The following is a 63687-nucleotide window of genomic DNA, read 5'->3' on the forward strand; positions in this document are numbered from 1 at the left end:
CAGTAGAACTGTTCCCGAGGCAAAGACATTAATGATTTTGGATATATTCCTGGAGAAATGTTTCTAGGCGAAAATTTTTAAAGTCTGACAGATGATGTCATTGATTGATTGATCTGTCAAGAAAGGGACATTTAAAGTCTGATAGATGATGTCATTGATTGATTGATCTGTCAAGAAATGGAAATTAATTTGTTGTTTCTAAGTGGAATTATTGATTCACGATATGTGAATTGAGGTCGACAGCACAGGTGTTCTGACTCGTGACAGCACCACGTGGTTTATGGTTTTCCAAGTGAGAAACTCGTGACAGGACCACGTGGTTTATGGTTTTACAAGTGAGAAAGTTACTGTTTTTAAAATTATCACTTGGAAAAAAAATAATTTTAAAATGTATAACTTGATATTACATTTAATGTCACATTATATCTTTAAAATACAACCACAACGACCTCCAAGGGTCAAAATTAATGGATTTTGAAGGGATATATTGATATTTACTGGTATTAGCTCTGAGAATTTGAAAAATTCATGGTTTTTCAAGTGAGAATTTCATCTGTTTTTTCATTCTCACTGAGAAAACCATAAACCACGTGGTTCTCGTGGGATCAATAGGGGCCATTCTACTCTCAACCCCCCTTTAAATCAATCCTATTTGACTCATCCGTCATTCAGATCAATCCTTCTTGAATCAACAATATAACAAGAAAATGTAATTCAGCCCGTTTTGTCAGAAATAATAAAACTTCAAATGAAAAGATCTTTATTCATTGGTTAATTTTTATGTAAGTTTTATTTCTATTTTAACTTACTTTAATACGAAACTATCCCTCCCTCCTTACTAAAAAGCAACAACTTATCCTTCAGTCTTAAATATTTGAAACTAGCCAAGCTTTTTTACAATTGTGTCCCACCCACAATTCCCCTAATATCAGGATATAACCCTAGGCTATATACAAAACTTTTATGATTTTGGCTTTGTATTATTATTTGTCTTATTTTCAAACAGTTCGTGGTAACGAACTGTAAGTAAGGAGCTTCCCGGCTCAATAGTAACCAAAACTCTAAAAACCGTAATTTTGATACCAATAGATACATCAATAGAATTGGATTTTTACTGCTGATTTCAAATATATAATTTTCATCAAGTTTAGTCTTACCCATCAAAAGTTACGCGCCTGAAAAAATTTGCCTTATTTTTGAAAAAAGGGGGAAACAACCCCTAAAAGTCATAGAACATTAATGAAAATCACACCATCAGATTCAGCGTATTAGAGAACCGAACTATAGAAGTTTCAAGCTCCTATCTGCAAAAATTTGGAATTTTGTATTTTTTGCCAGAAAAAAGATCACGGATGCGGGTTTATTTGTTGTTTTTTTTTTTCTCCCAAGGGTGATTGTTTCGATCCAGTAGTCCTAGAATATCGAGAGAGGGCTTATCCGAACGGAAATTAAAAGTTCTAGTGCCCTTTTTAAGTGACCAAAAAAATTGGAGGACAACTAAGCCCCTCCCACGCTCATTTTTTCCTGAAGTCACCCAATCAAAATTTTAAGATAGCCATTTTGTTCAGCATTGTCGAAAATCTAATAATATATGTCTTTAAGGATGACTTAATCCCCATAGTTCACGGGCGAAGGGCTGCAAGTTATGGACTTTGCCCATTGATTACATATAGTATTGGTAAATGGGAAGTATACAGACGTTTCAGGAGGGATTTTCTTCTGGTGGGGGGGGATCGGGGGAGGATCTTTCCATGGAGGATTTTTGCGTGGGGGAAAGGACATTTTTATGAAGTGGCGCCGGATTTTCCAGCATTATTTAAAAAACGACCAGAAATTAAATATAAAAAAAAAGTTTTTTAACTGAAAGTAAGGAGCGACATTAAAACTTAAAACGAACAGAAATTATTCCGTATATAAAAAGGGATGTCCCCTCCTCAACGCCTCGCTCTTTACACTAAAGTTTTTTATTGTTTAAAAAAAAAAGTTGTGAGACAGAGTCAAACTTTAGCGTAAAGGGCGAGGCGTTGAGGAGGGGACAGCCCTTTTCATATACGGAATAATTTCTGTTCGTTTTAAGTTTTAATGTCGCTCCTTACTTTCAGTTAAAAAAAAAATTGTTTTTTTTATTTAATCTTTTCAAAAGTTGATTCATAATGCTAAACAATAGGCCTAACAATTAAAAAAAAAAAAAAAAAATTAACCACTGACATTTTATATATAGTTCAGAGCTACATTCAGACATTAGGGGAGCTGGGACACAATTAAACGGTGGTAATTATTATTTTTGAAAAGATCATTGAACGGCGAATCGAATGGTATGTTAATATTTCAGCTAGCGAATTAAGTGAGCTTACGACAAATTTATCAGGACCGTTACCACAATAACTTTAAAAAGCTCAATTTCACTTAGAGCTTAATCCCTGCAACATCATTAGAATATCCTATTTCACTTTAAGGTATAAGCTGGAAATTGTGAGCGAAGTGAGAAACAAATTTGGAACTTTTAATCAGCGCTAGCTCAATGTTATTCATAAGCCAGTGGTTGAGCTGAGTAAAAATAGTAAAAAAGAGTAGTGAGTAAAAAGTGAGTAAAAATAGGTTTTTACTTATTTTAGTAAAAAAAAGTGAAAACATTTTGTTTTCAACATATTTTGTTTTCAGTAAAGCGCAAATTATGTTATGGTCTTGAGAAGGCATGGGGGTTATCGGCCCTACTAATGTTAATTTTTGCTCGTTTCAAGTTTGACTTGGCTATTTATTCTAATTTCTGTTCATTTTGAGTTTCATTTATTTATTGATAGTGAATTGTGGTAGTTTTACGCTTGGATGATTACTTGACTTAATTTCTGCCAATTTTTGGCTTAATGGAGCTCTTCACTTTTCTTTGAAAAGCTTACTTTGTGGAAAAAGTTTATTTAGATGAATCTGTTCGTTTTTTTATTGACAAAGTCATTTTCATGAAAAAAAAATATATTACATCTTTTCGGTTTTTTTCTATAAGAATCCATAGTTTGGCATAATTGTGGGGGTTTGACATGTCCAATATCCCTAAAGACATAGTTGCTGGACCATTCTACTATGCTGAACAAACTAGTTGTCTCAAAATTTTCACTAGATCAGTTTTGGAAACAAATTGGCTTGAGAGACGTTCTGATTGCCCTTCAATCTCTTTTTACTCTTAGAAAGGACCCTATAACTTTTAATTTTCCATCAAATTAGCTTCATTAAATGTTTCAATGATATTTCTAGCTATTATACAGCGATGCTGCCTATGATATTGCTTATATGCCTTTTTGAAAACCTGCACATATACAGTTTTTTGCTTAATTGGAACGCCCCCTATACGCTTATTGGAAGTTTCACCTTAATACTCTAGGCATCATTAGTTACAGTAGCTGTAGTTGTAGTACTAAAAATATACTCATGGTGCCTTCTGGCTAGTTCAAAATCCCCCACAACTTACTCTTAAAGATCTAACTTGATAATATAAATCTTTCTTGAGATATTGTTTTGTCACCTTTTTGAAAGTTCACATGCTCATAATTTGTTTTGATTTAGTTCAAAGTCCGCCTAAATATTTCTTGTATTTGATTACTGAAGACATTGTTATATTCTCCTTGGACTATTGGCTACAAAATGGCTGTCTCAATATTTTGATCGAATGTGTTTGGGGAAAAGAATATCAGGGAGAGGGGGACTATTCTCTCTCCATCACGCTTGACTCTCAAAATGGAACTAGAAGTATGCATTTCCAATCAAATGAGCCTCTTCTAAAGTTCACAAGACCACCTCTTCATAAAAACCTTACATCCCCCCGGGGCATAACTTAAAACCCTTATCCCTATACTTTGGGGGGTTGTGTCAACCCCAAAGGCCATGTTATGAGATCTTTGGACTATTTTGGAACAAATGGCTATCTTAAAATTTCTATTGGATGCATTATGGGAAAATATGACGTGGGGGGGGATATAGCTGCCTTCCAATAAATTTGACTCTTAAAAATGGCTCTTCAACTTCCGATTTCCAATCCAATGAGCCCCTCCAAAGTTTATATGACCGCTGTTTCCATAAAAACCTTAAATGCCCTCGGGGCATACCTTACAACCCTTGCCCTGAGGACTGTGAGGGGGTTCTCATCCTCAAATACATACTTTCTGGACTTTTAAACTGCGTCAAACAAAATAACTATCGCGAAATTTTGACTGGAAGTGTTTGGGTAAATGATGAGTGTGGGGGAGGGGCGGGGGTGGTTGCCCTCCAATCACTTTTAACTATTAAAGAAGGCACTAGCCCCTTCAATTACCAACCGACTGAGCACTTTTTGAAGTTTCTACGACAACAAACGGCCATCTTAAAATTTCTATCAGATGAATTTCTGGAAAATACGACGTGTGTGAGGGGAAGAGGGGGCTATTTGCCTTATGATCACTTTGACTCTTAAAATGAGCACTATAACTTCTGATTACCAATCCAATGAGGCCTCTTTGAAGTTTATATGACCACCATTTCTACAAAAACCTTATGTGTCCCCAGGGCGTAACTTACAACCCTTGACCTGAGGACTATATTGGGAGAGGGGGGGTTACCATCCTCAAAGACATAATTTCCGGACCTTTCAACTACACTGAACAAAATGGCTATCTCAAAAATTATGGTTGAATGTGTCTGGGGAAATGATTTGTGTATGGGGGGGAGGGCTGGATGACCTCCAATCCCTTTTGACTGTTAAAAAGGCCAGTAGAACTTCTGATTACCAACCAAATTATCCCCTTCTGAGGTTTATACGACCACCCTTTCTATAAAAAAAAATTATATCCCCACAGGGCGTAACTTACAACACTTGTCCTGAGGGTTGTGGGGAGGGGGGGGTTGCCATTCTCAGAGTCATAATTTCTGGACCTTAGAACTACACTGAACAAAATGGCTGTCTCAAAATTTTGATTATGTGTGTTTGGAGAAGTGATTGAAGTGGGGGAGGGGAGCTGGTTGCCCTCCATGAGCTCTTTTGAAGTTCCTATGCCATTTCTTTCTATAAGAAGTTCCCTGGTCTAAAAAAAAACAATATACTGTGCCCACATCGCTCTTTACTTAGGCAGTGCTATCGGGCTGCCTATGATACTTTGTCTTGAGATTTCAATTATACAGCAATGGAAGTGCCGATTATACCAGGTAAGCCCCCCCCCCACTAAAATCCAGTCTATGGGTGCCCATGGGTGAGTGGCTTCAGCACCAAAAAGCAGCTCAGAACCTGACCAAGCCTGGGCCAGGATATTACAATATAGACTTAGTGTAAAGCAAATGCGGGATATTTCAGGATCATTATCTTCCAAAGGTCAGCTGCCAGGAAGAAGGTGCAGTTTTTTTTTTGTTTTGTTTTTTTATGAGCTGCTTTGATCTAGAAAACGATTATCTATCTACAACTCATTTTTATGGGACCTGGCACAATTTTCCTTGAAACCCCCCAACCTCCCCAAAAATTTCTCTTTCGTTAAATACTCCCGTGTTGGAAATTTCAAACAGACCTCCTCCCCCCTGAACATTTAACCCGTGGAAAACTCCCCCGGGAAATTTCCCCCCAGAAAAATTTCCATCGGGAAATCCCCCTCCGACAATATCTCTCTGGAAAATTTTCTCTACATGTAATATTGAGCAGCCAAAGTGAAATTAACAAAATAAAAAAGAATGAAAAAAGAAGGATTGTGAAACATTCTCTCTGTATTCCAAAATGAATATTGAATATACAATAAGTTTACGCTTAAGGATGTATGTTAAGTTTATTGTTACACATCAAAGGCTAATGGTCTGGAACAATTTTTCCGATTTTTGGCGAGAGCCCTGTTGTGGAGTTTCAAGCTACTATCTGCAAAAATGTGGAATTCGCAAAATGCGTGCTTATTTTTTTTTTTTTTTTTTTTTTTTTTTTTAGGGGTGATTGTATCAAGTCGAAGGTTCTAGAAGATGGGGAGAGGGCTTATTCCAAATTAAATTATAAGTTCTAGAGCACTTTTAAAGGGACTGCAAATATTGTGCTATGGTCAAAATGGTGTTTTCTGCCATTTTTGGCACCAAAGTACGATTTTGTTTCATGGGGGTCGAAGTTGATATCTATTAAAAATTTTAAGATACTTAATTGATTTAAAAGTATCAGATAACTATACTAAACGTCCATGTTGCGGAGGAAGTAATGCCGTATGGTTGCGCATTCGTTCCTGAAAAGTCACACAGTCCATAAAAGTAAAGGTGCTCCAGACTGAAAACTTCTTGTACTTAAACTATTACTTGCTCATTTGGAGTAAGGATCTCTGTCAATTTTAAATTTGCTGGGATCTGACTTAGAGTTGGACTCCTTGTTATTTAAATAAAATCAGAAAAATATGCACTAAATATACCTTGAAGGCACTTCAGATGGTAAACTGTCACCTATATGCCTAATGGATGCGTTTTTAATCGCAAGGGGTAAACTGATGTCATATGCAATGGTTGTTAGTGGGGGCGTCACCTATGGGAAAGGGGAACGCCCCTCCTCCCAAAATTCAGCCAGTGGAATAAAATATCTAAGATGGTATAAAAATAAAAATTTATATTAGGGCAAAGGGCCTGATGGATATATATGACGTAAAGTCAATAAAAGAAGACCAGTTTCAGCCGGTAAAGAACAAAAATGAAGTAGTTTTAATTGCAATGTCTCCCAAAACAGTCAGTAAAAATGACCAGCTAGTCGGTAAAACAAGCCAGTCCCTACTATCCATTGTCCCCCTCCCAATGTTTTGGATAGTGACATCTTTGGTCGGTACAAGACTAAGTCTACAGGAAGTAATTACTCGTACTTCTTAGTCCCAGCCTTTTACCTCTGTACACTTCCATCATAGGGCAACTCTTCTACAACTGCCACTAATTTTAAATTTTCAAATTATACGCCTTGTACCCATCTTTATACAACTATTAAGGCTATGGTTCACAGCTATTAATGAAGTTCTTACTTTTTCTTAAGTAAAGTTTTGATATTTTACAAATAACTTCATTTTGTTCATCTTTTTTTAATTATATCTGAAGAATAATGTACAGAAAGACATTGGTGGTAAAAACTAGCTAACAAAAATAAAATATTTTAGTTCTTAGTAGCAAAAATACCATAAATTGCAAAGAATAGATGAAGTAAATAAACATAAGTAAATGAATAGATATTGCTAATATAAACTGTCTAAATAAAGGACTATGTTCATCAGTAGAGAAAACATCATTCCTGCTAAATTTGAAGGAAAAATAATTTGAATTGAATAATTTTAATTTAGAAAAAAATTGAATCTGAAGACAGACAAAGTATTAAGGAGCAAATGAAGTTTATTCAAATATTGGTTTTAAAATCAGCTCTGAATGGGCTTGAACTTATATACCAGTGGTAAACTCAGAATGATATTGATTATAAAGAGGTAAATACCCTAACGCCTAAAATTTATGTGCTTATTTTAAGATTAAACACTTAGAAACCAATCCAGCAATTCCTTAAAAAAAAAACCATAGTCCCCTCGTCTATATTTTGTTGTTTTATATTTTCACCAACTGTTAACAAATGTTAACAATTGTTAATTGCCACAGAAACTTCATAATCGTTAAATTGTGTTCTTTGTACTAGTAAAAAAAAACTTCTTTAGATATACGTATTTTCGGGGATTAGCACTAAAATTAAAAAACAGAAAACAACAATGTTTTGAAAAGAAACTGAGTGATGTTTTTTTGCAAATGGATTGAAGATTGTATACCTTTCATAAACTCGTAGATGCTTTGTATCTTGGTGCTTAAACAACACAGAATCTTGAGCAGATGTGTTGGCTAATATAAGAGATGTAATAATACATACAGGAAATCGAAAGGAAAAAAAATAAAGTGCAGGATAACGAGTTATGATATTAACGAGTTATGAAGGCCTTTCATAAATAAGAAAAAATGTATGAGATATTCATAAAATTGATAAATAGGATAATTGAAAAAAGTAGTAAAAGTCTCTTGTGTGAATAGCAATATTACTGGAGAATTTGAAACAGAAACTTGAGTGCGACAAGGATGTCCACTGAGCCTTTTATTGTTTGAACTGTACATTGACCCGTGACTAAAATATCTAGAATAGGAAACAAATGGCATTATAATAGAAGATATAACGATGAAGTTGAACAGTTTTGTGGTTGATCTGACAACGTACACGGAAACTGAAGATTATTTCAAAGTGGTCGTTCAGTCTGTAGATAAATATTGTCACATCTTTAACCTACAGCTCCATAGAAATAAGTCAGAAATGCTATCATTGGGAGACTAAATAGAAGAAGTGTGGAAGGGAACCCCAAGAAAGGGAAAAATTTAAATATTGGGTATGTTTTTTCAAAGAAGTTGGAACCAAACGGAAAGTGAAAACTGGATAAATACGATATTGAAATTCAAAATTGCCCTTAGACAAGGATATAGAAAAGGTCTGCGGGTTCACCAGAAGGTATAGAATGTGAATACCTATGCTTTCCCAGTTTTATGGTACCTACCCTTTGTTTCGCAATCCAAAAAGACACATCTAAAGCAAAATGTGATGCAATTTACCAGTACATATGGAATGAAAAATTACCACATAAATTGAAAACAGAAAATATGTTCATACATAGAAATTATGGAGATCTTCAGGTCATACATGTGGATTATAAGATGGAAGAACTTTTCATTAGGACAATGTTAGAACAAATGATAAGGAAAAAAGAATCATCAACAGGAGCTTGGGATGAAACATGGAAAAGAAAAAAAAACATACATCCACAGAAATATCATAAAGCCTTCAAAGAAATTTATAAGATAGAAAAATCAGGAATGTCGCTTGAGATAAATGGAAAAATTGTCAAAGAAAGGCTTAAGAAATATTATGATAAAAAGAAACAGTATCGTCCACTAAAGACAATTGAAAATGGTAGTTATCGTGAAGAAGAGGTGGACAAAAGTTTCATGCTACTAAAAAGTTGCCTGCTGAAGCAAAAAGTTAAAGAAGACATGTTTTTCTTTATGCATAATTTGGTAACCACGGGAGAGTCGAAAGTAAAGATGATTATGAGTGGTAGTAATGGACTATGTAAATAATGTGAGAAAAACTAGAAACGCAATGTCACGTAATGTTTGAATGTGAAAAACAAGAAACAAATATAGCAGGAATGAGGAAGTTATTCGCAAGTTATTAACAGGTAATTATTAACAGTTATTAGTTAGGAAGTTATTAACAATTAAAAAAAATTAAGTTAACTTAGAGAGAGCTATGTACCTATAAGTAGATGATGAGGCCTATATGAGGGCAATAATGTACATAATACCGCATTTTTGTTATTCCGTGTAGAGACGTGTAGAAAAGCAGAAAGGAGATTATTATTTGATAAATCGTGTAGGAACAGAATGGAAAAGCGTAAGGAAGACTAGAAAAAGGAGTTTTTTATTTTGGTAGAAAAAAAAAAGACGAAATATATGTCTATGGAATAAATATAAAATTTATGTTAAATATTTCGAACTTTTAATAAAGTGTTTGAATTTAGATTTCGACATTTGATTAAAGTTCTTATATGGGGTTTAAGATTGAGTATATTTTTAGGGAATTTAGGAATAGTATAGGAATTTGTATGAATTTTTAGATTATAGAGTTTAGGTTTGAAGTCATTTTTCTAATGATTACTTGAAATTTATTTTAAATTATTGGAATTTATTTTATATGTTGAGGGGGATACGATTGGCCTGTATTATTAAATGTTTGATTTTCGGGAATTTTTTTTAGGCTTATTGTAGCTACCCTATAACTCAAAGCTCAGCGTATTAAAAAAAAAAATGGTGTTATGTTTTCAATTTTTTTTTTACTTATGAAAATGTAGTGAGAAGTGTTTTAAAGTGTTTAAGAAAAGTAATAGTACTTTAATGTACAAAAATGTATATGTATTGTAAATTTGTATTTTAATGTTATATGTTACAGGCCTAATGAATGGGAGCAGCCCCTTGCCACTGTGGGTAGCTAGAATGAGAATTTTGAAATTGTTGTATGGTATATTCATGGATGAAGAATCGTATGAATGGGGAAACTGTAAAAAAAAAAGTTTATAGGAAAAGGTTAGATGAAATGTACTAAGAGAGAAAAAATTATGTATGCGAGGAATTAGAAAAGTGGAAAGATCAAGCAAGAGGTAAGATATATAGGTAGTAAAGTGAAGGAAATAATAATAAATTAGGGATGAATTAGATTGCAAATAAGCAGGGAGTCTTAGATAAAAAAAACAGGATTGATTTTTATTTTATTTTCAGGAGTACGAAAAGAAAACAACAACTGGTTTTATTCTATCCATTATATGAAGTATCATCAGCCCATCATAAAAAAAAACGAAAAAGAAGTGGAAACCAGGAAAGGAGGACCAAATACCGCTGAATAAAAGAAAGAAAAGAAGAAGAATTTGAAATATGTATTAAAAAAGGATTTTGTATATTTTCAATATTATAGTCTATTTTTGAATTTAAAAAAAAATAGAATCTTTGAACCTTTATAATCTAAAATCAGCGTTGATACCAAAGTCAAATTAAAATATTGCTAAGTAGCCAAGAATCAGACTTGTGAGTTTTTTTAACATATAATATCGTTCTTACCATCAGACGATGAAAACATTATAACAAAGCAGAATCCAATGAAAACATCATGTCCTCTGAAGTAGGAAACTTTCGGAAGTTTTGAGTCAGCATATGAGGCAAGAGTTACTAAGGACAAAATTGATGTAATGCTGATGCTTAGCTTCGCAGCAATATCAGATTCTGGTAGCAAGAAAGCAAGCCACGAAACCATGACGATCATTAAAGCAGGAATATAAATCGACATTAAAGCAATTAAAGGAGATCTTCTAAGCTTAAGCTCAAACCAAAGTACTTGGTAGACGGAGTCATTCTAGTCAAATACCACTATAAAGAGATAAACAAAAAAAAATAAAAATAATAGAAAATTACTAAAGCGTTGATAGTAAACCTAAAAACTTAATCTGTCCTAAGAGCTATGAACATACGAAGGGGTTTACTAACACAGAAGGAGAAAGAAACTCATTAAAAAATTATAGTAGCCATATTGTCGGGAGCATATAGAAAATGTATAAAAGAATTTTTTTTTTTTTTTTTAAAGAGCCGCTTATTTGGGTGATCATCCTTCTATGCGTGGGTTAAGCCGAGGTATTCTTCGCTCATATATAGAACTACCTTATTTAAACATGTACATTTTAAACATATCATATGCAACAGATAGCAATGCCTAAGTAAAGAGCGATATGGCGTCTATTATTAAAATTGTTTTTCTTTTCTTTTCCCCGGCCACTTCATATGGAAATGATGATCATAGAAACTCTGTAGAGCAAAAATTGAAAATCTAGCTTAAAGAAGTCAAAATGGTTTTAGGGTAGTCGGCCTCCCCCCCACACCATTTTCACATACCCTTAAGAAGTTGAAATAAATAAAAAGATGCTAGATGCGTCTGGGTTGCCAAATGATGCATCTGCAATATCTTAGGAACAGTTTAGGGTGTTTATTTTTAACTTCCATTGAATTTTGAGGGGAATATTGACTCAAACCAAAAGACGCTATATTGATCCAGGTTGTCAAAATGGCGTATCTGCAATACCTCAGGTATAACTAAAGATCTAAAGTTGAAACTCTTATGAAATATTGAGTGGGGAAATAGGTTAAATCAAAAGACAGTATGTTTCGTAGAAGTTGTTATAATATTTTTTTTTATCTGTAATATGTCAGGAAGGCTAAGGATATTAGGTTGAAACTTCCAGGAAATGTCGAGGAGATATGAGACTAAAAAAAAATTTATGTACATACAAGTTGTCACAACGACGTATCTGCAGTAACTTAGGCACAGCTTAGGGTATTCGTTGAAATTTTCTTTTGAAGGGGATAATAAATTAAATCAAAAGACACTAGGTTCATCTAGGTTGTTAAAACGGTGTTTCCACAATATCTTAGGAACGACTAAGGGTATTAATTGAAACTTTCAGGCAATTTTGAAGTATGTTCAACTAATTTAAAAGAAGATATAAACGTCCGTTTTGTCAAAATGGCGTTTGTGTAATATCTAACGTACAGCTAAGGGCAATAAGTTGAAAATCTTCTAGGGAATGGTAAGAAAATATTGAACTAAACCAAATATACCATTTCCATCCAAGTTGTAAAAGATGACGTATCTGCAATATCTTAGGAACGATTATTGGTATTAATTGATTATTTCACGGTATTTTGAGGGATAATATCTAAATCAAAAGATACTATTTTAACCCTTCAAAAAAGTAATAATCTTTAGTTTAAGTATAATTTTAACCCGAAAAAAAGCAAGGTCTCTAGGAGTGTTGGAGTCATCAGAAACGTAAAAAGCACATTTACTGGGTCTATTTTTAAAACTGTTTTCTACAGTTTAGTCCAGTCATTTGTTTCATTTTATCACGTTATTTGGATGTCAACTCTTTCTTCATTACTGAAGCCACTTTTGAAACTTTATGGTAAAGCAAACTATTACTCCGGAAATTAACTGTTCTTCATTTAAATCCTGGCTTGATTGATATCTTCTTATTTAATTTTGGTTCCTTTTTTTACTTTTTTTAATTGCATGGCAGCCTTCCTGCTGTGCTTTGTAATAATATATCTTTTATTTTTGACCAATCGACTTATCATTACCGCACTTTCAACAAATTACAGATTCCTCATATTCCCTCAATGTGATCTGACTTCAGGTCCTTATAGCTTGTAACATGATCTGGACCACAGTCCCGGACTCTGCACAAAGCTGTCACTCCTTTCGTTGCTTCGAAGAATATGTGAGAATATTTAGTTAATAATTAACCATATTTTTTGTTTCCACTTTTTTAGTTTTCCCTGGGATTGATGTCTGTGGATTTTAGTTGGATATTTACTTGAGTTTGTGAAGTCATGAGCTATCCCCTCCCCTTTCAAGATTGTGACTTTAAGGTATAAGACTGGATTTGATTTTTAATTTTGTTCATATTTGTATTGATATTTGTTTCTCCCTTGTTCTTTCCAAGGCATGGAGCCTTATGGTGATGACTCTGTTTAAGTTTCCTTTTTTTTCTTAGTCACTGCAGTTTTTTAATTAAATAAATGAACTCAACACCAGACCAGGTTGCAAAAAAAGGAACAACTGCAATATTTCAGGAACAGCTAAGGGTGTTAATTTATACTTTCGGGGAGTTTTGAGGGATATGTGGAACGAAATTAAAAAATACTATACGGAACCAGGTATTTAAATTGCACATTTAAATTATATTAGGGACAGCTATGGGCAGTAACTTGAAACTTTGGGGGATTGGTTTGAAGGATGTTGAAGTAAGTAAAAAAACGCTGCATATCCAGGTTATTGAAGTAATGGCGTACATCTAATGTCTCGGTATGAGTAAGGGTATTCAGATGAAACTTTCAAGGAACGTTGAGGTAGATTTTAAATTGAATCAAGAGACACCATATGAGTCTTGGTTGTCAAGAGGGAATGTCTACAATATCTCAAGAATGGCTAACAGCATTTAATTGAAACTTTAGTGATTATGTAAGAAACACTATGTGGAGATAGATGTCTATAGAATCTTAGGAACAGAATTTGATTTTTGAAACTGGATATTCAAAGTTCCAGTACCCTTTTTAACAGTCAAAAGCAGTTAGAGGGTAGCGTGCTCTTCAGTTAAGCTCATTATTCGTCCTCAGCGCCTATAATCCCAAACACACCCAGTCCAAATTTTGAGGCTACCGTTTCGTCTACAATAGTTGTAAGATTTAGCTAATTTTTACGCAGGGACGAGAGCAAATGTATCTGCAAGGACTCCCGCAGCACCTACAACAATAGTCATAAATTATGCAATATGTTCTGATTTTGCATATATGGAAAGGTGGAGCACGTTTGATTCTGGGAGTTCTGGAACAGCTCTGGGAATACAATTGAAACTTTCAGGCTCTGCTTCAAAAAGGAAGGACCAACGGATGGGCAAGGGGTAATCAAATTTAAATCAGGGGAAGAGGAAAGAGTTAATTTTTTTTATCCAATCCATATGTACAAACAGTTCTTGTATTACAGGGTCTTATGAGACTTTTGCATTTCCTGGGAAGAGCAGCACATGTAGTAATACAGTGCAGGTTTTGTGTAAGTTGGTTAAGTTCAAGGCAGGGAGCGTGTTGACTCTTCAATAGCCTAACATGGCCTTCCGAAAAGTTGAGTTAATAAAGCTGTTAAAATGGCCTAAAGACGGAATATGTCGTTTCTCACACAACATTTAGTAGAGACTAAACTAAACAGTTTGGATAATTTCTGGTCTTGAATATTACTTTCAATATTATTGAATGATCAGTCGAGTAGAAGGCAGTAGAAAAGTCAATGAAGGTTCCAACTCCTTTGGTTCTGGGAACTATGTTGAAACAACTGCCATGTGAGCTAATCAGTGCACCATTATGCCTGCCTTGAATGCATCTTCGATCAGTTAGATCTGTTGTGTTTCTTACAAACCTGAATGAGCTAACAATAACTTAATTTTTAGTCCCTTACAGCCATAATGATAAAGAACATGCTATGGAAGCTTTTTACGTTCAGTCCATGTTATTTCTAAAATGAAAGAAATGATAGAGGGAAATAGTGCTACACATGAGCTTGGACACATCTTGGGCCCAGGGACTCACCCGGTCCCATCCAACTATAGAGATTAGAAATATCTGCACTATTTTAATTTCAACAAGTCCACCTTTCTTCTAAAACATAAGCGTTTATATACGGTGTTCGTACAATACATGTGTATCAGTGTTCAGTTTTAGTAATACTTGTACTGCTCCATTTAGTGAAATTTTATTAGTAAGTTTCATTTTAATATTATTTGTTATAATTTTGCAACTTCGATAATTATATTATTTACCCTGAATCTTCGACGTTCCGATTTTTGTTCTTAATCTTTGCAGACAAATATTAGGTACTACAAATCTTACCTGGTGTGTAGTCCACAGTCTCTATACCTCGGCCTGACGTGTGTACTTTGAAGTCCATGGCTGACAACGATGGAAAAAAGTATGATCCGGAATCATTCCATTTTAGATTTATTGAATTATTGCCATAGGTGTCTAGAAATAAAAGTAAGCTCTTTTATTTAGCTGAGATTTAGGCAAGTATGTATGAATACTTACAGATCATGTTTTAAATCTTATAAATTCGCTAGATGATCTTATACCTATTTCTGAGATAAACGTATCTAATAGCTCTACAATTTCACAAAAATTGTCTGACAGCGTAAATAAAAATGATCTATTGGGCACAATTTCAATATATTATTTTTCTCTTCCGAATTGACTTTATTTTACCCTGTGAACTAACCATAGAAAAGAAAAAAGTGTTCAAATTTAATACTAGCCTACAAAATCAGAAAAATTTTACATATAGCTCAAGCTACATTTAGACATTAGGAGGAGGGTGGTAAGACACAGTTACATTGTAAATAGCTCTTCAATGTTCAATAACAAGAATTTTCTGAATATAATCAAGTAACCATTTTGTATAACGCTTATATCAGAAGAAAGAAGAACTTACTTGTGATTGTACCTAGTTTAGAAGGGAATTTCTCATGGAGGGGGGCATTTTTGTAGTGGAGAGAGGGAATTTTGCATGGTGGTGGGGTTATTTTCTGGGAGGAACACGCTAGACCCAATTCATCAATGTGTATTTATTTCGTTAATTTTTTCCTCAGGGGTAATCATTTCGACCCAAGGTCCTAAAATTTTGAAAGACACTGATACTGAAGGACTGATATTGAAAGTTCTAGAGCCATTTTATGTTACAAGGGTGGGTCTTTCCATATCAAACTGAATTTTTTGTAATTTTGTGGAGTGTGACAACAATTATGCACCGAAAAGGGGCAAGACCATATTTATTGCACCGAAATATGTTTTGTACTAGTAAACGTTCACGTTAAAAAGAAAGGTTTGACAAGGGAGGAGTCCCTTACATACATAAATAATGCCTGATTTACGCTTTCATGTCAATATTTACTTTTATTTGGAAAATAAAACTTTTTTTTTTTTATTTATCATGAAAATATCACAACAGCCCTTTGTACCGAAACACAACCTATATATACATTTTTCTTCTATTTTAAGAGCATATTCATATTAGCTTGCCTTAGTATCTGTATAGATTTTAAACTTAAATGAAACTCCTGTTTCGTGTGGAGTGCTAAATTCAGGATAATGTAAAACTATCTGGGGTGATGTAAAAGGCTGGAATGAAAATGCCAAAATTTGGCCGAATCAAACCTGGAAGACGAAACAACAAAAATAAACTCTAATATGTTTAGTGTGAATTGTCACAATAATTATATATATATATTTTCATAGCTATTGCGGTGCTCATGATCTTTTGTATCTTAATATCTATGTTGTTTCCTTCTAAGTGAAAGGGTTGGTAATAAACCCTTCTTCAAAGGATTGGTAGTAAATTCCATAGCTGCTAAAAGTCAACAAGTCAAGAACAAATCAAAAAGTAAAATAAAAGTCAAAGAATAGTCAAGCACACTAAACCAAGTTACAACTACGAAATTTGTTCACGACTTATTTCTTATACCATTTTCACTAAAGTAAGAATTTACTTACAACTTTCTATGCGTATCTTTGTCGTAAGGGTGTCAAATGGATAAAGGTGCAAGTCGTTACTATATCGAGCTGTCAAGCTCATCCTAGAAAGGAAAAATATATTCAGTAAAAATCTGCTAAACTGATGTATAATATTCAGAAAAGGTAGATAACTTTTATTCTGCTGATATATTTTCTTTTTGGTGCCTTTGTTTTTCCACTTATTTATATAATTTTTTTCATCGGAGATAATTTTCAAATCAATTCAACATTACTGCAATCCTGATTGTTGCAATACAGTTTTATTCCCCAGCCCCTTTTATTTTCAAGTATTAAATCTTGAAAATCCACAAATTCGAAAAAATTTATTCATTCAATTAAATTTAGTGCAACAGCAACACCTCCTTCTCTCACTTTAAAAGTCTAAAACCTACTACGTCATTGGCGCTTTACTGAAAACTATATGTGTCTTGTTTTTTTTTTATTTAAATAAAAAAACAAGTTTTTTTAACTGAAAGTAAGGAGCGACATTAAAACTTAAATCGAACAGAAATTATTCCGTATATGAAAGGGGCTGTCCCCTCCTCAACGCCTTGCTCTTTACGCTAAAGTTTGACTTTCTCACAACTCTATTTTCTTTAAACAATGAAAATAACACCATCATATTCAGCGTATCAGAGAACCCTACTGTAGAGGTTTCAAGCTCCTATCTACAAAAATGTGGAATTTTCCATTTTTTGCCAGAAGAAAGATCACGGATACGTGTTTATTTGTTGTTGTTTTTTTTCCTTTTCCTCAGGGGTGATCGTATCGACCCAGTGGTCATAGAATATCGTGACAGGGCTCATTCGAACGGAAATTAAAAGTTCTAGTGCCCTTTTAAACTGACCAAAAAAATGGAGGGCAACTAGGCCCCCTCCCATGCTCATTTTTTTCCCAAAGTCACCCGATCAAAATTTTGAGATAGCCATTTTGTTCAGCATGGTCGAAAATATTATAACTATGTCTTTTAGGATGACTTAATCTCTCGAAGTCCCCAGGGGGAGGGCTGAAAGTTATGAGCTTTACCCAATGTTAACATACAGTATTGCTTATTGGGAAGTATACAGGAGGAATTTTTTCTGGTAGTGAGGGGTGGGGGTGAGTCGGGGGTTATATGGGAGGATCTTTTCATGATGGAAGTTTTCATGGGGGAAGGAACAGTGCTATGAAGGGGGTGCCAGATTTCCCATCATTATTTAAAAAAAAATCAGAGATTAAATATAAAAAACAGGTTTTTCAACTGAAAGTAAAGAGCAGCATCAAAACTAAAAACGAACAAAAAAATATTAGCTATATGATTGGGTTCACCTTCTAGTCAATGCCTCGCTCTTTAAGCCCAAGATTTTTTAGTACTTTCATAAGAGCTATTTATTCTAATTAACGGCCCTTGTGATTAAAGGGGTCATTTTTACAGAATTGGAACTAAATTTGGTTTACTTATCAAAAACTGTTTGACTATAATGAAAATTATATAATCCCTATCTATGTTTCAGCTAACATGGGCTAGATCTCGTTCTTTGCTATAATTAATGTAAAAAAAAAAAAAAAAAAAAAAAAAAAAAAAAAAAAACACATCCGTGGTCTTTCTTCTGGCAAAAAAAAAAATTCCACATTTCTGCAGATAGGAGCTTGAAACCCCTACAGCAAGGTTCTCTGATACGCTGAATCTGATGGTGTGATTTTCATTAAGATTCTAAGACTTTTAGGGGGTGTTTTTCCCTTTTTTTGAAAATAGGGCACATTTTCTCAGGCTGGTAACTTTTCATGGATATCAGAAAACTTGATGAAACTTATATTTTTAAAATCAGCATAAAATCCGATTCTTTTGATGTGTCTATTTATATTAAATTTTCGTTTTTTAGTGTTTCGGTTACTATTGAGACGAGTCGCTCTTACTATACAGTTTATTACCACGAACTATAAGAAAATACTGTAAATAGTAACCTTTTCAATGTGATTATAATAACTTTATATTCGTTCTTTATTATAATATACAATGATTCGTTTTATTACTTCAGTACTACTGGCTACAGTTCGTTCCTTAATGTTACTATCATAAAAATTATATAATCCCTATCTATGTTTCAGTTAACATGAGCTAGATCTCGTTCTCTGCTGTAATTAATGTAAAAAAAAATTAAATAAATAAGCACGCATCCGTGATCTTTCTTCTGGAAAAAAAAAACAAAATTCCGTATTTTTGCAGATAGGAGCTTGAAACCTCTACAGCAAGGTTCTCTGATATCGCTGAATCTGATGGTGTGATTTTCATTAAGATTCTATGACGTTTAGAGGATGTTTCTTCCTTTTTTTCGAAAATAAGGCTAATTTTCTCAGGCTCTTCACTTTTGATGGGTAATATTTAACTTCACAAAACTTATATATTTAAAATCAGCATGAAAATTCGATTCTTTTGATGTATCTATTGAAATAAAAATTCCGCTTTTAGAGTTTCGGTCAATATTGAGACAAGTCGCTCTTACTATACATTTCGTTACCACGAACAGTTTGAAACAATCCGGGAAACAGGAAAGAGCCTACAACTTTTTCTTATTTGGAATAGTAAGAGACAATCCTCAAAAAGTCAGGTAGCTAACTAATTTCATAATTTGTTCTTTAACATAATCTTCATTAATCAGATCTTTTAATATATCCTACATGGTCTAGTGGTTGGGATAGCTGGCTCTCATCCAGTTGACTCGAGTTCTATTCCCGGTACGACTATTTCTATTGCAACTACTTGTAAGGCTAAGAGCAATAAGATGAAAATTTCAAGAAAAAAAATGAATATACAGATTTTTGAAAGGACATGTCATAGCAATGGCTAATTGTATGAAGTTAAGCGCTAATACTACTGCTGTGACTACTATTACAACTATTACAACTATAACTAAGTGTTTGAAGGTGAAATTCTGTAGAATATTTCAGGGGGAAGGTAAACTTCGTAACAACACGCCATCGGTATATCAGCAATATCTAAGGAACAGTTTTGAGTGTGAAGTTTAAACTTAAAAATGCTTGTTGAAGGGGTGTTGAACTAACCAAAAGACAATATTTACATCGTAATACTACTGCTTCTACTCCTACAACTACTACTACTGCTACTATTATTATCACTACTACTCATGGGCGCCAATAAGCTGAATTCCAGGGGGGGGGGGGAAACCTCATCTAATTGGCACTTTTAATGCTATATAATAGAAATCTCAGAACAAAAATATAAAAATAAGGCAGCATCATTCAGCCAGGGGGGGGGAGGTAGCCCCCCTGCCCCCCCCCATATGGGCGCCCATGCTACTACTACTGCTACTGCTACTAAAGCTAAGACTGCTGGTGCAGTCTTAGAAAAAAAACATGCAGTAGAAAATGCTACTACTGCTACTGCAACTATTGCTACTACACAAGCTAAGGCTATTAAGATGAATTTTTCAAGGAATATTTAGGTGGATGTTGAACTAAATGAAAACGAAGTATGATCATGTAGATTGTCAAAAGGTGACCAACCAATACCACAATAATGGCTTACATAATTAAGTTTTAGCTTTCTGGGTAAGCGGCGGTGGATTTTGAACTAGTCAGAAGACACTACATATATACATTTAATGCTATTTTCACAGTCACTGTAACTAAGGGTATTAAGTTAAAACTTTTGGAGAACGTTTAGGCGGGTTTTCACTTGAACAAAAAAAACTATATGCACACAGGGATTAAATGGGCATACAGGCAATATCATAGGAAGCGCTGCTTTATCGTAGCTAATTATATCATTGATATTTTAAAGCAGCTAAATTTGATTAGGAATTAAAAGCTCTAGTGCCCTTTTTAAGAGTCAAAAGCTATTGAAGGGCAATCAGCCCTCCGCTTTAGCTCAAAATTTTCCAAACACTTCCAATCAAAATTTTAAGACTGCCATTTTGTTCAGCATAACTGAACGGTCTAGTAATTATATCTCTATGGTTATTGGGTAGGTCAACCACCCACTGCTATGCAATTTGCCCATTATGCTAAGAAACTGAATTTGCTTTGAAATTAAATCAAAACACACTGTGTGTATGCTCGTTGCCAATAAGACATCTCAACGATGTCCCAAAAACGACCGAGGGTATTAAGTTCAAACTTTCAAGGCTGCTTCTATTACCACTTCTGCTCTTAAAAAGTAAATAATTCAAAAGAGTGTAAGCGTATCCAAGCTATCAAATAGCATAGATAGAATTCTTTGGGAATGGTATTAAGTTTTGTTTACAGGTCAGCTAAAGGAGGTACAAAACTAAATTCTACTCCAAAAGGAGCGCCTTAGCTCCGCCTTCGAGTTCAACTGAGATAGACCTTTGCAATCGCCTCGATTGACCAAAACAAACCACCAACCACCAACCAGTTGACATTAGCATTCGCTTTGATTCAGACCAAAATACCAAATTAAATAATGAGTGATAGTGAGTTAGTGATTGGATTGTTGGACAATTTACTTGATGAAGATTATGATCGTGAGAGACGTGGAAGGCAATATACAGCTCATTCGCGTCGCAGAGTACTCTCAATCGTGAGTGATAGCGATCAAACAAATGGCTGTCGGAGCCCAGAGTTTCAAACTCGTGATCGGTATGGCTCTCGGAGCCCTGAAATTAGTTCTAGGAATGAAAAATCTTGCTCTCGGAGCCCCACAAAAATCCATGACACAAAGCGGAAAGCTTCTCCGGAAAAACACAAAGGTAAAAGATTAAAAGAAAACACGTCAAATGACGCTCTATTCAAAAAGATTTCTGAAGAACGTTCTGGTGCCAAAAAGGGTCCCAAGATCCATAAGAAACTTGCCAAAGTTGCAAATAGAACTTTTTCTGAGCCTTTGGAAATAGTGAAGCTAAAAGAGTTATTTGAGCACCACACTAGGCCTGCGAATACCGAAAAAATTGTTCCTCAAAAGGTGAATAGTGAAATTTGGGCTATTCTCTCATCACAGGCTAAACAGAGGGATGCTAAGGCACTTCAAGTGCAGCGGACAATTACTCACTCAACATTTGTGTTTTAGAGGCAGAAAATGCAATTCTTGAGCTAGAAAATGAGCATATTAAAGAAAAGGTTGTCAAAAACCTTACAGATGCAGTTCACATGCTTGGCCTCACCAATTACGATCTAAGTTTAAAAAGACGTCATGCGATGAAATTTGAATTGAGCCCAGATCCCACTGTAACATCAGCTTTATGTGCTCCTGAAGTCAAAGTCACGGAGTATCTTTTTGGCAAAGATATTGCCAAAACAACGTCTAAAGCTAAATCCTTGGCGGATTTGAAAAAATCTTTTGGAAAACCAAAAAACCTGCAAGGGGGGGCCTACCGTTATCGCCGATGGCAGAACGAGGCCCCCCATCCAAATTCTCGCAGAAAGCAGGGCCAGGACTGTCAAGAGAGGTCGAAATTCCAAAATATCCAGAAAAGGGAGCGCAAATAGCTGGTATGTACTATTTATCATACCCCGATCTTGATTTTTATGATTTTGTTGTTAATTTCAATCGGCAGTCACAACATTTGGCTGATAACTTTAAAGCTGGGAGAATTAGTAAGTACATCTCAAAATGGCAGTCAATAACCAGTGATTTGAATATTTTGAATATTGTAATCTCAGGCTATAAGATTGAATTTGAGAAAACACCACTAAAAGCTTTGAAAACAAAAAACAAAAGTTTTACGTTTGAAGAAATAGAGCCTATAAGAAAAGAAGTTGATATTTTATTGCATAAAGTACCCGACTTTAGAATAAAGGAAATACGTTGTATTTCTCCCGTTTTTACAGTCCCAAAGAAAGATGGGTCTACCCGGTTTATTCTTAATTTTGAAAATTTAAATGAAAACATTAAATATTACCATTTTAAAATGGAAAGTGTTCATTCTGCGGTTCTTTTGATGACAAAAATTGTTATATGGCCTCTATTGACCTAGTCGATTTTTATTATTCATGCCCAGTTGATTTTGAAGATCAAATGTGGCTTTTTTTTAAAGTTGACCATTGTTATGCGTTCACTTCAATGCCGAATGGCTTATCATCTTCCCCGAGGGTTCTTACGAAACTTAAACCTGTTATCTCTCTGCTTCGAAGAAAAGGGTATTTGTCAGTTACGTATTTAGACGATTCTCTCCTTCTGGGAAGGTCATATTTAGAGTGTCAAAATAATGTCTATGAAACAGCGAAATTACTGTCAGAGCTGGGGTTTGTGATCCACCCGGGAAAGTCAGTTCTCATTCCAAGCCAACAAATAGAATTTCTGGGCTTTTTGTTAGATTCGCGATCAATGCGTATTTTCCTGCCGTAAAGAAAAATTAAAAAAGTTATACATCTGGTTTCAAAAATTCTTAGTCAAAAATTGACTACGATTCAAGAATTGGCTCAAACTCTGGGCGTTCTTGTTTCAACATTTCCAGCAGTAGAATTAGGGCCCTTATATTACCGAAAAGCGGAATCGTTGAAAACTCAAGCATTAAGGTACGCGAAGGGTAATTTTGCGGCAAGGGTAATTTTAACATCCGATGTAAATTTGGAACTACAATGGTGGTTGGATATTGCCAATCATGCTTCTAAAGCAATTGAGTCTAGATCAATTGACAAATATTTGTGTAGTGATGCGTCGAAACTAGGTTGGGCAGTCGTGGATAAATATTCCATGAAAACGGCCACAGGTGAAGGGTCCTCAGAAGAGAAGAGATTTGATATCAATGTCTTAGAAACGAAGGCCGTTTATCTGGGATTAAAATGTTTTGCCCATGATATTAAAGGCATGCTTGTTCGGCTGCGTTCTGACAATATAACCACAGTAGCTTATATAAATAAAATGGGAGGATCAAAATCTAAATTTTGTAATTATTTCGCAAATAAGGTCTGGCAGGTAGTATTGCAGGGCAAAGGATGGATATCTGCAGAACATGTGCCTGGGGTTGCTAAAATTGTGGATAAGGCATCACGAAAATTTGATAATGAAAAGGAATGGAAATTGGATTCTGAAATATTTACTATTTTGAATTTTTGGTATGTCAGTCAGTAGATATTGATTTGTTTGCGACTAGATTAAATTTTCAGATTAAACCATTTGTTTCTTGGAAACCAGATCCAGAATGTTTATTCGTAGATGCATTTGCAATGAATTGGAAGCATTATTTCTTTTATGCATTCCCCTCATTCAGTTTACTTCTGACGATCCTTCAGAAGGTGGAAACAGATCAGGCCACTGGTATTTTGATCTTTCCAAGCTGGACCACACAAATATGGTATCCCTTATTATTAAAGCTTTTAATAGGAAGTCCAATATTTCTACCAAATGATAATTTTACTTTGTCTCTCCCACAGAAACCGACCTTGCACCATCCATTGTCCAAGACGTTACACCTAGCGGCTTGCGTCGTGTCCGGCAAGGGCTTCAGCACCAAGGATATTCTCCCTCCACAGTCGATATTATCATGGATTGATGGTGGGATTCAACTACCCACCAGTACAAAGTTTAAATTGAAAAATTGGTCAAATTTTTTGAAAGAAACAATCCAGGCCTTGGAGGCAACTCTACCGGAAATTTTGACATTTCTTAGGGAACCTTTTCACTCAGCTGTTGGATACAGTGCTATTAATACTGCGAGGAGGGCTTTATCGGCAATTCTACCAAGCCTTCAGGTAGGCAGTAATCACATCACCAAGAAGTTTATGAGAGGTGTCTTTAATAGAAGGCGTAGTCTACCCAAGATTTCAAGTATTTGGGATGTAAAATGTGCTTTTTATCTCTTTAGACTGACATCTTGTGATATAAAAAATCCACAATTAAATACACTAACACAAAAATTAGCATTTTTATTTATTTTATATGCTTGTGAAATAGTTAAGTTTTTGACAAATTTATCACTTAGAAATATTGTACATAATGAAGATAGAAGTTTTGATTTTCAAATCAATGTGTTGTTAAAAACATCGAAACCGGGCAACCACAAATCAGTAGTTAAATTTCGAGCTTTTCAAGAGTCGTCCCTGTGTCCGACGACGCACCTAGCTAGGTATATTAGAATGACATCATATCCAAATAGACACGACGCACTTTTTCTTACATATCGTAAGCCTCATACTGCTGCGTCCAAGTCATCTATTTCTAGATGTATAAAAGAAGTTTTATTTCTTGCAGGTATAGATATCAGTGTTAATGGTGCTCATAGCACACGGTCTGCCTCAACGTCCCACCTTAAAGCAATAGGAATTGATGCAGATCAAATCATAAAATATATAGGCTGGAAAAATGCCAAAACGTTTGCAAGGTTTTATAATAAACCAATTGAAAGTGGTCAGCAGTTATCTGTCTTTTGAATATATTCACTGTAATTTGTTATATTTGAAATATCTTCCTATAAATGAATTTTTGTACAACAGCCTTTTTTAATGAATAGGGCTATTATTCATCATTAGTGTTGGTATAGCTCATGCTGAACTTTAAAATCTCAGTTGAACTCGAAGGCGGAGCTAAGGTGCTCCTTTTGAAGTAGAATTGATAAATTAAACGAAAATTTACCACGTCTGAGGTTTGTGTGTAATTCTAATCCAAAGAAGGAGCACCAGCGTAGCTGAGAGTTCAACTGTCCTCCCAATTTCCCTTCCCGTTGAACTCTCAGCGTTTCATCATGAGCTTAACCACCGCATATTATAATCAAACAGTTCGTGGTAACGAACTGTAAGTAAGGAGCGACCCGGCTCAATGGTAACCGAAACTCTAGAAAACGGGTTTTTGATACCAATAGATATATCAAAAGAATCAGATTTCAATGCTGATTTCAAATATATAACTTTCATCAAGTTTAGTGCTACCCATCAGAAGTAACGCGCCTGAGAAAATTTGGCTGATTTTCAAAAAAAGGGGGAAAGACCCCCTAAAAGTTAAAGAACCTTAATGAAAATCATACCATCAGATTCAGCGTATCAGAGTACCCTACTGTAGAGGTTTCAAGCTCCTATCTGCAAAAATGTGGAATTTTACATTTTTTGCCAGAATAAAGATCACGGATGCGTTTTTATTTGATTTTTTGTTTGTTTGTTTTCCCTAGGGGTGATCGTATCGACCCAGTGTTCCTATACTATCGTGGGAGGGCTCATTGGAACGGAAATTAAAAGTTTTAGTGCCCTTTTTAAGTGACCAAAAAAATGGAGGGCAACTAGGCCCCCTCCCACACTCATTTTTTTCCCAAAGTCATCTGATCAAAATTTTGAGATAGCCATTTTGTTCAGCATGGTCTAAAATATGATAAATATGTCTTTTAGGATGACTTAATCCCCCGAAGGGCTCAGAAGGTGGGATAAAAGTTTTTAACTTTACCACATTTTAACATTGAGGATGGTGTATGGGTAATTATCCCTAATGGGTCAGGAGGTTTTGTTTGGGTTTTGGGTTGGTCAGGGGGGCGAAGGGGGTATTGTGTAGGATCTGTGCAGGAAGGACGGGTTCCGGGGGGCAGGGACATCTCCCTGTAGGGGGCGCCGGAATTGCCAGCATTATTTATTGGTTATTGGGAAGTATACAACCATTTTCAGGAAGGATTTTTTCTGGAGGGGGGGGCTAGAGGAAACAGTGACTCTGGAGAATATTTCCGTGGAGGATGTTTCTTTGGGGTAAGGGACATTTCTATGAAGGGAGCGCCGGATTTCCAAGCATTATTTAAAAAACGATCAGAAATTAGATAAAAAAAAACAAGTTTTTTCAACTGAAATGTAAGAAGGAATATTAGAACTTAAAACGAACAGAAATTATAACGTATGTGAGGGGGTTCTCCCCCTAGTCAATACCTCGCTCTTTACGCAACAGTTTTTTTTAAGTGCTTTCAAAAGAGCTATCTATTCTAATTAAACGACCTATGTGATTCAGGGGTTTGTGAATCCAATTTTTTTTTAACTTTTAACGTAAAGAGCGTGGTATTGACTAAGGGGAGAGCCCCCTCATATACGTAATAACATATACGTAATAAAAAAAACAATAAAAAAACAAGCGATACGGCTCAATAGTAATCGAAACTTTTAAAACGGAATTTTGATGTCAATAAATGTATCGAAAGAATGTGTTTATAATGCTGATTCTAAATATATAAATTTTATTAAGTTTAGTATTACTCATCAAAGGCTACGAGCCTGAGAAAATTTACTCGATTTTTTAAAGAGGGGGGAAACATCCCCTACAAGTGAAAGAATTTTAATGAAAATCACACCGTCAGATTAAGCGTATCAGAAAACCCTATTACATAGGTTTCAAGCTCATATCTGCAAAATCTGCAACTTTGTATTTTTTACCAGAAAAAAAATATACGAATATAGAAGTTAGTTACGTAAGTTAATTTGTAAAGACATCCATTTAGCAAACGAAAAGTAAAATTTTTATGCAAATAAAAGCTGCATTAACTAAAAAACGATCAGAAATTAAATAAAAAAACAAGTTTTTTAAACTGAAAGTAAGGAGCGACATTAAAACTTAAAACGAACCGAAATTATTCCGTATAAGAAAGGGGTCGTCCCCGTCTCAACGCCTCACTCTTTACGGTGAAATTTAACTCTGTCTTACAACTTCATTTTTTAAAACAAAAAACAACTTTAGCGATAAGAACGAAGCGGTGAAGAGAGGGCAGCTCCTTTCATATACAGAATGATTTCTATTCGTTTTAACTTTTAACGTCGCTCTTTACTTTCAGTTTAAAAAACTTGTTTTTTTTATTTAATAACTTTAAAATACTGTTTTTGTTTTGGTCAATCGAGGCGATTGCAAAGGTCTATCTCAGTTGAACTCTCAGCTACGCTGGCACTCCTTCTTTGGAGTAGAATTACAATCAAATTTCAAACTTGGTAAGTTTATGTTTAATTTATCAATTAAACACTACTATTTGTGTCAAGGTTTTCAAAATGGTGTATGTTTTTAAAAATTGTTGAAAAAGTTTTTCCAGCATACAAATAGCAGGTCAAACTAAAAATTCTTAAACAGCAACAAAAGATTTAAAATATTATTCTCTTTTTCCCTGAAAGAGGCGATGTCAATATAAATGAACAGAAATCAACTTAAAAAAGACTATTTCCAGAAAATATGTTTACCAAAGAAAATTAAAGAACTCCATTAAACCAATAACAAGCAAAAATAGAATTATATAATCTACCGAGTTTATAACTACCAAAATCAGCATCAATAAATAAATGAAACCCAAAAAAACAGAAATTACAATAAATTTCCGAGTTAAACTCAAAACGAGCAGAATATAACACAAGTAGGGCTAAAACAAGTAGGTCAGAATATAATTTGCACTTCACTGAATTTTTGTTTAGTGTTATTACTTTTGTAACTTTAATAAATAAAAAATTATTAAGATTTTAAGGAACAAATATCAACATTTGTGTTTGATAAATATCAACATATTGCACATTAATTTGTGGTTTTTCAGTAAATTCCAAATTATATTCTGAACTTGAGAAGGCATAGGGGTTTTGAGCCCTATTCATGATAATTTATGCTTGTTTTGAGTTTAACTCGGCTATTCATTCCAAGGGCGGATCCAGGATTTTTTTTTCGGGGGGGGGGGGTATTAATTTTTGACTCAGTGTTCGACTTATTTTATTGATTTTTACCTAGGTTTTACTAATTTTCGACTTATTTTCGACTCGGTCAAAAATTTTGGTGGGGGGGGTTCAAACCGGGTAACCCCCCCCCCCTCGCCCCCCTGGATACGGCCTTGATTTATTCTAATCTCTTTTGGTTTTGGGTTTCGTTTATGTATTGATGCTCATTTGTGGTAGTTTTAAGCTTGGTAGATTCTTTGATTCTATTTTTGTTCATCTTTTGTATAATGGAGTTCATTACAGCTCAGTTTGTGGGATTTCTTACATTAATTACAATAAATAACCAAATTAAACTCAAAACGACCAGAAATTAACATTAGTAGGGCTGACAAACCCCATGCCCTGTCAAGATTAGAATATAATTTGCATTTTACTGAAAACAAATACAATTTAAATGTTTTCACTTTTTTAACTTAAATGAATGAAAAATTATTAAGAATTTTAGGAATAAATATCGGTATATGTATGTTAAACTGTCAATTCACATTAACTTGTTTTTTTTTCAGTGAAGTGGAAATTGTGTTTAAGATTAAATTATGCTTCCCCCTCCTCAACACTTCACCCTTTACGTTAAATTTTGTATATTGTCCCTGTTCTTAAATAGCAACTCCTGAAACACAAGGGTTTAAAAGTACCATAAAAAGTACAATAACCATAATAATAACAAGCTTTTTCAAAAGTACCAAGAAACTTTAGCATGAAGAGTGAAGTGTTGTTGAGGGGGCAACCCCCCTCATATATATAATAATTTCAGTTCGTTTTAAGTTTTTATAAGTCCATTTTGAGTTGAAAAAACTTTTTTTTTTTTAATAATAACGTGAAGATCGGGGTATTAAGGAGGGGACAACACTTTCATATGGGGAATAATTTATGTTCTTTTTAGCCTATAGTTTAATATTTCTCCTTAGTTTCAGTTGAAAAAAAGTGTTTTTTTTTATTTATTTAATTTCCTTCAAACAATTTTTCAGTTCAAATGTAATACAAGACAATCGACAAGTAAACCACTCACCTTTGCTAGCTATCTTTATTCGTTGCACTCTAAAATACTTGTCACGTTTTAGCATAAATAGAGAAAATTTGAGGGGTGACAGACATCTCTTGCATAAAGTAAAATTTTTCTTCGTTTTAAGTTACAATGTTGCTCTCAAATCTTCATTAACAAAAAGATTCACTTTAAATTCAATTTTAGAAGCAATCAACAAACGGGTTTGATATAAAAAAAAAAATTCTTTAAGGGAAACAGTTCAAGGTAGTGGTGAAGCACAGTTTTTAAGTGGGCTACTCTTCTAAAGCGTTAGATGTCTAATGTAATTAACTAAAAAAAACTTTTTTCACAAAATAAGTTTTTCAAAGAAAAGTAAAGAACTCCATTAAACTAAAAATTAGCAAAAATAAAATAAAATAATCTACCAAGCGTGAAACTACCACAAATCAGCATCGATAAATAAATGAAACACAAAACGACCTGAAATTACAATAAATAACCGAGTCAAACTCAATACGAGCAGAAATTATCATAAGTAAGGTTCAAAATCCCTATGCCTTTCCAAGGCCAGAACATAATTTGCGCTTAACTGAAAAAAAATATAAATGCTTTTACTTTCATAACTTTAATAAATCCAATAAGATTAACATTTTGATTACTAAATATCAGTATATGTATATTAAACTGACAATGCACATTCATTTATGTTTTTCCAGTATTATAAAAGACTGTATGGATTACATCAGACAACTCATTCACAGATTCTGAAAGATGATGGGCCTGTTTTCGCTAAAACTACATAGGTCTATTTTGATGCTTAGATTTTGGTTGAAGCTCATTAGGTGTAATGAAGAACGACTAGTAGGAGCAGCTTATTATCAGATGTTGAGTTATAGTTCGAAAACGCCTTGGCCATCCCAAACTAGGTCATTACTAGAAAGAGTGGGAATGCCTTACTTATGGAATGATGGTCTTGGTTCCCGTGATCTACCAACAAATTTAGTAAGCCAGGTACGATTTATCTTAGAGGGTCAAGAAATTCAGTTTTGGCAAGGGCTGGTCTTAAATTCAGCTACATTGAATCATTATAATCAGGTTAAACCTAGTTTTGGAGAGGAAATCTATTTAAATTTAATTTACCGGCTATGATTTTATATCGATGGATTCAGCTTAGGCCGAATTGCCTTCCAATCCGGAGCAGGCAAATGGTGTTCGACAGGGGGATAGTACATCCTGATGGTCGGTATGTGTGTCCTCTTTGTAAAGATGAGGACGAAGATTTGGACCATTTTCTCCGAAAGTGCCTGCTGCTCTCTGATTTAAGGGAAAAATACTTAAATGGGATTGTTTTGCTGCTTCCGGTTCTGCTGCTGGTATTTTAAAAAGTAGTAATCCAACCACAATATTTCGTATTGGTGCATACACAGAGAAGGGATTAGAAAGAAGGAAAAGTTTTTACAATTATTTATTATTAACTATATGGAATTACATTTATTTTCTCAATAAATTACCATAAGGTATTTTTTGCTATATATCATGTTAATGTGTGTTTCGTAATTTAACCCTTGCCCTGACGACTGTGGGGGGAGTGTCGTGCTCAAAGGTATAATTTCCTGAACTTTAAACTGCGTGGAACAAAATGGCCATATCAAAATTTTTATTGGATGTGTTTGGGGAAATGGTGGGAGTGGAAGGGGTGTTAGTAGTAGAGATGCCTTATTGAGTCCGACGCCCACAATACCCCTTCGAAGCCCGAACCGGACACTTTTTTTTAAAATTCCGACGCCCACACCAAATAAGGGCATAGAGTCATTAGTGAGACTGATTGCGTAATGGGGTCAATGACCTCTTTCACCAGGTGTGTTTTTGGCACGCTCTCAACGAATGTCAATGTTGTTATTGTTTCCGAGGCAAAATGCCAAGGTCAATGTTGTTGTTGTTTTGAACAGAGTCATTAGAGAGAACACGTGGTTAATGGGGTCAATGTTGTTGTCGTTCGAAGCAAAGTTAATGACACTTCCTTCCTGTTCGAGGCAGATGTGTTGATCCAGAAATAGTATTTGTTATTGTTATTCGAACCAGATGTTATGAGGTTCCGAGAAACAGTTAATGACATTTCCTTCCTGTTCGAGGCAGATGTTATGATCTAGAAATAGCATTTGTTATTGTTGTTCGAGCCAGATGTTACGAGTTCCCGGAAACAGTTAGATCATGTGTTTCCTTCTCAGCCAATCAGCGTGTCGGTTACATACTCCGTCACAGCCAATCAGAGACGCGCTTACATCTCCATCTAATTCAATCAGGGGGGGGGCGGAAATATGATAAAAATAGGAATGAATATTTGGTTAGTTTAGATTTTTAGTTTATTATTTTATTACCTATTTAGTTTAGATTTTTAGTCTATTTTAAGTTTTTTTTATTACCTTTATTTAGTTTAGTTTCAGTTTGGTTTAGTTTAGATTTTAGTTTAGTTTTAGTTTAATGTTTAGTTTAGTGTTATAATTTATATTTTGTTTAGTTTTAGTTTAGTTTTAGATTAGTGTTTAGTTTTAGTTAGAGTTATAGTTTAGTAGTTTAGAGATTAGAATTTAGTTTTAGTTTAGTTTTAGTTAGTTTAGTTTTAGTTTAGTTTAGATTAGTGTTTAGTTTTAGTTTAGAGTTTTAGTTAGTTTAGTTTAGTTTTAGATTAGTGTTTAGTTTTACTTAGTTATAGTTTAGTTTAGTTTTAGATTAGTGTTTAGTTTTAGTTTTAGATTAGTGTTTAGTTTTAGTCTAGAGTTATACTTTAGTAGTTTAGAGATTAGAATTTATTTCTAGTTTAGTTTTAGTTAGTTTAGTTTTAGTTTAGTCTAGATTTTTAGTTTGAGTTTTAGTTTACTTTTAGTTTTTTTAGTTAAGAGTTTTCGTTTTACATATGAATTTTAGTTAGACTTCTAATTTAGTAGCTTAGTTTAGTTTAGTTTTTGTTTAGTTACAGTTTAGAGTTTTAGTTAGTTTAGTTTTAGTTCTAGATTATTGTATAGTTTTATTTAGAGTTATAGTTTAGTAGTTTAGAGATTAGAATTTATTTATAGTTTAGTTTTAGTTAGTTTAGTTTTATTTTAGTCTAGATTTTTAGTTTGAGTTTTAGTTTACTTTTAGTTTTTTTAGTTAAGAGTTTTCGTTTTACATATGAGTTTTAGTTAGAGTTTTAATTTAGTAGCTTAGTTTGGTTTTAGTTTAGTTTTAGATTAGTGTTTAGTTTTAGTTTAGAGTTCTAGTTTAGTAGTTTAGGGATTAGAATTTATTTCTAGTTTAGTTTTAGTTAGTTTAGTTTTAGTTTAGTCTAGATTTTTATTTTAGTTTTAGATTAGTGTTTAGTTTTAGTTTAGAGTTTTAGTTAGTTTAGTTTAGTTTTAGATTAGAATTTATTTCTAGTTTAGTTTTAGTTAGTTTAGTTTTAGTTTAGTCTAGATTTTAGTTTTAGTTTTAGTTTAATTTTAGTTTAGTTTAGATTAGAGTTTTAGTTTTGCTACAGTTTGCTAAAGAGTTTTAGTTAGAGTTTTAATTTAGTAGCTTAGTTTGGTTTTAGTTTAGTTTTAGATTAGTGTTTAGTTTTAGTTTTGAGTTTTAGTTTAGTTTTAGATTAGTGTTTAGTTTTAGTTTAGAGTTTTAGTTAGTTTAGTTTAGTTTTAGATTAGTGTTTATTTTTAGTTTAGAGTTTTAGTTAGTTTAGTTTACTTTTAGTTTAGATTTTTAGTTTTAGTTTTAGTTTACTTTTAGTTTAGTTTAGATTAGAGTTTTAGTTTAGCTACAGTTTGCTAAAGAGGTTTAGTTAGAGTTTTAATTTAGTAGTTTAGAGATTAGAATTTATTTTTAGTTTAGTTTTAGTTAGTTTAGTTTAGTTTTAGTTTAGAGTTTTAGTTAGTTTAGTTTAGTTTTAGATTAGTGTTTAGTTTTACTTAGTTATAGTTTAGTTTAGTTTTAGATTAGTGTTTAGTTTTAGTTTAGAGTTTTAGTTAGTTTAGTTTAGTTTTAGATTAGTGTTTAGTTTTAGTTAGAGTTATAGTTTAGTAGTTTAGGGATTATAATTTATTTCTAGTTTAGTTTTAGTTAGTTTAGTTTTAGTTTAGTCTAGATTTTTAGTTTGAGTTTTATTTTACTTTTAGTTTTTTTAGTTAATATTTTTCGTTTTACATATGAGTTTTATTTATAGTTTTAATTTATTAGATTAGTTTGGTTTAATTTTAGTTTTAGATTAGTTTTTAGTTTTAGTTTGGAGTTTTAGTTTAGTTTTAGTTTAGTTTTAGTTAGTTTAGAGTTTTAGTTAGTCTAGTTTAGTTTTAGTTAGTTTAGTTTTAGTTTAGTCTAGATTTATAGTTTGAGTTTTAGTTTACTTTTAGTTTTTTTAGCTAAGATTTTTCGTTTTACATATGAGTTTTAGTTATATTTTTAATTTAGTAGCCTAGTTTTGTTTAATTTTAGTTATAGATTAGTGTTTAGTTTTAGTTTGGAGTTTTAGTTTAGTTTTAGTTTAGTTTTAGATTATTGTTTAGTTTTAGTTAGAGTTATAGTTTAGTAGTTTAGAGATTTGAATTTATTTCTAGTTTAGTTTTATTTAGTTTATTTTTAGTTTAGTCTATATTTTTAGTTTTAGTTTTAGTTTACTTTTAGTTTAGTTTAGATTAGAGTTTTAGTTTAGCTACAGTTTGCTAAAGAGTTTTAGTTAGAGTTTTAATTTAGTAGCTTAGTTTGGTTTTAGTTTAGTTTTAGATTAGTGTTTAGTTTTAGTTACAGTTATACTTTAGTAGTTTAGAGATTATAATTTATTTATAGTTTAGTTTATTTTTAGATTATTGTTTAGTTTTAGTTAGTTATAGTTTATTAGTTTAGAGATTAGAATTTATTTCAAGTTTAGTTTTAGTTAGTTTAGTTTTAGTTTAGTCTAGATTTTTAGTTTGAGTTTTAGTTTACTTTTAGTTTAGTTTAGATTAGAGTTTTAGTTTAGCTACAGTTTGCTAAAGAGTTTTAGTTAGAGTTTTAATTTAGTAGATTATTTCAGTTTTAGTTTAGTTTTAGATAAGTGTTTAGTTGTAGTTTAGATTTAAGTATTGTTTAGTTTAGTTTATTTTTAGTTATGGTTTTGAAGTTCCTAAAGGGAAAATAAATTAAGTTGTTCTTGTATTTTATTCAATGTCATAACGTCAACTAATAGCCTTTTCTACTGTTCACCAGAAGATATACTGTAATTTCAATGTCGAAAATCTCGGTGACTACACGTAGATCCTCGAGCGTGCTCTGATTAAGATCCAGCAAAATGTAACCGTAGGGCTTGCTAGTCGCCTGAGTGTACGCTGACAACAGAAATTTAGGAGCGCGAGGGTATATCTGCTTATTGAGAGTTATGAGTGAGCTAGAATCACGAACGACTCGATAGATAATATAGATAGTGCAATTCAAAGCAAGGGTTCGCATACATTTGCTCTGATGAAACAGATTGGGTAAAACTAGGGCTATGGAAATATGTTCATGATGAGATCGGACAGTGAAGAATTGCAGCATTTCCTGTGAGAACTGTTCAATGGATTCAGTTAAATCATCAATAATCAGCCACGAGTTCGATTAAATACTATTGAAAACATCAAGTCCTCGTATGAATTGTATTGGTATGCTGTGGCAATAGCTTTTATTTTTATCATAGGACTCTTGCCAAATACTATAGCAATAGTAGATTTTTTTCGGTTTTTCCAAAAACATTTTATCGCAATTTTGAATTATTCTAGCTAAAAGTGTCGTTTTGCCTGACATTGAGGGACCACACAGAAACGATCGGAATGGTGTTTTAAATTGATACGTGCTGTTGGGGACAACAGTCGGACTGCAACTAACTGTAAATCATATGCGCTCAATGAATAAGTAGTAATTTTCCCGTGGATCTATCTATTCAAGAACAACATAAACAACATTTCATGGCATCATTTATTACAGCAATATGAACACTTGGTCAACATGAACAATGATAAAAATAATAACATTTGTTCAACGTGAGAAAATTTCACGGTCAACATGAAAACTCTATTTGTTCAACATGAACAACGATAACACTTTATAAAAAAGTACCTATTGTCTTTAAAAACACTTTTTTGTACAACACTTTACTGTACAATAAAAACACTTTTTTTGTCCAGCATCAACAACACTTTTCTGTACAACACTTTTTGTCAACTTAAACACTTTTCTATGCTACACTTTTTGTACAACAGAAAATACACACACTGGAACTAGTAGCACAGTTGAACATGATAAATTTAAAGGTGGGATCCCCCCCCTACCCCCGGGGGCAATGGGAGCGGAGGCCGGCCAGCCGCGAGTGGGACCCCCCCCACCCCCACCCCTGGGCGGCCGCGGGAAGGGCCCCCCCCCGGGAGCGGCGGTGGAAAAAAAATAGTTGTCGTCACTGCTACAGGTTAGTTGAGGTTGGGTTAGTGGTGGTGGTTAGTGCTTGGGTTAGATGAGGTTGAGTTAAGGTGGTTAGATTAGGCTAATTTATCCAGACCAAGTTGATTGCGATAGTCAATGCATTCAACTCGATCTGAAATACGGTAGTGGCCGTGGGGTAGAACACTCACACCATTCTCGAGCACATAGACCTTGTCAGATATACACGACATTGCATTCTTCTCCACTCTCACAGTATAATTTCTATACTGTAGAGAGCGAATTGCAAGCACTTGTGCTCTCGGCACTAGGCTTCTTTCTACACAGTCTCTATAAACGCTCATGTTAAAGTTGCTCTTTACAAAGTATGTAAGTACCCCTTTAAATGTCGGCTTTTCATTTCCACTATGTGTTTCAACGCACTAAACTTTGGGGCCCAAGACCACCCCCCGAGATATCAAATCCCTCCCTGTCTCCAATTTTTATTCTAGTAGTTGATTGGGAGCTTGACGTTTCCCTAACTCGGGGTAGAGCGATGGATTCCAGTTGGTGAAATCCATCCGCGAGCTGATGTGTTCCCCCTTTTCTAAATCACCCAATAAATCTAATTCAGTCCCACTTACTTTGAACAGCAGATAATCTGTAGAACCATAAAATACTTGTACATCCCCCACCAAGAGCTAGTGCACCTTGCACACATTGTAAAGGAACGATAACATGAGCTTGTTTGAAATTTCTCGTACTGAACTACCTCCTGCAATATTCTTGTTCAGTACCACATTTCGCTTTCGTCTGTGTAGAAGAACCATGCCGGCCTCTATGCTCGTGAAAGATGTAAAATTGGGGTCGGCAATAATTCGTGCACACTCTAGAGGGTCAGTCACGACGTCACAGCGAGATCTATTACGTACGCTTTCACACATTTTGCCAAACGCTGAATTTAGAATGAGCTTATACATTTCCTTCTCCACCTTTGAATTTGCCTTAGAGCGTTTATCGACAAAGGTGTCGATAAATGTTTTCTAATAGGGTTGCTGATTGAACTGTAAGACCCTGTGTATTTTAGTGATATTGAAACCGTTGCTCACCATCCAGTGCAAAAGCACATGGTGAACAACGATATTCTCTTTAGGGTCCAAATAAGCAATCAGTGTATGTTTAGAGGGGGTCCAGTGCATCCCCATATCCACAACCAATGAACGACTGTAGGGGCTCAGAGAGTCCCTGCTCACTGACCGAGTGATACAGGGAAAAACAAAATTTTTGACTGAGTCGTGAAGCGCCAGCAGAATGTGACCGTCAACTTCAAAAAACAATCCTTGTGGCTCATTGTCCTCGACTGTGGTAATGTTAGGGAACTCACAAGGATTCTCAAGCCATTGATAGTTCCCACACGGCACAGAGTAGTGTGACATTGCCGAGGGGTACAATGAGTTCATGTCCAAGAACACTGCATTTGACTTTGCACCGGTGCTTTGTCCGCTTGGATCAGTTGATAAGACGCGGTCCCCATGAAAAACATAACCACCCCTCATTGAACTCAATACAAAAAGGTATTGATCAACATCTATGATTAGGCCTATTTCCTCCCTGCTAATTTTTAAAATTAAATCCATCACTAAATAAGGTGTAGAAAAATAATAGCCGATATCTAACCCGGACTCTGAATAGATCTGGTCTGTGTTCTTACAGATTATATCCAACAGAGTTAGAAAGTCACTGTCCAAGTACAGTCTACAATAATCCCACCCATTTTTACAATCCCCCTTGGACCACACCTTCTTGGCAAACTCATACTCCTTGGCTGTGCATTCACTGTTGGTTAATGAATTGTAAAAAGCTTCTATTGGAGGTTGTTTTTCCTCGCTTAAGCTTGCGCCAGAACAGTAATAATCGTATGCATATATACCTTTGCAGGTCAACAGGTCATGCATTTCACTGTCTGGAAAGTTCTGTTTAAGCAAGGGAAAACTATCAAAATTGTTGCTTTTTTGCACTTTAATCAAATGACTCAATGCCTTGGGGAAAAAACTAAAAGAATCTAAAAAACAGATTTTATTACCGCACATACGCTCATTATCCACTACCTGCCATTTCAGTTCGAAAAGAAACAGCTTCTCAGCTTATTTGGAAATGATGTTATAGGTAAATGAATTATTTACCGAAGGACAATCTACTCCCCCTCACTCCCTATGCCGCCTTGCCCGGGCCGGTCAAGTCAATTTTAAACCATACTTGGAATTTTGAATAAAAAAATTCATAAGAAAAATATTTCTCACGGTTAAATTAAACTATTGCTGCGCTACCCCCCTAAAATTACTACCCCCCGACGATATTTCCTGCCACAAATGGTCATGATCTCTGACTTTCCCCCTCCCCCCTCTTTTCCCTTTACCCATGAACTCTGCAAACTCCCCCTTACAAACCCAACATATTTTTTGATTTTTAATCGCGAGACGATCCTCTGCAGACAGCACCATTGGATAATGGGTATTTCTCAAACGAGATATAGCACCATTAGCCGTGCCAATCAGTTTTGTCAGTGCCTTGTCCATGCACTCCCACTCATCCAATGTTTCAACTATTTCTAACAACCGCATAGTGATAGAACTATCTCTGCGCGTGGGCGTAGGACACTGCAATGGCCAGGTGTTCTTTGACCTGGTTCTGAAATTGTGGGTCGTTCATCTCCACCAACTTAGGTTCACAGTCCAAAGATATTTTGTTGCACTGGAGGAGGGTGTTCTGGAAATTTTTAAATCCTAAAATGGCCCTATCCCCTGAAACCGTTTCCACTGTCTGATAGCCGTGGCGTCTACAGTGCCTCATGTGAGTCCGTAGTTTCACATCACTACGAAATCTAGAGAAACATGTTGGACAGTAGAAACATTCCCCCCTACGCTTACCCTCCCCCAGACCTCTATTGATTTCAGTGAGAGTGTTAAATTTCCCGATTGCGTTCGGTTGACTGGGTGGCTTGTGAAACAACCAATCCCAGTGTTTAACCAAATTAACTGATGAGTTCCTTACAGTGACGAGTACGCCCTTCTTTTTTAAACGAGCCCCATCTTCAAATTATATTTCGAACTGAACCACATTAATGCCAATATTCAAATGGGCATTAGCCCTTTCAAAAAGGTCAATGGATCTTAGCGTTACTGGGTATTCCCCCTCTAAGCAAGAAAAATCTACAATGGGGAAATGGGACCCTTCCTTCCCATGTATAGCCCAATTTTCTAAATTCGTCTTGGTAGCGTCATCTGCTAGAGGCTGAAAGGCTGATATGATGAAAGCATATCGGAAACACATATGATCTGTTTCAATAGAGATCTTCTGGACACCTTGACACCCTACTAGATCGGGATTATATTTTAATTATACTGCCCTCCCCCCCCCATTCCCCCCGCATAAAATAAAATATTTATTTATTTTGCAAATATTAAAACTTAAATTTTCAATAAATAGAGCTACTGAGCCACTCCTATTTTCATTAAAGTTCTCAAGATGTGTTATAATTTGATAGATCCAATCTATGAAAACACCCTCAAAATTTTATAAATTTGAATAAACCAAACGCATCTCGGAATGTATAAAATGATAGTAAACTTCGCTTTTTCCCTCATTTAAATAGAAAACTTTTAAAACAATGGAAACATTAATTGAATCCCTACCTCCCCACAATTGAATCTGATTTTCCGGTAGTTCACGAATTTTTTCTACATAGTTAAGCACAATTCCTACAGGGTCAAACACAAAATTACCACACAAAAGTGAATTAAAAGGGTGAGCAAACATTGCAGTGAAAACAACTATAGTATTTAAAATTCTGTTGGACAACTGAAAGTCTGGGAGAGTTGTACCCCCCTCTCCCCAGTTGTTCAACAATATTCGGACTCTGTTCCACTTCAGTTGTTTGAAGTGGGAGGAGACTTCCCTGTAAAATCATTTAAAATTTGTAAAGTATTCGGGCTCAAGTCTATCAGCTCAACTGTGCTATTATCTACTTTTAAAAAATCAGCAAAAAACTCGTCAATATTAAAATGAATTGGATGTAGATCGTCACATATTAACTTGTTGGGGGGCTCCACGTGTGCCTCTTCTCCTTCTCCAACTGACGAGCAGGGGGGAGATGGGGAGTATGGAACCAGGACAACCTACAAATGAAAAAATAACTTATTTTCAAAGTGTTCAAATCATCCCTACTGCTTTTAAAATTTGGATTATTATTGCTTAATAACATTTGGTTAATACAATTGAAGATAATCTAAGATATGACATAGAAGGCGACAATTTGATCGTTTATTTTCAGTGTTAAAATTTTTTTTTTTTTTCGTGGCACTTTCCCACAGTGCACCCCTGTGGTACTTCCCTGACCCGTGGCGCTTTTCGGAGCCACAGCGCATCCCTGTGGCGCTTCTCGGGGCCCGCATCGCTTCCCGCGATGCTTCTCGAGCCCGTGGCGCATCCCTGACCCGTGGCCCTTCCCCCCACGCTTCCCTGACTCGTGGCGCACCCCTGTGTCGCTTTCCCTGACCCGTGGCGCTTTTCGGAGCCACAGCGCATCCCTGTGGCGCTTCTCGGGGCCCGCATCGCTTCCCGCGATGCTTCTCGAGCCCCTTGGCGCTTCCCTGACCCGTGGCACTTCCCCCACCGCTTCCCTGACTCGTGGCGCACCCCTGTGACGCTTTCCCTGACCCGTGGCGCTTTTCGGAGCCACAGCGCATCCCTGTGGCGCTTCTCGGGGCCCGCATCGCTTCCCGCGATGCGTCTCGGGCCCGTGGCGCATCCCTGTGGCACTTCCCTGACCCGTGGCGCATCCCCCCGGCGCTTCCCTAACCGTGCCCCCCCAGCACTCCCCGGACCCCTCGGCGCCGCGGCGCCCGGCCGTGTACATAATGACCTAAAAAACATATTCGCTTAGACTGCATAAGTCCAAGTTTCTCTCTAATCCCGTTCTATAGGTTCGGTGAACTCTTCATTAACTCACAATTATTGTAAGCCACCGCGCGAGTGTTCCAGGATTGAACCGTTAACTCGCTTTCCCCTCACTAAAATCTTTGGCACGATAGAAATATTCAGTGTAAATTAGAACGTCAATATGTGACAGATGGGATAATCTCTCTCTAAAATTACGTGAAAAAGAGCATTCAGTTTCAAAGGTATCTAAAATATATGTGATAATAGCAGAGAAAACAGTAAAGATTAGAAAAAATAGTATTTTGAGTTTCAAAGGTATCTAAAACTATATGTGAAGCAACAGAGAAAAGAGTGGTTTCTTTGCAAAAAAATTACATTTAGATAATATCTCTGAGACAAGTTTATATTGGGTTGAAAATAAAAGTTTTGTTTTTATATATTTCTATAAGATATGTAGGAAGAAATACTTACATTTGCATAATCCGTCTGGGCTTGTATGCCCGAAGGACCAGGTAGTGCATGTTGGATGGTAACCTCATGATCTTTTGCAGCTGGGTCAGCTCTTGAAGGTCCAGGTAGTGCATGTTGGAGGGCAAAGGGACTGGTGACGTTAATTTCTTGTACAGGAGCTGTGATTTGTGCAGCCGGGGTAGCTTCTGAGCCCCTTGAAAAAGCTTCTGTAGGTGGGGTTTCGGCATTGAAGCTATTCGCCCACTCTCTTTTTAGTGTTTGGCCAGACAGCATTGTGGCTCGATTAAGAGTGGCTTGCGTAGGTGACTGCACTTGGGCAGGTAGTGTGGAGCTGGGGGGTTTTGGCCAGCGATCACATTGCATGACAGGGGGCGCATTATTGGCCCTCGCTTTCTTGGAAGGAGGGGGCACGCATTCTTCGCTATTTGCGCCAGCCATAGGTCTCATCAAAGCAGTGTCCGCAAATTCTTCATAATTTGCCTTAAAGAAGAGAAGAAAAAATCAAATCAAAATAATTTGTCCCTTTTTAAAGAAAGAACGTTATTAAACATAATTTTGGTTTAGTTTATCACTAAGAAAGCACAAAACCCATATTCTCCCCCCCTAAATTTAGTAAAATTAAGCCATCCCTCTCATAAAGTTAATCGTGAGTTTTATTCATGCGAAAGCGAAGCAATAATCTTTTCTATTTCTAATAAAATATCTAACCCCCAACAAAAATCCTTGATTCAAGCCCGGGAACATAAAAGAAACTTTATTGAAGGCTTGAAAAAATTATAAATTTACACATTAGTTTTCTTGTCAATGGGCGTACATGTCTATACACAGAATCCCCCTTACTTTTACTTACAACGAAGCTGTTAGAAGCGATGTATTGCCCCCTCTCACATAATGTTCTGAATATATTGTTAAACATAATCTGTTTCTCTCCCTCCATATAGGTTACGAAACTACAATTGCCTCAAAGTGTTTTAATTTGACAGAAGAATAGTTCCTTTGACCGCGTTTGTAAACCAGAAATAGGGTGACTGCTAATTTTAGACCTCGCGCTATGTCAAAACAGAACGGCATTTTCATTAAAATTGACAAAGGTAAGTGATCGCTTTTAGCTGGAAATATAGAATGAAGGAATTTATTGAAATACTATTTCTTTTTGCTAGAATATGATTGTAAAACAATGGTGGAGGGATTTAGCTGGAAATATAGCGGTATGGACTTTATTGAAATGCTTTTTCTTTTCGCGAGAATTTGGGGTTGTAAGACAGGGGGGGGGGGGTTAGGGTAAAAAGAATATATTTACATTGACTATAATGATTGTATGGTTTGGGGGGGGGGGGGTTTGAGGGTATATGAATATATCTACATTGACTATAAAGATTGCATGGTTTGGGGGGGGGATTTAGCTGGAAATATAGAGGGAAGGAATTTATTGAAATGCTATTTCTTTTGCGAGAATTTGGGGTTGTAAGACAGGGGGGGGGGTTAGGGTAAAAAGAATATATTTACATTGACTATAATGATTGTATGGTTTGGGGGGGGGGGGTTTGAGGGTATATGAATATATCTACATTGACTATAAAGATTGCATGGTTTGGGGGGGGATTTAGCTGGAAATATAGAGGGAAGGAATTTATTGAAATGCTATTTCTTTTTGCGAGAATTTGGGATTGTAAAACAATGGTGGAGGGAGGGGGGATTTAGCTGGAAATATAGAGGGAAGGATAATTATTTCTTTTTGCGAGAATTTGGGATTGTAAAACAATGGTGGAGGGAGGGGGATTTAGCTGGAAAGATAGAGGGAAGGATAATTATTTCTTTTTGCGAGAATTTGGGAGTGTAAACCAATGGTGGAGGGAGGGGGGATTTAGCTGGAAATATAGAGGGAAGGATAATTATTTCTTTTTGCGAGAATTTGGGATTGTAAAACAATGGTGGAGGGAGGGGGATTTAGCTGGAAATAAAGAAGGAAGGATAATTATTTCTTTTTGCGAGAATATGATTGTAAAACAATGGTGGAGGAGGGGGATTTAGCTGGAAATATAGAGGGAAGGATAATTATTTCTTTTTGCGAGAATTTGGGATTGTAAAACAATGGTGGAGGGAGGGGGATTTATCTGGAAATATAGAGGTACGCATATTTATTTCTTTTTGCGAGAATTTGGGATTGTAAAACATTGGTGGAGGGAGGGGGGGATTTAGGTGGAAATATAGAGGGAAGGATAATAATTTCTTTTTGAGAGAATATGATTGTAAAACAATGGTGGAGGGAGGGGGGATTTAGCTGGAAATATAGAGGGAAGGAATATTATTTCTTTTTGCGAGAATTTGGGATTGTAAAACAATGGGGGGGGGATTTAGGTGGAAATATAGAGGGAAGGAATTTATCGAAATGGTATTTCTTTTGCGAGAATTTGGGATTGTAAAACAATGGTGGGGGGGTTGAGGGTAGAGGAATGTATTTACGTTTTAGCTGAATATATTGGAGGATGTCCAAGGAAAATTTGTTTGAAAATAAAAATGCACTTACATTGCTAATTACGGCTGCCAAGGCCTCAAGCTCATCAATTATGTTAATTGTTTTATCCATTGTCAGGTTGTTTGCAATGTGTCAAACTACTTTCTGATAATTTAGTCACATTGCATGTCCGTTATATACGAAATCTCAAGGGCGAGTTGTTATGTAACGGGGAAAACCATATGTAACAAGCCCTCTGATTGGTTGAGAAGGGGATGTAACCGACTCGCTGATTGGCTGAGAAGGAAACACATGATCTAACTGTTTCCGGGAACTCGTAACATCTGGCTCGAATAACAGTAACAAATACTATTTCTGGATCATAACATCTGCCTCGAACAGGAAGGAAGTGTCATTAACTGTTTCCGGGAACCTCATAACATCTGGCTCGAATAACAATAACAAATTCTATTTCCGGATCATAACATCTGCCTCAAACAGGAAGGAAATGTCATTAACTGTTTCTCGGAACCTCATAACATTTGGCTCGGAAACAATAACAAATGCTATTTCTGGATCATAACATCCGCCTCGAACAGGAAGGAAGTGTCATTAACTGTTTCCCGGAACCTCATAACATCTGGCTCGAATAACAATAACAAATACTATTTCCGGATCATAACATCTGCCTCAAACAGGAAGGAAATGTCATTAACTGTTTCTCGGAACCTCATAACATCTGGCTCGAATAACAATAACAAATACTATTTCTGGATCAACACATCTGCCTCGAACAGGAAGGAAGTGTCATTAACTTTGCTTCGAACGACAACCACATTGACCCCATTAACCACGTGTTCTCTCTAATGACTCTGTTCAAAACAACAACAACATTGACCTTGGCATTTTGCCTCGGAAACAATAACAACATTGACATTCGTTGAGAGCGTGCCAAAAACACACCTGGAAAAAGAGGTCATTGACCGATTACGCAATCATTCTCACTAATGACTCTATGCCCTTATTTGGTGTGGGCGTCGGAATTTTTAAAAAAAGTGTCCGGATCGGGATTCGAAGGGGTATTGTGGGCGTCGGACTCAATAAGGCATCTCTACTGTTAGTTGCCTTCCAATCACTTTTGACTATTGAAAAGGGCACTAGCCATTCCAATTTTCAATCGAATGAGCACTTTTTGAATTTTCTACGACAACGCGTTCTATAAAAACCTTATATGCCACAAGGGCATAACTTAAAACCCTTGCCCTGAGGGCTGTGGGGGGTTGTCATCCTCAAAGACCTAATTTCCAGAACTTAAAACTACGTTGAATAAAATGGTTATCTGAAAATTTTGACTGGATGTGTTTGGGGAAAATGTGGGCGCGAGACGGGGATTAGATACCCTCCAATCATTTTCGACTAATGAAAAGGGCACTAGACCTGAAATTTCCAATCGCATGAGCCTTTTTTGAAATTTCTACGACAATACCTTCTATAAAAACCTTATATACCCCCAGGCCATAACTTACAACCCATGCACTGAGGGCTGTGGGGGAGTGTCCTCCTCAAAAACATAATTTCTATTTGGAAATCAACTACGCTGAACAATTTCTATTTGGAAATCAACTACGCTGAACAAAATGGCTATCTCAAAATTTTGATTGGATGTGTTTGGGGAAATGGTGGACGTGGAAGGGATGTTAGTGGCCTTCCAATCACTTTCGACTATTAAAAAGGGCACAAGCCACTCCAATTTCCAATTGAATGGGTCCTTTTCGAAGTTTCTACGACAACTCCTTTGATACGAAGTGCCCTGCTCTAAAGGAAAAAATAATAAATAATAAATTGGGCCAACATCGTTCTTATATGCACCCAAGACATGACTTAAAACCCTCGCCCTGAGGGTTGTGGGGAGTGTCCTCCTCCAACAAGTATTTTCTATCTGGAAAACAACTACGCTGAACAAAATGGCAATCTCGAAATTTTGATTGGATGTTTTTGGGGAAATGGTGGCCGTGGAAGGGGTGTTAGTTGCCTTCCTATCACTTTCGACTATTAAAAAGGGCACAATCCACTCCAATTTCCAATCGAATGAGCCCTTTTCGGAGTTTCTACAACAACTCCTTTGATACGAAGTGCCCTTGTATGAAAAAAGAAAACAAAAAAGTAATAATACATTTTGCCAACATCGTTCTTTACTTAGGCAGCGGGATTGCGCTGCCTATGATTAAAGCAGTTTATTTATCTACATGTCTGTTGTGTCACCTTGAAAAACGGCTCCAAAGAGAGAAATGATTCATCAGAAGGAAGTAAGTGGATGTACTTATTGAAGCCTGGGATTGAAGCTACATCCAATATTTCCTGTATTTTGAACTTTTTGGTATATTTTGTTCTTTGGGAATGCAACATCCTACCTTACAAGCTCCGCAGGTGTCAATTGAGTTTTAGAATCCCAAGCATAGGGTGGTCAGTCATATTTGGTGATACGATCTTTGGAGCGAAGGAGTTCCCCAGCCTTCTACCTCACGAGGATTGAATGTCTTCGAAATGACTGGCGGTTATCATCGATTTTTTTCTTTTTTTTGACTCGTAATGTGTAAATCTAATTCCTAGATTGTTAAATATTTTACGAGAGGCGTATTTAGCTTGTCTTTCAATACGGTAATGCAGAAAAATTAGTCCAACTGCATTGAGGAAAATATCTTTAAACAATAGATTTTTTACAGACCTGCTTAGTTAATTCAGAGTTCATGTTTAAACAAAACCATTTTAAACAGTTTCTAAGAAGTCTTAGCTTTAATCTGCCCAAGTTAGGTCCTTCTCGCTCAAGCAGTTTATAATTTCAGGTATTGTATTGTGCACACTTTTTTGGGGGAAGGGGAGGGGGGAATTGTCAAACAAACAAATATAATAAAATGTATAGAAAATTGATGTAGATACATATTGCGTAAATACTGAACACCTTTCCGACTTCTCCCTTCCGCTATATCGGCCTTTCATACCGCAACCACCATATTGCCTAATATTACCTGCAATGTCAAAAGCTTTTCCTGATATATAAAAATCCATTCAGAAAAGTCCCTTATAATCGCAGCACAAGTAGCAAAAAATATTGTCAAAATTATTAAAAGTATTCTTAAAAATGCCAGCTTTAAACCATGGAGCCAGAAAGTGAATTTTTGGTCACGAAGGAACATTTGTCTACCAAACTTAAAATTTAGTAAAGAAAGCTGAGGAATTTTTTGCTGCTCAGCAACAAAAATCATTATGCTCCGTCATTCTACGATTTTCTTTTCTAAATACAAACTAAAAGCTAGAACTGTTATCAATGAGATATAAAAGTTCCAACTTAAAGTTATGACCACAGTGAATTTTTTTTATAGAATTCACTCCATTGACTCAACAGAACCAAATAACTGTTCTAGCACAAATTAAAATTTGCGGAAAAAATCCTTTGAGAATAATAGGTTCACTCTTCATAAAATAAGACCTCTAACCTAATTTTTTTATATGGATTACGCTTACATATCACTTCCAAGAATTTCCCCGTTCTGTCTAACTGAAAGAATTGAATTTTCCGGATATGTAAGAATTCTTGATTCAGGAAAATAAGTGTCAGGAGTCCAGAGACAATGCTTTTGACTGGTAGAAACTCTGTAGGGACGAACTGAATTGAATTTGAGTCGTTGATCAATCCAGTAGTGTCTCATATAAAAATCCAACGTAATCTCCTGAATTAAAATTCAAGATAAACTTAAAGAATCAAGCGCATATAAAAACACATAAGCAGTTAGGAGTATCGGAATTTGACAACCATATGGACTAAACGGGTCACCTCACTAACCTTCCCCATCCCCAAATGGTCTGTTTATCCTTGCACACTGTTTTAGCTTGCAGTTTCGGGGATTTCTTCCTATTTTAGGGGTCTTTTAGGGACACTTATTTTGTATTTAGGGATTTAGGCAAATCTAGGAACAAGTAAAGGTTTCTCATACATTGCATATGCTCAGTTTTCTTCAAAAATCCCATGTTGCAGTACTGGTTTAAGTTCCAAAGATCAGCGTGGAATAAAAAAAAAAAATGTTGACGGTTAATTAATCGTCGTCGTCATTCAAGACGTATTTACTAATTTAGGCTACTGAGAGTTTAGTTTATTTTTAAAGAATTCCTTTGATTGGTGTAAACTGCCGATGTAAGAGACTATTTGTTAGTCTATGCAGTAATTGTGGAATAGAAGCGTTTGAACCCATTATGTTCACTTGGGATCCTTTCACATGCTGGTTACTTCTTATTACCGTGGTCATCTGTATACCCAAAGGGATTTATCCAAATAGAGCACTAAAAAAACTCATGTAACGCATTCACTGGTGACCTGACTAGGGTCACCAGTGAATTTGTTACATGAGTTTTTTTTTTTTTTATCAAAGGCAGCTCGTGCTCTATTTGGACTTGCAACAGCAAAGAATTTAAAAGACAAAATTATTAAGCTTATTTATAAATAAATGTAGGCAAAAGGTAAGAGTAAATGTAGTAGGCAAGACCTATGTTAATCTTGTTTAAATTCAAAATCACTTATAGAAGATGTTGGCCCACAGCCTGAAACTCAGGCTGTCAAGGAGTGGACCATTGCCTCAAGCCCAAAAACCTTGGTTGAAGTGATAAATTTGGTCTCTACCTTCTTAAATAATGTATTGCACCAAGGATATCAGGCTTACCATTGGCTAAGGTTATTTAATTGGTAAGACAGAAGTCAGATAGAAATAAAAGATATAGCCTATATGCTTAAGTGGTTTTCCTTCATAAGATAAACCATATAAAAATATGATAGTCACTTTAAACTAATCTAAAATGCATATGTAGTATACTCCTAAAAATATTTTGTTTCACTTCATACTCAGCCAAACCTTCCCCTCCCAAATGGATCAGTATTTATCCAAGTCTATGTATCACAATTCTATCTTAAAATGAACCTAATCTTTTCTTCCCCGTTGTTTTTGGCACGTGGTAAGCCTAATTAAACACCATTTTTTTCAAAAAAGAAAAGTTTTGTGTATAATTTAGACTCAGAGGAAAATAATCTTCAAATTATGTCTAGTTTTTCCCAAAAGACAGTTGGATGATGAGCATGACTATATTTCAGGCGTTCACCTCCTGGTGGTTTCTCCAAAAGGAAAGCAGGTTTCCGGACAAAGTTCCGAAAAGAAAATATACGAGTAAAAGTTTGCTGACAAGTGTCTTCAATTAGCAACGTTAAAAATTGGATAGAGAAAATAGTGCCAAACAAGTCAATGTAAAAGGCTTATGTAGCCTACTATAAGTTCTATTTGAACTATGTGTATTGTGCAAAATTGGAGCTGACAAAGCGTATTCTGACCAAGCAAACCTTCTTTCTTATTAAAAATTATGAAATACAGACTATCAAGAACGAGAACCAATACTACCGCGTCCGGGGCAACCGATGAAGTTACCGCGTCTGGGGCAACCGACGAAGGAACCGCGTCCGGGGCACCCGACGAAGTTACCATGTCCGGGGCAACTGACGATCTGACGACCGAGAATCTGGCGAATGGAGACCCTTTAACAACGTTGACAACTCCGACCCCGGAGGCTATGCTTTCGGCTAAATTGATTTTATCTATTGGAACCCTGAACGTTAGGACGCTTGCTAAATAAGACAAAATAGATCTTTTCCTAACTGAACTAAACCGATATAAATGAGATATTATGGGACTTTCAGAAACACACCTCCCTAACACTGGCAAAGAAGGGATCGGCAACACTAAACTGAAAGTGTCTGGGAGAACCGATGGCGTCCATCGCCAAGGTGTTGGCTTTTTGATGTCGAGTAAGGCACGAAGATCCCTGATTTCCGTAACGCCTGTGTCAGAACGGTTGATTATGATACGAATAAAAGGATCACCGATCAATATCACGATCATACAAGGCTACGTTCCTGACTCCAACAAATCAGATGGAGAGTCTGACAATTTCTACCTTCAACTGCAAAGCCTAATTGACTCAGTTCCCAAAGAAGACCTTGTTGTTATCATTGGCGACTTCAATGCTATTGTTGGTAGCGGTTCTGCTGTAAACGAAGATGTTGTAGGTAAATTTGGCCTTGGAAGACTTAACAAGAGGGGAGAACGCCTCACTGAATTTTGAAGAGACAGCGATCAAGCCATTACCAATACTCTCTTCAAACACAGTGCACGTCGTAAGGCGATGTGGACCTCACCGTATGAAAAAAACCGTAATCTTGTTGATTAAGTGGTCGTCTCTAGGCGGTGGAAATTGTCTGTGCTAGATACTGTCAAATTCGCAGGTGGCAATTTCGACAGCGACCGCTCCCTGGTCATGTCTGTACTTAAGATACACCTGAAATGTTCCACAAAGCTGAATAAGAGACCCGCTCGTTTCATCACACATCTTCTCAAAGACCCTCAAACCCGCCAGACCTACATCGATGAACTGTCTACTCAAATATCAGACCTTCTTTCTAATATTCCTATAACTCTATTTAAAGAGGATATCGATAAACCGGTTACAGACTCCTCTAAAATAATCAGCGAAGTAGTAATTTCCGCCCTAGGAGCCAAAAAGGGTGATAAAAAGCCTTGGATAACCAACGAAATTACTTTATTATGTGCTGAGAAATGAAAACACAATAACAGGTCAGACAGAGAGAGCAGGGACAGATATAAGAAGTTGAAGCGTGCTTTAGAAAAATCCACCCGTAGAGCCCATCGTACCTACATTAAAGATAAATGCGAACAGTGTGAGTCTGATTTTAAGAAAGGCGACTCACACTTCATGTATAAGAAAATTCTTGAGCTAACAAGCAAGAAAAGTCTCAGTTCTTGTGCACTGCTAGATAAAAACGGCTCCCAGATATAAAGCACAGAAGCTATCCGATCAAGATGGATGGAGCATTTCAAAGAAAAGCTTAATACTGATATCCCTCCGAGTACTGCTATCCTGGACCTGTTTCCCGTCACTGTTTCAGACCCAAGCCCACATCCTCTCCGTTCTGAGGTCGATGACGACATCCAAGCACTGAAGACTAACAAGGCCCCTGGCCCGGACGGAATACATGCAGAACTGCTTAAAGTCCAGTGTAAACAACTTATAGATCTTTTCCACAAGATTGTATCCGCTGCCTGGAAAGAGGGCCTTTTCCCAGCTTCTTGGTGTGAAGCCACAATTATTCCGCTACACAGGAAGGGGTCAAAAGCGATATGTGATAATTACTATCCTATTAGCCTGACAAGTCAAACTGCCAAGATCTTCACCCGAATTATGCTCCAACGGATCAGAGCCGTGTCGTCCTTAGTCATCCAAGAATACAAAGCCGGTTTTTGCCCTGGGATACAGACCGTTGACCAATTTTTCACTGTTTGCCCAATTTTAGAGAAATATCTGGAATTCGGTCGCGACCTGTATCAGCTCTTCATTGACTTTAGGCAAGCATTTGACCTTATTTGGAGAAATGGCCTAAGGCAAATCATCCTCCATTACGGAATCACACGAAACCTAGTCGACCTTATCAAAGATATGTACTCCAAATGGAGGAGTTGCGTCAAGACTAGTGAAGGTCTCACTGACAGTTTCCAGACGTCCGCAGGTGTCCTTCAAGGATGCCTCTTGTCTCCAGAGCTGTTCAACCTCTTCCTTACAGCAGTCTTATCCCTGGTGGAAACAACTTGCGGCGCACATATAGGGGGTGCTCAGACAGATGAGCAGGCCTACGCCGACGATACCGACGAAATGCCTGAGAATCTACAAGCCATTGCTAACGACGTTCTCAAAGCCACTAGTTCTTTTGGAATGATCATAAATGTATAAAAAACAAAGGCTATCTGCTGCTCACGAAAGCCACAGGATACAGCTAAGCCAGACCTGAAACTCAATGGAGAGTGTCCAGTGGGTCGACGAGTTCCCTTACCTCGGTAGTTTGATCACCAGCGAAAACAGTCTATCAAAAGACATTAAAAGACGTCTCGCACTCGCAAGTTCCAGTTTTGAAGCCCTTAAGTTTCAAAGCCCTATGGCGAAGCAATGATTTGTCTCTGCGGCTTAAGACACGACTTTTCGATACCCTGATCATCCCCATCGCAATCTACTCATGTGAAATATGAACGCTGAAGGTGGATGACAATCGTCGACTCGTAGCATTTGAAACTAAGTACCTTCGCCGCATCGCCGGGATCACTTACCTTGATAGAATCTCAAGTGTTGAACTTCTCGAGCACCTTAAAATACAACAAACACATCTCATAAAGATCCAGCTCAAGCAACTTCGATGGCTCGGTCACATACAACGGATGATTCAGTCCCGTCTTCCGAAGATCACCTTGGAAGGCCAAATTCACGGTTCTCGTCCTCGTGGTCGTCCCCCAAAAAGGTGGAAGGAAAACTTTGCACCTCACCACCTCTCAGACCTTCTTCGCCTAGCAGACGATCGTGAAGCATACAAAAGGCATATCCACGCCATTACGAAGAAAGAGGCCACAAGACGACCTTCAAGGACGGACGGGACTTAAGTCAAGCTAAGTAATTCAAGTCATCCTATACAGGCTTATTCGTCCCTAAGACAGAAGAAGCCTTGGTGTGAGATATTCACGCCTACTTTTCCAGAAGCTTTTCAAGGCGAGACAAGTATGCCAAAACTCAGGAGCTTTTTGGATGCAAAGTGCATCGATTTTTTGCACCTGTGGATAATCCCTCCAGGCCAGTACAAAGAGGTTTATTGAGCAACGGGTTGCTCTTATTGAGTATTTTATAGAAACCAAGCTTGACGACCAATCTGCAATAAATTACAACATGATATTTACATTACAAATTACAAGGCCGTACCTTGAATTCATGGACTACTCTCTTGGCCTCTCCAATACATTCAACACAGTTTTTCAGTCCAAGCTCCCGCTTCTTCACTCCTTAAAGGAAAGTCTCAGCAAGCTTATAAATGATATCGCGTCTAACTTTCTTAGAGCTGGACTATATACGTAGTGTTGATTCGTTTACTGAATTGTATCCTTATTATTCAAGTGAGTACCTGCCTTTAAGCCAAACACATGTGGGAAAGGCTGTAACCGTTTCCATGCAAGAACACAAAGATTCTCAATAACCACGTGATAATACTGATCTCTTTTACCAGTTTTATTGAAAATACTATATAGTCCTAATGAAGTAGATCAAAGACCGGTTCAAGTTTGAAGACAAAATTTATCGGTTTTTTGTTCTGTTTGTTAAACCAAAGACTGTAAAAAATTTAAAGCCAAAATCTCTAAGACTACTTTTTGTCAGACCTCCTGTTCAAACAAAAAATTTTCCTACCAGAAAACCGACGGAGAACTGAAATCACATGCAATGACTGATGTAAGGGAGCTTCATTTCAGAGATGCCTTAGTTGAAGAACTGTTAGTGGAGCAGTGCTGAAAAAAAATATTCGTTCCAAAGGCTTGTGGTGGCGATATCAAGTACACAGATCTGTGGTGGTGCATATTACTTATCTTCTCGTTACCTTTTAGCAATGTTTCAGTAGAGCGTTTGTTGAGCCTCCTGAATTTGACCAAAACAGATATCCGAAATAGTATCGAGAAAGTCACCATAGTCTCATTTATTCGAGTCAATTACTGGTTGAAACGAAAATAAGTCTTCATCATCTCTCAGGATGCCCAAAGCTGTCGCTGAATTCAAGACAAGGGCAAACGCTACATGGGATGAAATCCTGGAGATCGTAGGCCTACATATTTGAGTTTGTCTTTTTTTTTCTATTAGTGTAAAATATGTTATAAATTTACTTTTCATGTAAATTCTGTAGAAATCTCAGCACAAAGAATTTTAGGCAAATTGGAATCTAAATAGGGAGAATCGAAAGCAAAAAGTGGAAGCACTGGTCTTATCGAGTTTTGTAAGACCAACTTTCAAGTATTGTTTGGTTTTCTCAAGGTTCACTCTCGGATTTTTTTTTTCAGTCCTTTTACTATTGTCCGCTTTAATTATATGCAAGTATTGGGTGAAGTGTAGCAGATGTCATCGATGACATTATAATGAAAAAGAACTTTCATGGCTGAATTGAGTTCGACCCTTTGCTCAAGATTTAGCTTCTGATTTTTCCCTCTGAGTGACAGTTCCCTCTGATTTTTCCCTCTAATCTTTTGCAGTTGGGGCTTTTGTTTTGTATAAGAAAAACGGCTTAAACAGTAGGAATAAATGGAAATAGGGCAGCGTTTATAAGAAAAAACAAAACAAACCATATAACGAGCATTTATCGATAGTAAATGCTACCAGATAAATGTTGTTTGAAAGTGATATCTCAACAGGATTATTGGTTGTACTTGGGAGGGGTATGAGGGGGAAGAGATCTTTAAATGGGCTGTATTTAAACTTATGATATTTTTTACTGGTTTAAAGAATGTTTAATAATTTCTTTACCTGGGGCGAAATGGCTATTTTCCGAATAATTATTGTTGTTACTGTGTGATTTGACTTAAAGGGGGGAGAATGTTTCCATTACAAGGATATGTATGGGAGAAGAGTTGCATCTATTTCTCCTCCTCCCTCTGAAAAGTTGAATATTACAAAGTAAGGGAAAGCTCAGGTTATGGCCGAAATAATTCCCCTGTATAGGCTTATTGATAGGTGTTGAGAAGTATTCCAGGACCATATTCTCTTGCCCTGGACCTTTTCTTTGCTTATGTTCTCACAAGTACTGTCCAATTCCAATACAAAATCTGGATCCAGAAGTTTCAAAGGCTTCATAAAGGAAAATTTGTTGTGTAAGCACCACAGCTTCTGTAGCCTGGAGTTTATTTTCAGCAGCATTCAATCGACGGATTCAAATGTTTTTATTCTCAGCTCCTGATCGTTCTTCAAACTGGTATTTCTTTTAACAAATTTTAACAGTTTTTCAACAAATTTCTTTTAACGCTTTCTCCTCCTCCTTGGCTCAAATTCTATCTCAAGCCCTTTGTACTTATTTTTGGGGAACACAAGTCCCTCAAACCTAATATTTCCCCAGTTTTTACTAAAACATCCTCCTAAAACATTTAGGATAATGTTACATTTGTGAAGGATAAACCTTATTGTTTGCAAATTTGGTGTACACTGTTAGTCTTTTGAAGGACTTCACCCTGAAAAAAAAACAAAGAGACCCAAGACAGGAAATTACTGCATTGTCTTCAGAATATAAACTTGCATCAAATGATGCATTTGTGCTTCCAAAAGTTTGTGCTAGTTACTCCAAAATGTCCAGAATTATAGAGTAGTGACTCACCGTCATTTTAAGGACTTCAAATTTTGTGCTCCATCCTGTTTTCAAAAACACTCTCACTGCAAAAAAAGTTAAAGTAGTTCGCAGGTTTCGTCAATGGTAAAACGTTGAGCACGACAGCTTGTTGCTGGACAGCGATTCCAATAAAAGTATTCAAAAATAGATAATTAAAGGTCATTTGTGCAAGAAATAAATTTTCTTGTCTATTGATAGCTGTTGCACTTGCTGGAAGTCTTGTGTAATGAAAAGCCATTGCTGCTGCATTGGCGTAAGCTTAACCAGCACAATTTTCAAAGTTGACTTCATATATCAGATGTTTGTTTCAAATACTAACTTAGTTATGAAGTGTCGTGCCATAGTAAGCTTAAACTGGGGCATTTGGTGACCACTCAGCATTTTGTAGAGTGGGGCATAGTTGGAAAATGGCAAGGGATCATTAAGAAGGGCGGTACAGAGAGTGGTGGCAAGACAGAACAAATACGTGAATGCCTTAGCCTCATGCTTGAATTCCATAATATGTTTTTTTTAACCTACCAACTAATATTAGTTGTTTTTTTAGTTTCTACGACCTTCATGCACGTCTGTTTGGTCCCTTGTCAAAGGTTTAAGGAGATTAATGATTAGGAGCTTCCTGTTCATATCACTAGTGATTAATACTTTGACACATTTAATAAGAATAAATGTATCCGTGACTATCTAAAAGGCTGTTCCTTCAGCTCATTTCGACACTCGCAACAGAAAGATGTCGTGGCTGACATTTCCTCAAAAAGGCCGAAATGGCGCATTTTCGTAACTTCATTTAAGGCAGCGTATCCAACCTGTGAGGCGAACCTTTCTAGGGAAGTGTGGAATAAAAAATTCAAATTAAATTAAAGTAACGCAGTCACACAAGTTACCTTAAGACACTTAATTATTTTTACTATTAATCTTACCTGTTTAATGGATTTTTTTAGTCAAATATTTGGAATAGATCGATGCAAAGGCAAAAATTCAATAATTGATCCAAAAAGTTAAAGTGACAGCATTCATAAGAAAATTGGAGTTCTTTTATACTTTATTACAATGTTAATTCATTTTTTTAAAGATATTGATGATCTTGAAGAGACGTAAATGGATACAAAACCCATTTATCGATAAAGAAGAAGATGAATTTAGCAAGTAATGAGAAAGAAAACTTGATTGAATTATCTTGGAATACTTCTTCAATCAAAAATTTCAGATTGTATGTCTAATTCAATTTTGGCTGGATTAAACAATATTTTGTAAAAAAAAAAAGCTTCAAAAAATGTCGCTACTGTTCAAAGCATCTTATTTATGCGAAAGGATTTCCTCCATTAGCTGAATTGAAACCGAAATATCATCTTCGTTTGATTTTAATAAAGGATCGTTGTACAGCTGTTTCATCATTGACACTGAAACTTGATAAAACCAGAAACCACCGCCATACGATTAAGCTACAGTAATATGAATTTATTAAATGTTCCCTTTATTTATAAGAGTTTGTTTAATGTATGTATCAATATTATTACTCAATCTATTTGTTTTATTTTGTAAAATGAAAGGGAGGTGCCATATAAACAGATATTTAAAGTTAGTTTTGATGAAACAAAGATTGCTTTTTTTCAGTTTCCAAAAATGCAAATAGTTTTCAGTTTTGTTTGTCATTTTACTGTTACAGTCTTATTAGAGTCTTAATTGGTTTTATTATGAAAAAGGAGCAGTGGAATCTTTGCTTTTACAAAGCAGAAAGAATATATTTTTATTTACTATGTAAACTATTCCATTTCCACGTCCAAAAGTCAACATTGTTTCCAAATTCCAGAAATACGCTGTCTGCTATTGCTGTTTGTCTGTCTGGTGTGGATTTTGGATCTGTACAACAAAGCTCGTTAATACGAAACAAAAATGCGTCGCTTCTGAATCATCTAAGGCAAGCCTTTCTAATTCCGTCCCTTCTGAATCTTTTCTGTGCACCCACAGTGACAGGAGATTATTATTTTAATTTTAGAATGAATATTATGGAGAAAAGTAAAATAATAGTTTTTGCACAGTTTTTTTTAGTGCGAAAAGGTTTCAACCAGCAGTGTGATGGGACAAATATTGTCTGCGAATTTATCTTTGGTACCATTTTTATTTCAGATAAAAATTGCAGGAATAGTTAGAAGTAAACACAACGTCAGAAAAACTTAAGATACAATTCATTTTAAAACATGGTAATATCTATTAGAAAACTGTGATTAACCGTCGGGAAAAAAAATAATCGTAATTAAAGCTTTACAGACAACTTACCATTTTCATTTCTGATAGCTTGCTGATGTGCTGTACGTATAGATTTACCGAAACTTCATGTGGCGGTAGTTTCTTCTCTTTGTTTCGGTGGCCTGAAACTATAACTTCTTATTTATTCCTAAGGTGTCTTTTCTCATTTCTTATCAGTTGACACATAAGTAAAACTGGTTGATAAAAAGGAATAGTACTGGTAGCCTATGGTCTGCAGCCTAAACATTTGCTTCAAGGAACTCCTAATTGCTGTCCAAAATGCAAACATTACTGATTTAACTATCCTTTATCTCTAAGAACATCAAATAACATCTGCACATTTTCACTATTATTGTTGTTAAGTATTTCGACTCCGTTATGAATTCTCACGTAAGTTTGTTTCTTTGAAGCAGTGTAGTGGATCTTTTTATTCTGAACGTTTATGGAATTGGTACTAGGCTGCATTATCAAACAGTTCGTGGTAACGAACTGTAAGTAAGGAGCGACCCGGCTCAATGGTAACCGAAACTCTAGAAAACGGGTTTTTGATAACAATAGATATATCAAAGAATCAGATTTCAATTTTGAATTCAAATATATAACTTTCAACAAATTTAGTCCTGCCCATCAAAAGTTACGTGCCTGAGAAAATTTGGCTGATTTTCGAAAAAAGGGAGAAAGACCCTCTAAAAAATATAGAACCTGAATGAAACTCACACCATCATATTCAGCGTATCAGAGAACCCTACTGTAGAGGTTTCAAGCTCCTATCTACGAAAATGTGGAATTTTGCATTTTTTGCCAGAAGAAAGATCACGGATGCGTGTTTATTTGTTTTTGTTTTTTTCCAGGGGTGATCGTATCGACCAAGTGGTCCTAGAATATCGTGGGGGGGGCTCATTGGAGTGGAAGTTAAAAGTTCTAGTGTCCTTTTTAAGTGACCAAAAAAATTGAGGGCCACTAGGCCTCCTCCCACGCTCATTTTTTCCCAAAGTCACCCGATCAAAATTTTGAGATAGTCATTTTGTTCAGCATAGTCGAAAATATGATAAAAATTTCTTTTAGGATAACTTAATGCCCCAAAGTCCCCGGGGGGAGGGCTGAAAATTATGAACTTTACTCAATGTTAACATATAGTATTGGTTATTGGGAAGTATACAGACGTTTTCAGGGGGGGGGGGGTTTCTGGTAGGTGGGGGGATGGGGTGGGTCGGGGGTTATATGGGAGGATCTTTCAATCAAGGAAGTTTTCATTGGGGAAGGAACATTGCTATGAAGGGGGCTCCGGATTTCCCAGCATTATTAAAGAAAGAGATCAGAAATTAAATAAAAAAAAACAACAAGTTTTTCAACTGATTTCAACTGATCAACTGATTGTGATTAAGAGGTCATTTAAAGAATTGGAAAAAAATTCAAACTTTAGCTTTAAGAGCAAGGTATTGACTAGGGGGTGAACCCCCTAATATACGTGTTAAAAATTTATGAATATAGAAGTTCGTTGCGTAAGTTAATTCGTAAGTTACGTATATTTATTAATAATAAAAACGTTCGTAAATAAAATTAAACAAGTTTCAAGAAAGCCATTTAATCTGTTAAAAGTAAAATTAATATTAAAATTTTGTTTGAATTATTCATGTATGGTGAGCCAAAATCAAAACCTGTATTAATTCAAAAACTTTCAAAAATTAAATAAAAAAAACAAGTTTTTTTAACTGAAAGTAAGGAACGACGTTAAAACTTAAAACGAACAGAAATTATTCCGTATATGAAGGGGGCTGTCCCCTCCTCAAAGCCTCGCTCTTTATGCTAAAGTTGGATTTTCCCACAACTCTATTTTTTTAAGCAAAAAAAAACTTTAGCGTAAAGAGCGAGGCGTTGAGGAGGGGACAGCCCCCTTCATATACGGAATAATTTCTGTTCGTTTTAAGTTTTACGTCGTTCCTTACTTTCAGTTAAAAAAACTTGCTTTTTTTTATTTAATTTCGTGTAAGGTTTGGGAGTCACTGTACTCCAGTATATGGTATCGCTGCAACTAGGTTCCTGGAATAAGATGTCAACTATGTTTCAGTAGCTGATTTGCTGTATCATCGTGGTGTAAAACAGGAATGGTTTTGAGTTTTACAATTTTTGACAACACCATTCTAGTCGCGTCACGTCCAATCCCACCTTTTGTTATTGAGCCCTACACAGACAGAAATCGCTCTTCCTACGCAGATAATATTCTCCTTATGCCTGATGACTGGCGTACATTAAAATCTGCTATAGCCAGTGTTTATACCAAGTTAACTAAATCAAACTCTTTGTAGCCCCTTAGAAAATATAATTTCTTGTTTTTTGGCCCCGAATAATTTGCTGATGTCACTATTCAGTACCGCAGGAATCCTTGCTTCTATTTCACTATACTATCTAAGCCTCTCATTTAGTATCTCTCTTTAGGTTACATGATCTCTTATTATTAGTGCTCTGAAAGTTAAGCTGAGAAGAACTTACAGATTACTTGCCAAGGTCAAGGGGCATTTTGACAAAAGACTTTGAGTTGGCTTACTATTCGTTCCTTACATCTCATATGGAATCCCTTATTCTCGTCTGGCAATTTTTCTATTTAACAGAAGGCTAACAAATACGTTCTGTTTCTGTTGGATTCTGCAAGTATTTTATCCAGATTCCAATGTGGAATAGTATATAAATACTTATGTTGCTGTGCGGTATACTGTTTTTGAAAATTTTCAAAAGATGGGAAAGATTTCGATCGTTTTTTTTAACCGATTTGATACTATAGTTGATTTCCCTTTGATAAGAAAAAGATCAACTTTAAGTTATTATTGTGAGCACTAAAATATGCTTTTAGGGTTTATTTATAGCTTGAAGAGAGACTGTCCTTGTTGTTTAGGATGCACGTTGATATTACATTTTTTTGTCTTTTCTTTTTGTGAAGTGTGAATTTTTTTGCATCACTTTCTTTTTCCTTTCTTTTTTCTACATCTGTCTACCATACAACTGTTCTTGCATGTACAGATTAAAAATATAATCATTAGTTTATTCCAGTGTTGACTAGAAACACATATGTCTTTACGCAGTATCCTGTTTTGAAATTTGTGAACTGACGGATAAGTTTTCGATGCGTTTTTGTTGCCGATCCAGTGAAATCGTTGGTTTGACTTTAACTAGTGTAAGTTCAAGTTCGCTTAGTTTATGTTAGTATGAATATTATTTCACGGTTTCGTTTATTGTCCCTTGTGCCAAGTGAATACTCTCAATATTTTTTTTTTAATCAGTAGATATTATTAATTTTTTTTTCTTTCTCTTTTTAAGAGTATATTTTTATCTTCTTCTCCTATTTACTCCTCTAGTGCGCATTTTCTTTTCTTGTATGTACAGAGGGAAGAAATAAATTATTTTTATTGAAATTATTAAATCTTAATGTCAACAACACAAAAATTCAACTAGGTATTCAGCTGCACAACTCAATTACTCAGCTATTCAACTAGATCAGACTTTACTTATAAAACATTCACCTTGAATATAAAGGTGGATCTGGAACAAAATCTTGGGAGGAGGGGGCAATATAACAAGGGCACCAAAAATTGACTGAATTGACAATTTTACTTAAAAAAGAGTGAAAAACAGAAAAAAAACGCAGAACGAGGGCGCCAGAAATATTCTTGGGGCCAGGGTCCCCCCGACCCCCTGACCCTCTCTGGATCCACCAGTGCTCATAGAATAATATTGGTACAAGATCTCCTAAGTTAAATATGCTGATATAGATGGCAGCAGGTGACAAATTTCCGTCTTCAAAAAGAAACTCAAAATTATTTTAATTTACATATTTACAAAGCCTTTTGAAAGAAAAATTTGATGCTAAGATCAGTCTTTTCTAGATTTTGGCCTGGACAAGGTTTGAGCATATAATTTCATAAATTGTGCACAAATAAGAATTTGCAAATTTTAATGACTGTTAGAACCAAAACAGAGTACAATTTCTCGTCAAAGGAACAAAACATAGAAATGGCATACATTTGTCTTTACAATGTTAAATCCTGGAACATTAGGGTGAAAATATCCTAGCACGAACTATTTACGCTATAATAAACATATTTATTAGTTTATATACTAAAAAATCATTTATCTTACTTGACACGACAGGTAATACTGCCGGATCATAATCACTTTCGTTGATGTTGAACTTCTTGAAAAATTTTTCACAGCTGAAAATCAAAGCAAACATTAGAAAATCTGTGCAACAAGAAATATGGCATACAACAAATTTAATAGATATAACTTAAACAATTTAAGGTAAATAATAAATAATATAATATATATTTATAATATAATATAAAATGTAGAGCATTTAAAACTAAAAAGAAATAACGTGATCATATGAGCCGTTGAGCGGCCAAATCTGTTAAGTATATACAACAAAGAAAAGGGTTCATTTGAAACGCAGATACACTGGAGTTTGAGATTTTAAGATATCAGTTATTACATGAATCAAATAGAAAATCCAAGTTTTTCCAAATAAACACAAAGAGCAACATTAAAACTTCAAACAAACAGGAATTATTCCGGCTTCAAACTCTTTTTCAACCCTCGCCCTTCACGCTGTGTTTCTCTTGAAGCTCTTTAAAATACTTTCCATTCAAGCTCAACGGCCCTTGTATCTAAGCATTTTTCTTGAAGAACTATGAAAAATATTCAAACTTTAGCGTAAAGAGCAAGGTCTGAGGAAGGGGCAGTCCCCCTCATATACAAATTATTTCTGTTCCTTTTAAGTTTTAATGGCGCCTGTTACTTTCATTTGAAAAAAACTTGTTTTTTTAGTTAATTTCTGACAATTCCTCAAAATCATAACGAAAAATTCCCTTCCCTAACCCCCTCCCCCGTGTAAAATTTCCCCTGGGAGCTATAATCCCCATAAAAAACCCTATCCGTGAAAAACCCCCTGAAGAAAATTCCCTTACCCCCCCTGGAATTCTCCTTTATCTCCCAAAAAAAAATCTATATATGAACAATGGAAAAGTTGTGTAAGTTACAGCATTTGCCACAGGAACTCCGGGGAGGGGGGAAAAGTTTTTCTCTAAGGCATATTTACTTGATCTTTCAAATATGTTGAATAAAACTGCTATCCCAATATGTTTTTAATCAGATGAGTTAGGAGAAATAGGACGTGAGAGTGGGCTAGTTGCTCTCTCTTCCTTTTTTCGAAACTCAGGCAAATTCTCTTAGCTTCTTAGCTTTGGATGGGTAACATTAAACTTAATGAATTTTATACATTTGGAATCAAACAGTTCGTGGTAACTCGGCTCAAAAAGCGAACCGGCTCAATATTACCCAAAACTCTAAAAAACGGAATTTTGATACCCAAAGGTATATTAAAAGCATTGGAGTTTCATGCCGGTTTCAAATATATAAGTTTCAATAAGTTTAATCTTACCCACCAAGAGTTGCGAGCCTGAGGCAATTTGCCTGATTTTTGAAAAAGGCAGGAAACACCCCCTAAAAGTAATAGAATCTTAATAATGAAAGTCATACCGTTAGATTCAACGTATTAGATAACCCTACTGTAGAATTTTCAAGCAATTATCTGAAAAAATGTGAAATTTTGAATTTTCTACCAGAAGAAACATCACGAATGTGTGTTTATTTGTTTGTTTTCTCAGGAATGATCGTATCGACACAATGGTCCTAAAATATCGTGAGAGGGCTGGAAATTAATTGCCCTTTTTAAGTGACCGAAAAAATTGGAGAGTAACTAAGCCCCTTCCCACGTCCTTTTTTTCTCAAAATCGTCTGATAAAAATTTTGGGATAGCCATTATGTTCAGCATAGTTGAAGGGCTGAATAATTATGCCTTTGAGGATATCTTGACCCTACCGCAGCCACAGGGGATAGGTCTTTAAGTAACAAAATTAGCTTATTCTTTACGTATAGTATTTGTTATTGGGAAGTATGTATACATTTTTCAGGGGGGGGGGGGGTTCTACTGGTGATTTTTTCCTCAAAGATAATTTTCCATGGGGAGGAAAGTTTCCAGGGGGTAAATTTTTCAGGGGAAATTTTACACTGGGGCAATTTGTCAGAGTTACTAACGGAATACTCCTTATGTCTTGCTTTCTCTTTACCATCTCAATTTTAAAGGTGGAGATGTTAAGGGTAATTGCCCGGGGTAAATTTTCACCAGAATTGAATTTGTCTAGAGAAGTAATCCTTTGGGAGGAGGGATTTTTCCGTGGAAGAGTAGCCACATTTCCTGGCATTATTTAAAAAAATCAAAAATTAAATTTTTTTCAAACAAGTTTTTTCAAGTGAAAGTAAGGAGCAACATTAAAACTTAAAACGGACAGAAATTATTACGTAATTGAGGGGGGTTACTCCTACACAACACCTTGCTTTATACGCTAAAGTTTAAATTCTGTCCCAATCTTTTGAGGACGACTCCAAAAACACTATGTTCGTTTAACTAGAACAATAAGGATCGTTTTTTAAGTACTAAAAACCTATAGCGGAAAGAGCGAGGTGTTTTGGAAGAGTAACCCCCTCATATACGTAATAATTTTTGTTCATTTTAAGTTTTAAAGTTAGTAGAGGAGGGGGTACCAGCGCGACCCCTCACCCCTGCTGCCACCTACAACT

The 63687-nt window shown here is 35.7% G+C and overlaps 1 protein-coding gene and 1 pseudogene across 1 annotated transcript; one reads left to right on the forward strand and one right to left on the reverse strand.

The window, feature by feature from the left end:
• Positions 1-10873: 10873 nt before the first annotated feature.
• LOC148956695 (gamma-aminobutyric acid receptor subunit pi-like) lies at positions 10874-49051 on the reverse strand. The gene is made up of 5 exons (XM_089091759.1): positions 48839-49051; positions 47052-47257; positions 16663-16745; positions 15010-15141; positions 10874-10947 (listed from the first exon to the last, which is right to left on the reverse strand). Exons 1-5 carry the CDS (start codon positions 49049-49051, stop codon positions 10934-10936), a joined length of 648 nt encoding a protein of 215 aa, XP_088947885.1. The 3' UTR covers positions 10874-10933.
• On the forward strand, positions 21107-22128 carry LOC148956696 (uncharacterized; annotated as a pseudogene).
• Positions 49052-63687: the final 14636 nt, after the last annotated feature.

This window comes from Artemia sp. Qi Xiang Cuo, chromosome 1 (genome assembly GCF_049724085.1).
Source record: "Artemia sp. Qi Xiang Cuo chromosome 1, ASM4972408v1, whole genome shotgun sequence".
Lineage (NCBI taxonomy): Eukaryota > Metazoa > Arthropoda > Branchiopoda > Anostraca > Artemiidae > Artemia > Artemia sp. Qi Xiang Cuo.

Bases quoted from the DNA above. Each gene is read 5' to 3' on its own strand.
- LOC148956695 (XM_089091759.1), bottom strand. From the start codon at position 49,051: ATGGTAACTTCGTCGGGTGCCCCGGACGCGGTTCCTTCGTCGGTTGCC. The intron at 16,746-47,051 runs GTAAGCGTAATC...TTTCCTTTCTAG, and splicing joins GAAATTCTTGGAAGTGATAT to GATGAGCTTGACAGCTCGAT. The intron at 15,142-16,662 runs GTAAGTAAATTC...TTTTATTTCTAG, and splicing joins AAAGATACGCATAGAAAGTT to ACACCTATGGCAATAATTCA.